Below are 72,089 nucleotides of genomic sequence, written 5' to 3'. Positions count from 1 at the left end.
GCCTAGATGAATTTACAAGTGATTTTGCACAAAGTGTCTCTTTGAATTATGCAGTTGGATTTAGTTTTCGTTGGGAAATTGAAGTGGTTCGAGCTTCAAAGGGGACTAGAGACTACCTTGTTCTAAACACTTACGTAGCATGGAAGTTATATGTTGAAGCCCAACCTGAACATCGAACACAAGTGCCTGATAGGTTTATGACCAATCCACAGCTTTGGGTCAAGGGAAAGATCCAAGAAGGCGACGTCAAAGCATAGGGATATGTTCCTTATCTTAACCTATATTCTCTTTTGGACATACCGAGTCGAGAGCTCATACTTAGTTCTATGGTAATAAAAAATTTATTTTGATATGACTCATATTGTTTTAAGGACGTAATATTTGAGCTTGAATCTTGGTTTTATCATTCTAACTAACTTGAGTGATGGGGTGTGTGTGTAGATGACTGACATCTTACCTCAAGGGATATGGATAGATATACTCTCCCGCCTTATGGTGGAGGACCATCTTCAAACTGGAGTGGAAGTGCAAAGGTTTGTCACTACCATGCAAAATGGAGAAGAGAAGAAAAATTTAATGTCCACAAATTGTATTGTACCTAATACATTCCAAGCTTGGTACCGTTACGCTGCTGTAGGAAACCCTGAGTTTAGACCACCTGAACATAAACCCTTGCCCGTTGGGAGTATTGAGTGGATACAATCCAAGTTGGGAAAGGAGATTGTTGTCACTAACCAAGTGTTCTATATAAATGCTTATGAACTTACCTTGAGACCAACAAAGAAAACATGGATAACTAGAAACATACTTCCCTTAGTAATGGCTACGAGATGTTTCAACATTGTTATGCTCAATGTATGGGGCCGCCAATGCCAAACCAACAAACAACTTTCCTTTAGCTCGGTACCTTGAAAGTTGTTCTTTGACTTATTTGGAAAGTCTTTAATCCACAATCCTCGCCATGTAAAACTTTTATACAATGCCTATAAAAAATTACATTGCCTTGCAGATCATACGAATATACACAACTCAGATGGGTGGGACACACCGGATATGTTTCCAAAAGAATCTACTTACTTTGATGACTACTTTGGGTACAAGAAGGCCATTATTCATGCCAAAATGGGAGTACCTATAACTAACGGATCCCTTACTCAACAATGGTATGGATCACATGCCAAGGAAGAAATGTTTCAACCAAAGATAAAAAAGGATTATTGGGATCACCCGTCCGATATACTCAAAGAATGGAATAGTTATGCTCCATTGGTGGAAGGATGTCACAATGGCTACTACCGGGCGCATTATGTCAGAGCCATTAAGATTTATTAAAAACTTTCAATACACTTTGTAGACTTTTTGAAACCCCAAAGTTTTGTGATATAAAAATTGGATTAATTTATTCGTTATTATTTCTCATATTCTCTCTTGGCTTCAACTGTCTACTCTATTTTGGCTTAAAGGACTTAGAGCGGATTAGAATATTGTACTAAGTGTGACCTTGGTTGATATGGTGCAGTAAGTTATCATGCCTCCTAGAGGAAATGCAGTTGCTGCTAACACAAATGCGTCTATTGTTCCTCAACACACCATCATTGATAGAGACGTCGATCGTATGCTTTGCAAGTCTCAACCTAGAAATTTTAGCAGGGAAGGAAAGGATATAGGAAAAGTTCTTGAAGATTGGATTGAGCGCATGGATGACTACTTTGATTTGGCTCATTCATCTGTAGTAAACAAAGCAATCATCGCTAAGCTTAAACTAGAGAAACAGCCAAGTGTTGGTGGAGAGACCATTGCATAGAAAACAATGTTGATCCTAATGCTACAACTTGGGATTATCTTAAAACCCAGCTCAAGAAGAACTATCAGAATAAAGTTTATCATTCAAACCGTATGAATGAGTTTCCTCACTGTACTCAAGGAACCATAGATCTGAAATCATACTGTCAACATTTCTTAATCATTGTCAAGTATGCTCCAACAGGGATGACTCAAGAGGTCAAGGTAGCTTGATTTGTGTCAGGGTTACATAATCTTATGAAGACTAGACCCGAGAGTCTTCATCTTACCAATTTTGCAGATATCCTTGATGCAGGAAAACCCATTGAAATAGAGTTATCCACTATCGGAAAGAGGAAACCAGAACATGCTCCTGTTCATGAAATCAAAAGACCTCGTCTCAAGGAAGAATAGAGGTCTGGGAATCCACAACAAAGAAGAAAGTTATTACGGCCCTTGGGGAGTGCACTATGCAATCATGTTAATGTATAACGTGAGTTCGAAAGGAGGGGTTTTAAAATTCAAAAATTTCAGGCAATTTAACAGTGATACATTAAAAAGGGGTATTTATATTTAATTTTGGAAAAAAATCCTAAAATAAGGGATCATTTTATTCATTTAGACATATTAACACTAGGTTGGTAATGGGACACTTTTATGTCCTGTTAAGTGACCATTTTCCTTGAATTATGTCAAGAGTTTCAAAATGGATTTTGAGGTGCTATCTGTCTAGAAAGTTGTCTCATGAGCTGAAAAAAACTCGACATTTTTTTGGAATATCAATTCCATCTTTAACCTTGTCCTTGCACAACATTTCACAACCTAAACTGTGTGAAAAAACGGGTCCTGTTTTTGGCTTTTTTCAACTTTTTGCAACTATACCACTCTAGAATTCATGTTTGTGAGGTCTATAATGCTAGAGAACTATCTTTAGTAGTCCTCAACATGTCCTGATGCTTCTAGGGAGAAATAAATGTTAAAGTCGTAAGTTATGACCAAATTACAAAAATTGTCAAATCCTGTTTTTTAGCCAATTTTAGCTCTTCTATGATTTTTTCTATGATATCCAAATGCAGTTTTGATTTTCTATGTTGCATATTGTAACATAAAGCTAATATTCCTTGAGTTTTGGGGCACCTAATACCCTATTTTGCATAGTAGACAACAATGGTTGATTTTTCCAATTATAGAAGAAAACGGAACATTCTAGTATATCAAGTATAGCTTTTTCAATATTGTTAGTTTCTTGTGACAACTACATGAATTTTGTAGTTAGTAACCATATCTAGTCATAAGGATCAAATTTGGCTAGATACTGAATACTTTCTATGGGATTCTACAACTCATAATGTTGAACCCAGTTTTTTTATGTTTGCTGTATTTAGCACTTCATCTTTGTCCCCAAGATTCCCCTTGGTAAGAGATGTATTATTATTTTGACATGCTCCATGGCTCCTTATGAACCTGAAGGACAATACGGAACTAAGAAAACATGCATATATTATTTGTATTGAGTGTGGCTATAGAAACTTTGATGATAGGTCTGCAGAATGGTAAAAATTCAACTTTTTTGTACCTATTTCTTTTGGCAAAACAAAAAATAGTGAGTGAGAAGCAATCATATGTTCTGATCACCAACCCATTGAAGTTAACTAGGGAATTTATCTCAAGCCCTACAAAAATCCCTAATCTTATTTTTATGCAACAAAACGTAAGAAATGACTGTTTTGATGAAAATGTACTGGTCCATCAACTTTGGAGGCTTGGTGTGACCAAAAGATGAGAAATTTTACAAGTTTCTTATTTTTTCCGTGTGTAGTAGGCCTTGAACTATAACCTCATGAAAGGATTTTACAAAATGAGTGGATCTACTATGGTTTTGGAGGTTTTTTTTCAAAACCCTGAAAGAACACTTTTATGTCCTGTTAGGTTACCAACCTAGTGTTAAAAGAGGGATTTTTTTAATAGCACACGAACGCTCGTTATATAGGGGGGTATTGAATGGTGAACCCCCCGAGTTACGGTCAGGTAGGATCATTTGTGCTACACTTATCTTGATCTTGGTCATTAGTCTAGGGATTGTCCATTTAACAATTCAAGCTTCACATGATTGGTATACAATTATGAACGTAGAAACTTCAATCCCAATCGGAATTTTGGAAATTTTAGACCTAAACCGTCAACAATTCAGTGGAACTTCAATCAATAGAACTTTAACCAAAACCGAGGGAATTTTAGACCAGGCAATCCACCTTTTGTCTGGAATGGACCGCCTACCAACAATAACAACAATGGGAATGTTAATCGTCAACCTCTTTCAGGAGGAGGAGGAAATCAAAGACCTCAAGAAGACCTCAAGTTAACAGAGCTCAAGGGACCAGAGGTGAAGGAAATCAAGCAGACGCATATGTTCATGCTACAATTGAACATCATGGAGTGAATGAACAATTTTCATTAATTCAAATCCCAACGGAGTATCAAGATAACCATTTTACCTTATTGATTGATTCGGGGAGTACACATTCTTTATATCTCCTAAGTGCATCAAAAATCACATTTTGCCTGAACACCCTGATACAGACCTTACAGTGAAATTAGCTACGGGTTTTGAAGGTTAAATTTTCTACTTCAGTGGGTAACTTGAATTTTGTTTTGGGCGGTCACAATACTTTTGCAAACTTCAGAGTCTTACCCCTAGGAATCTACGATGGAATCCTAGGAATGGATTGGCTTAAAGCCAATGATGCTCACATACATTGTAGGGACTCTTCATTGACTTTCAAAAATGACCAAAACTCTAGGGTTACAGTTACTGGGATACGAAAAAAGCGACTAGTGAACTTTGCCAAACTTATGAAGAGTTATAAAAACAATGGAAGGATTTATGCAGTAAATCTTAACCCTAAGGAGAAGAAGATAGCTTCATCTGAACATGAATGGATAACAAAATTTTATGGTGCATTTTTCAAAGAACTTTCACAATTACTACCAAAGCGTGATGTTGATCATGCGATAGATTACTCCAAGAGCTCAACCAGTTGCCCGTAGACCATACAAAATATCGGTACGTGAATCTGCGGAACTCAAGGAGCAACTAACTCAACTTCTTGAACAAGGCTTCATTCAACCCAGAGTCTCTCCATGGATTACTCTTGTTCTCTTTAATCGGAAGAAGGATGGTACTCTACGTCTTTGTATTGATTATCATGGGTTGAACCAGGTAACAATCAAGAATAAGTATGCAATACCAAGGATTGTTAATGAACTACTTGATCGAGTACATGGAGCTTCTATCTTCACAAAAATTGATCTTAAGTCAGGGTATTACCAAATCCCAATCAAGGAGGAGGATATAAAAAAGACAAGATTTAATACTTGTTTTGGACGTTATGAATTTACAGTTATGCCTTTTGGACTTACCAATGCTTATGCAACTTTTAATTGTCTCGTGACCGATGTGTTTTGAGAGCATCTTGATGATTTTGTTCTTGTCTTCTTTGATGATATCCTGGTTTACTCAAGAAACAGAGAAGAACACGAACAACATCTGTGGCAAGCACTTGAACTTCTCCGTCAAAATCATTTTTTTGCCAAACATAGCAAATGCACTTCTTCACTGACAAGGTGGAATATTTGGGATTTATTGTATCCAAGGATGGTGTTTCGACTGACCCAAGTAAGATCAAAGTTGTTATAGCTTGGCCTACACCAAAATCCGTACGAGAAGTACGTGGCTTTCTTGGCTTAACAGAATGGTATCGTACATTTATTCAAGGCTACGCTAAGATTGCATCTCCATTGACTAATACGCTTAAGAAGGCTAAAGTGTTTACTTGGAATGAACATGCTCAAGGTAGTTTTGAGAAACTCAAAGAAGCTTTGATGAATGCTCCGATACTACAGCTTCCAGACTTCTCAAAGACATTCATTGTGCTAATTGATGCAAGTGGACAAGCAATCGGTGGTGTTCTGTCTCAAGAAGTAAAACTAGTAGCTTATGAATCTCATAAGCTACGTATACATGAGTTAAATTATCCTACACATGACTTACAATTATTGGCCATTGTGCATGCTCTTAAAGTATGGTGACATTATCTTCTTGGAAGGAGATTTGAACTACATACCGACCACCATAAAAGCCTGAAGTGCATCTACACCCAACCTGACCTTAATATGCGACAACGAAGATGGATGGAGTTGTTATGTGAATATGATTTTGGAATCAAATACAAAACTGGGAAAGAAACTCTTATGGTCGATGCCTTAAGTAGGAAGAGTATTGTAGAGGCTTTCACAACCTCTACTACCTCTTTAGTTGACCTTATTTGAGAAAGTATGACTCAAGACCCATATTACATAGTAAACCAATACTTGATGAACTTAGATAATCACATGAAGAAGCAAGAGAGGCAAATCAAAGGCTTCCACGTTGAAGGGGATGACCTTTAATTCAGTAACCATCTTTGTATTCCAAATCAAGGTGGAATCAAACATCAAATACTACAGGAAGCTTTATACCTATACCGGGATACCCATGATACATTAAGACTTACTCTATTGTCAGGAAGTTTCTTTTGGACAGGACTAAAGCGTGATATGTTGAACTATGTTACAAGATGCTTAACATGTCAATGTATTAAAGCTGAACGAGTGCAATACCCCAGTAAGCTTCAACCTATCGATGCACCACAAATGAAATGGGAATACATATCCATGGATTTTATTACAGGACTTTCTACATCTCTGGGACTCTATTTTGTGGTTGTTGTTGATATGCTTACAAAAATGACCCATTTATTTCCAATCAAGACAACTTTTATGGCTAAGGATATAGCTCAAGTCATCATGAAAGGTGTTTTCATGTATCATGGTTTACCTCGCCAGATAATTTCTTATGGTGATGCAAAGTTCACCTCAAATATTTGGAACGCCTTATTCTCAGCTACAGGAACCCAGTTGGCCTTTATTATTGCTTATCACTCTCAAACTGATGGATAGACAAAAAGAACAAATCAAATCATTGAAGACATGTTAAGAGCTTATTCTATGCATAGAAGAGTAAATGGACTAGATATTTGTATTTGGTTGAATTTTCATATAATTCCTCATTCCAACACTCAATTGGGATGTCTCCTTTTCAAGAATTGTATGGACAAGAGTGTCTTACTCTCCTCAAATGGATAGACCCTCTCATACTAGTTCAAGTTTTCAAAGAAATGTTGGATGAGATGCAGGATATCAAACCGATCTTATACGGCAGGATATCAAGACTGTCAAGATAAACAAAAGAGTTATGCTAACCCAAAACGATCTGTCAGACTTTTTGAAGAGGGAAATATGGTATTTTTGAGAGTAAAACCTAAACGTAGTTCTTTATCAATGGGTAAGTGTAAGAAGCTCAGTGCAAAATATTGTGGACCTTTTGTAATCACAAAGAGGATTAATGATCAAGATTACAGACTCTTGTTACCACCACACATAAAAGTACATGATTTTTTTCACGTCAGCTTACTCAAGAAGTATGTACCTGACCCGCAATACATTCTTGATGATTCTCTATAATCTACATCTACCGAAGGAACTTTTGAAGTATATCCCAAAGTGATACTTCAAAGTAGAACTATGCCTCTACATAATCGGACCATTATTGAACACCTTGTTAAATGGTTAACATATCCTCAAGAAGATGCCACTTGGGAACATGATGATGTAATGAGACTAAATTATCCAAATGTCATGCCGAGGTGAGGATACCTTGAGTTTTTCAAGTGTGGGAGGATATAAGATTCCCAATTTTTTGATCTCTTTTAAAACTTAAAAAAATAGCTTTTAATATCTATTTTGTCAAATTTTAATTTAAGATGCTTGATTGACAATATTGTAAGGTTCTAAAGTAAAAAACAAGGCCATTTCCATGTTCCAGTAGCTTAAACGGACGTTTGGTTCAGTTTTAGAAAAATTCGCTATTTTTAGCTTTTTCATGCTTTTCAGCGTTTTTAAAACGCAATGTGCTTTTTAGTATGACCCAAGCACAAAAATATTAATTTTAATCTCCATCAGATTTAAAAATGATCACCCGGAGGAAAAACACGACCAAACGAGATTTTTATGAGAATTGTTTTTATAAAAAGCGGTACCATAAATACACCGGGGCAGTATGAGAAAGTCATAATTATGTCGGGACATCACGATGAGGCATAGTCTAGCTAAGGTTCCATTAGTTGGCCGGATACTATTCAAATGATCAATTTTACTGTAAAAATTGAATGGTAAGTGGGAGAGTTGACCACCAAAAACAAAGGCACATTTATAGGAAAGTTCCAAAAAGCATGGAGCTATTCCTAGCTTAGAAGGAGATGCTAGTAGCTGGCTTGGGGCTCACTCCTTCGCAGAGCTTATAAAGTCACCTGCAAGCCTCAGTTTTCAGTGCTGTCTATTGCGTCCACCACCGCAAGGCTATACGTATCTATTATACGGAGTGGTGCAAGCTCTTCATCACCATCTCCATAAGCTCTTCTCTCTTGTATACGGGAAGAAGAAAAAGAAGGATATTCTCTCTCTACTTGCTTACTATCTCCTCTCTTGTTTCACGGTGTACGCACTCTCCTGGTGAATACCTCTATGTAGCTCTCATCACCACTGTCTTGCGGCAAAGAAAGAAGCCTTTCGCCAACCCCTAATCAATTCCAAAGCACGGTGAGAATCTCTAAAATCCATAGCCATCATAACTTCTCTCTCTCTCTCTCTCTCTCTCTCTCTCTCTCTCTCTCTCTATATATATATATATATATATATATATATATATATGTGTGTGTGTGTGTGTGTGTGTGTGTGTGTGTCGCTTTTCTGAGTAGTCACCCTCTAGGTGATTGTTTTTTCGTATACGAGTGCATGTATGGATTTACCGAGTACGTATGAAGTTGCCCCATGAATATTTCATCATATTTAACATGCTAATATATGCACATAATGTGTTTATGATCACGTGTGTGTACATAAAAAGTGCTTTTCGTTTCACGTCATAGAAGCGGTAGGAACATTGTTTTGGCTATAACTCACAAACCATTATGAATCAGCCCAAACCCTTTATACCAGACATGGAAGATATCATTTAGAACATTTTCTCTCTTTGGTGTTGTGTGAAAGTCATGCACGAGCTAAGAGATATGGTCAAAAAACAGCTTGCTGTCCATTGTACTTCATTTTTTTTTATTCTAGGCTCCTTGGAGAACTACTAGTAATATAGATTCATCGGATGGGCAAACCCACTTAACCAATAGAAAATCTTGATAAAACTTGATAATAAATGTATTTAGGTCTCCATCACCTCGGGTATGCCAGTTATTAATCATTACATAACCGATTTTACCTATGCTTGTAGGGGTGCTACCTAGGGGGAGTACCATATGACGTCGTGAGTTAACCGAGTTGATTATGTATGATTTGTGGGTTGTTTTGGTGAGTTTATTTCAGTTTATTAGATGCCCATAAACTTATGTGAGGGTATATGGTTAGTCAACCCGAACCGCATCAGTAGATATGATTAAAGTGGCTTTCTTTTTGGGTTATCGTTTGTTGTGTGAGTATCATATGGGGAAAGTGATGTGATAGAGTGCTAGTCTATATTATGGAGCTCAGCTTGATGCATTGATTTGAGGTAAGATAATTTCATTTGCATGTTATGTATGCTTCCAAAAATATCAAAAAGTTTTTTTTTGCATATGTGTGAAGTTATGGTTTATGGTCGACCTAAAGGTCAAAGCTATTTTGTATCATCTTTATGGTGATGGAATGTTATCATATGATGCATATAACCTTATGGATTGATGTGGATGCCTCATGTGCATGGTTATGATTGCTTTCCATCTTTCTAGGTCAAAACTAGTCCTATGTGCTAGAGAGGTGAAGTCCTAATGCAATGCATCAACTTTTCATAGTTGGATGTTGTCAAAAGTATATTTTTATATCATGTTTAGTTGCTTGTCTAACTCCTTTTATGCATGGAAAACTCATGTCTTAAGAGTCATATGTATGTGGACTCCGATTGACTGCAAGGGATATGTCAAATTCCAAGTGTGGGAGTTGGTTCATTGTGAATATGATTTGTGGCTAAGTGTGCGCTTTGCTGCATGTGTCGAAGGTTGGGATCTTGCATGTGCACTATGTGCAAGGCTTGAAAGGCTGCAAGCACACAACTAGACAGTCCTAGCAAGCTCAAAGAAACAATGGTGTGTCACTCACCACTCAATGCTTCCATCGTGAAGGATCCTGTGCTGTGAAGAAGAAGGAGTTTCCGTTGCCCCCCTTCGTGACGAAGATTCTATCCTTGGAAACTATTGAGATAAAGTGTCTTCAAGGTGGAAGAGCATCTAAGGTTGAATGTCACCTTAGCCTTCTTCAATCACTGCAAAATCAACCAAAATTGGCACACTAATTACATTCTCATATGCAATTAAAAAGCATATGCAGATGTAGGTAAACAAATTGATTGGTAACAGAATATTGTCATAATAATAAATATCTAATTCTCCTAAATGATTTTCTCATGTTAAACTGATCATTTAATATGGGGAAGTGACACGGGAGAAAAAGCTAGAATATTGGCCACAGTAGAGATCCAAAGGAGGGAAAATAGGGATCCAAAGGGGGGGGGGGGCATCTGCAAAAGAGCAATGTGTAACAATGGGCTTAAAAGACCCTAAGGTTCAGCCCATTAAGACTTCCAAAATGCTAAGGTTCCAAAATTCAAAGGTTGTGTCCAAAGGTCAAACATTAGGGGAATTGGATGCTTTGTGTGTGTCACAAAAAGTCTTCATAATCCCTACATAGGAGGGGGCGATCCTTGGAAGTAGGGGATGAGAGAGAAACTCACACACACTCTCACAAGCTTCATTTGTACACAAGGGGAAAGAGGGACACATGTCAGCTTCCTAGCCCAGATGCCCACAAGGTGTACTGAAATCCTATTGGATGGCCTTGGAGGTGGACCAATGAGACTTAGGCTAGAATAAATCTAGTTTATTAATTTAAAAACACTTAATAAAAGAACCAATAAGAAGTAATCTCTCTAGAAGACTATTGGACAGTCTCCCAAGGGGACCAATGAGCATTCAACAGCCCAATGGCTTGCTTGATTCCTATTGGCCAGGAGGCAAAGGGTCCAATGAGAGTTTAGTTGCATTTATTAATTACCTAAAGCTCTCAGAAAAGGGGAAAGGGGGACACATGTCAAAAGGCCATCACTTATGCTGCTTAATTTCCATTGGCTAGGCCTGGGGAGGTCCAATAGGGCTATAACATGAGCAATTAGCAAGGGGGGTCGACCAAGCGAGAGAGGGGGATTGATTTTTGCAAGGCATTATCACACACACACTCACAAAATATCATGTGTGAATCAAGGAAGACTCTCTCTCCTTCTCAAGCTTTAATGGAAAGCTTACCACCTACTCCAAGCTTGTGAGAAGGGAGGCCTACACCAACAAATCTTGGCTTTGTGATGAAAATCCAACAAAGATCCAAGCTTCAATGCATGCTCATCTCCTGTACCATGCTAATTAATAAGCTAATCTGTGCTAATATGAGTGATTATGTGAGGAGATGTACATCTTTCTCATAAGAATACTCCTTCTTCCTCTCAATCTACTCTCATACCCCGCTAGCTCTCACCATCTTCAAAGGTGTGTGAGGTCTTGGGATTGAGTCCGTGAGGGAATTGATGTTGTGTTTGATAAGTGTTTTGCTTATTCCATGAAGTTTCCATCTTCATTGCACTAGCTAGTATTGAAGGAACACAAAGAATTGTATTGTAAAATGTCTCTTGATGGGAGAAACCATAATACAAAGCCTTTTGGAGGGGGGACCGGCTCTATGCAAATCTGGTCCTCAAGTGTTGTCAATTGCTTAATTTCTCTCTCTTTTGAAGTATTGTTCATGCTATCTAACTAGGTGTTATACTTTTTGTTGCTCTCTCTCCACCCAAGCACTCTTGTTATTCTCAGTAGGAAGCTACTCTAATGAAAGGCTCACTATGTTCATGCTATTTTCCGCTACAGACAAGTTAGTAGACCATTAAATGTTACATTGGTATCAGAGCACAAGGTTTCTCTTTTCTTGCTCAAGAAGGGAGGTCCTCAAGCTAGCTATAAATGGTTGGTACTATTAATTGCATGTGAGTAAGTAGAATAGGGATTTTTCAACCTTGCAGTGCACCTGCGTTTGTGCAGTTAACGAGGCATCACCGTCGGGAGCTATGGTCTTAATAGTGGAGTCCTACGGGGCTTGCCTAGGGCTTAACCACTATTAAGCTATTAGAATCTTGATAGGAGCCGGTGCTGTTTTGGTGTTGAACGATCCTCTCTTCTATTCCTTGCAATCAATGGTATTCGATCCACGGGTACAGTAGCTTGAGTGCTTTTTCTAAAGGGGTAAAGAAGAGTAGCAACTAGGGCTTGAAGTGCCAAAGTACACCTAAAAAGTTTACACCTAAAAGTTGTTAGAATGGCTGACAATAGTAAAGAGAGTGAAATTAATGTTGACAACTTTGATTTTTCTAATGAGAAAGCTACTAATGATGCGCGGATGCTTGTTAACTATCTTGTTTCTAGGCTTCAACAAGCCATGGGCAATCCATCCCTCCAAAGTGAAGTGCAATGGCAGCTTCGTGCTCATGGGATTCTCCAAGCTCCCCACCATGACAAGAGAACACCTAGGAAGCCTCCTTGTGAGACTTCCAAAAGTGGTCTCTCTCCGATTCAGGAAGAAGAAGAGGATCCATATGAAGGGCTCATAAATTTTCTCCTTGATGACACATCTCCTTCTCAAAGGAGAACTCAAGAGACTCCATCGAAGGAACGAGAAAGAAGTGAGTCTCCCGCCACCTCAGCAGAGATAGCTCCACAAAGACGGTGGGCTAAACGCTCTCCATCACCTCCAAAATGGGGAAGATCATCACATACTTCTCCACACCATACTTCAAAGAGGGATGACAAAAAGCAAGAGAAGAAAAAGGCAAGAAAGAGGACACCCTCTTCTCCATCTTCTTCATCCTCTTCCTCTTATGAAAGTGATGGTGAAAATAATGAAGATCAAGGCAAGAAAAGGCAAGAAAGAGGTCATCATCTTCTCCATCTTCCTCAAACTCTTCATCTTCTGAAGAAAGTGATGGTGCAACCTTCGAAACATCAAAAAGAAGAGGCCATAGGAAATCCTATGCCACATGGAAGAGGTCACCCAAGCTCAAGTAGTTCAAAGAGGGAGGGAAGTGCATCTCTTTCCTTACCTACAATGGCACCTTTGGTGCTATGGACAAAGTCTTGGCCTTTATCCAACAATTCAATGCGGCGTTTGGAGATGAGGGCTTCATGGAGTCCTCTAAGCTACACCATGTAGCTATGCACTTTCAAAAGTCTGCCAGACAATGGTGGTCTAGCCTACGGGCCAATGATGAAACTCCATGAACATGGAAAGCTTTAAGATCTTCCATTATGAAGCAGTTTTTGGCCACCAATGCCAAAGACAAAGTACTCACCGAATGGAGAAGCTTGAAGCTCTCTCTCTACGAATCCATTCACAAATATGTAGACAAGTTTTGGGATTTACAACTCAAAGCCACTGTCTTCAAGAAGCTGGATTTTGGAGAGCAAAAGCAACAATTTTGTGCGGGCTTAACTGAAGAAATGGCGAAGTATGTTAACTCCCAAAGGCCACGCACCATATCGGCGGTTATACACCATACTATGGTGACCTCTCGAATCAATTTCCAAATGGGAGCTAAAATAAATTCTAAGCCCATGGAAAACAAGGGTTCCAATGAGCCTAACGGGAAGAAAATGTCCAAAAGTCTCCTAAGGGAAACTCCAACAAAGCTAAAGAGAAGGGAGTTTATAAAGGCAAAAATAAACTCTCTCCTGATGAGCTTGAGCGTTATCGCAAGGATAACTGATGTTTCAAGTGCGGCGAGCAAGGGCATGCGTACCGCGCTTGTTCCCAAAAGAACACCCGCCATGAACCTTCTAGAGCTACCTTGGTCGAAATCCAAGAGGAGGAAATTCACCACAAAGGATCTGCTTGGTGAAAGGTAAGAGAACATGATGCTTTTATTCTCTTTGAGCTTGGTTCTACCCACAATTTTATATCTATAGAGTTGGCCACCAAGGTAGGTATACAAGCCTACGAGATGGGAGATGTCCTACCCGCAGACGGTGCTTTCAAGGGGCAAGAAGCTTTAATCACTCCCTTAATCGGGAACTTGAGGCTCCATGTCCAAAGCTATGTGGGCAAAGAGGACTTCTTTATCTCTCCTCTCAAGCATGAGGATGTAATCCTAGGGCCACCATGGTTTGATCACATGGCTGCCAATGTTAAATTCCCTGAAAGGAGAATCTCCTTTAAGTTCAGGGAAAAAAATATGTATATAGATGCTTAGGAAATGGGTAACACTATACCCATTGTACATACACAAGCTTTCAACAAGTCAATAAAGAGCTCTATTTCCGTGTACATGATTTTTGTTAAATATTCCCAAAATGAATCTAATGTTTTAGCAAAAGAAAACATACACAATCAAAAGGAATTAGAGTTATCCAATTTTCTCAAGGGGTTTCAGGATGTCTTTATTGACGACATCCCTTGTGAGCTACCTCCTAAACGAGGTAATGATGACCATGCAATTGAACTTCTTCTAGGAAGTTCACTGCCTAACAAACCTCCTTATAGAGTTTATCAAGCTCAACAAGAGGAGATTATGCAGCAAGTGCATGAGTTAGTCGAGAAGGGCATGGTTAGGCCTAGATCATCTCCATTTTGTTCTCCTGTGCTACTAGTGCAAAAGAAAGATGGCACATATCGTATTCGTGTCGACTATAGAGCACTAAATAGGATCACTATCAAGAATAGGTTTCTCGTTCCATGGGTAGAAGACCTATTTGATAAGCTACAAGGGTCCACCTACTTCATTAGGATTGACCTAAAAAGTTGCTATCATCAAATAAGGATAGATAATCAAGACATTGTAAAGACCGCATTTCGTACTACGTTTGGTCTTTATGAATACATTGTCATGCCTTTTGGCCTGACCAATGCACCAACCACATTCAACTGCTTGATGGAGAAGCTATTCAGGCCTCACCGAACCTTTACTGGAGTGTTCTTTGATGATATCATCATCTACTCTAATTCATTAGACGAACACAAGCAACACCTCCAGGTAATATTTCAAGTTCTAAGAGAGAATAAACACTATGTTAATCGAAAGAAAAGTGAATTTTTCTTACAAGAGATTCAGTATTTAGGTCACATTATCTCTCAAGATGGAATTTAAATGGATCCATCAAAGTTAGAGGTAATAAAAGGATGGCCTAAACCAAGGAATCTTCATGAGTTACAAAGCTTTATAGGTATGTGCGCATACTATAGACGCTTCATAGAAAATTTCTCACTAATAGCAGGACCATTACATGACCCAAAAAAGAAAAACATTAGGTACACACGGTCTGCCAAGGAGAGCAATGCTTTCGAAAAGCTTAAAGAAAATCTTTTCTCTAAACCTATGCATACACTACTGGATCTCTCAAAGCCATTTGAGGTCCAATGTGATGCTTGTGGTGATTGCCTTGGAGCTGTTTTGCTTCAAGAAGGCCACACCATAGGCTATGAAAATCGAAGGCTTGACCCTGTTGAGCAAGCTCTAGGCATATATGAAAGGAACTCCTCGCAGTTCTACATGCCTTAGACTCATGGAAGCACTATTTATTCAGGACTCCTTTCATTCTGCAAACGGATCACCAAAGTCTTAAGTACTTCGACGCAGACCAAGATTTCCGACAAACAAATGAGGTGGGCAAATTTCCTTTTGCAATTTCATTTCCATATTTCTCACATTGTTGGCAAGAATAATCAAGTAGCCGATGCACTCTCAAGACGGCCAAGAGTGAGTGCGGTTTCCATAGCAACTCACAATGATCTATCTTCTATGATAGATGAGTATGCTATTGATCCCGATTTTAGAGATGTGATTTCAGTCCTTGCACTAGGGAATAAAGAGGAACCATTTACTTTACAAGATGGTTATCTTCTCTACGGCAATAGACTATGTGTTACTAGCTCACTACGTGAGAAAGTAATGTATGAATCTCATGCTCCTCCTTATGCAGGGCATAGAGGGATTCAATTTACTCTAAAGGGGATTGAAACATATTTCTATTGGCCTACCATGAAAGCAAACATACAAGAGTATGTTTCTAAATGTGTGGCATGCCAAAAGACGAAGTTTGATAGTGGGAAGCAACCTAGATTGCTTCAACCTTTGCCAATCCCTAATTCACCATGGGAGAGAATATCCATGGATTTTATCTTTGGATTGCCTAAGTCTATCCATGGGAATACGGGAATATGGACGATAGTAGATAGGTTCAGTAAACAAGCTCATTTTATACCTATCAAAAAGACTATCAAAGTCCATCAAATGGCAATTCTCTTCATTTCACAAATCTTCAAGTACCATGGCTTGCCAATGTCCATAGTGTCGGATAGAGATCCTAGAATGACTAGTAATTTGTGAAAGGGTCTCTTTGAGAATTTAGGAAAAAAGCTAAACTTCTCTTCGGCCTATCACCCGCAAACAAATGGCCAAAGTGAAATAGCTAACCTAACAATCCTCAATCTACTAAAATCCAATGTAATGGAAGTAGATCAAAGATCCCAATGGGAGAAGTACTTACCCTTAGTGGAGTATCCCTACAATAACATTGTACATACTTCCACGGGAAAAGAACCTTTTGAGGTAATTGAGGGAAGATCAAAAAGTCCCTTTCTACTTAAGGTACACGGGAAGATCTTCGTTTTTGCAGATGATTATAGCCGAGACCGACAAGAATCTTTCCAAAGATTAAGGATGCTATCTCTATCTCACAACAAAGGCAAAAAGTTGTTGCTGACAAGCACAGAAGAGCCCAAGCCTTTAAAGAAAATGATTGGGTCTTACTCATATTTCCCAAGGCTCGATTAAGGCACACGATGGGCACGAATCCTGTGGGAAACCAAAAGTACTATGCTAAGTTAGCAAAAAGGTACTATGGTCCCTTCCAGATTCTTAGGCCAATCAATGAGATGGCCTATCAAGTTTCCCAACCATTGGCTCATACACAATGCTTTCCATGTGAGCCTACTAGAGCCTTACAAAGGAGAGCCACCTCAAGAACCAACTATTGAAGACCCACCGGAGATCGAGGACCAAGAAGAGGTGTTGCAGCCCAAGTCCATTCTCTTACATGAAGACAAGGTATTAAGATGTGGTAAGACTATCGGCCGATATCTTATTAAGTTTAAAATTATCCTTTTGAAGATGCTAGATGGATGCAAGGCATACAATTAAAGGATAACCTAAACCTTGTCAATGCTTACAATGCTTCCCTAGAGTAAGAAAATGTACAAATGTTAAAAATGAACAAATTTTTTGTCTTATAAGACTCTCTTTTTCTTATTGTGCACAAAAATGAAGTAGTATGCATGCTTAGATCAAGTTTGCGGAGACGACGTATCCCAAATACCAAGTAGAGCTTGTCACTTTACTATGCACTAATGTGCAGACATGCTTGCGGCAGCTTAGGCTCTCAAGCGCCAAATGGACTAGTCATCCATTCTGGAACGATGTCGTAGGGTAACATAGGGATCCTCTACCGGCTAGGAAAAAGGACTAATGAATATGCCTTATCTTCTCTGCCCCATAGTCAAGGACGACTATGATTTCAAAGAGAGGTAATTTCATAATAATCAATATCTAATTCTCCTAAATGATTTTCTCATGTTAAACTGATCATTTAATATTTTATATTAGTGACAGGGGAGAAAAAGCTGGAATATTGGTTAAGCTAGCAAACCGGCCACAATAGGGATCCAAAAGGGGGGCCATCTGCAAAAGAGAAATGTGCAAAAATGGGCTTAAAAGACCCTAAGGGTTCAGTCCATTAAGACTTCCAAAATGCTAAGGTTCCAAAATTCAAAGGTTGTGTCCAAAGGTCAAACATTAGGGGAATTGGATGCTTTGTGTGTGTCACAAAAAGTCTTCATAATGCCTACATAGGAGGGGGAGAGCCTTGCAAGTAGGGGATGGGAGAGAAACTCACACACACACTCACAAGCTTCATTTGTATACAAGGGGAAAGAGGGACACATGTCAGCTTCCTAGCCCAGATGCCCACAAGGTGTACTGAAATCCTATTGGATGGCCTTGGAGGTGGACCAATGAGACTTAGGCTAGAGTAAATCTAGTTTAATTAATTTAAAAACACTTAATAAAAGAATTAATAAGAATTAAGCTCTCTAGAAGACTATTGGATAATTTCCCAAGGGGACCAATGAGCATTCAGCAGCCCAATGGCTTGCGTGATTCCAATTGGCCAGGAGACAAAGGGTCCAATGAGAGTTTAGTTGCATTTATTAATTACCTAAATATCTCAGAAAAGGGGAAAGGGGGACACATGTCAAAAGGCTATCACTTATGCTTCTTAATTTCCATTGGCTAGGCCTGGGGAGGTCCAATAGGGCTATAACATGAGCAATTAGCAAGGGGGGTCGACCAAGAGAGAGAGGGGGACTGATTTTTTGCAAGGCATTATCACACACACACACACACACTCACACAATATCATGTGTGAAGCAAGGAAGACTCTCTATCCTTCTCAAGCTTTAATGGAAAGCTTACCACCTACTCCAAGCTTGTGAGAAGGGAGGCCTAAACCAACAACTCTTGGCTTTGTGATGCAAATCCAACCAAGAGCCAAGCTTCAATGCATGCTCATCTCCTGTACCATGCTAATTACTAAGCTAAGCTATGCTAATATGAGTGATTATGTGAGGAGATGTACATATTTCTCATAAGAATACTCCTTCTTCCTCTCAATCTACTGACATATCCCGCTAGCTCTCACCATCTTCAAAGATATGTGAGGTCTTGGGTCTGAGACTGTGAGGGAATTGATGTTGTGTTTGATAAGTGTTTAGCTTAGTGCATGAAGTTTCCATCTTCATTGCACTAGCTAGTATTGAAGGAACACAAAAAACTGTATTGTAAAATGTCTCTCTTGATGGGAGAAACCATAATACAAAGCCTTTTGGAGGGGGGACTGGCTCCATGCAAATCCGGTCCTCAATTGTTGTCAATTGCTTAATTTCTCTCTTTTTTGAAGTATTGTTCATGCTATCTAACTAGGTGTTATACTTTACTTGTTATTCTCATTAGGAAGCTACTCTAATGAAAGGCTCACTATGTTTATGCTATTTTCTGCTACACACAAGTTACTAGACCATTAAATATTACAATATTTAAACAATTTGTTAACAATAAACATTAAAGTATAATATAATCAAACGCATAAGCAATTGTAAAGGTCAAAAACTAAACAAGTCTAGGGTCGCTAATTTAACGATCGAAAGACACTAGAGGTCAACTATTAATACGATATGCAAGCTTCTCAATTCTCTCTCGTCAATTAAGTTGTTTAATCATGAGAGCAAAGTATTTCATGTACCCGAATTATGGCCGATTTCCAATAAGATATCGCGGGTAGTTCACCTGACCGGGCAAAAATAAAACAAACCCATTCATCCCTTATCCCTCGGGCATGAATGACCTAGGTATAACAACTTGCCGGTTACACTGCTCTAGCCGAAAAGGGTCAATCTTCGTCAAGTTCCCCAAGAGAATCCTCTCAATGGGCCGGCCTTTCAATCAAATTGACCCCAAGAAGATCCATCTTGGTTTCCGGTCATTTCCAGACAACCTTCAAAACTCCTAGTTAAATCTATGTTTTGCAATGGGCTATCCCTATCACCTCTCGAGATTCCTTCTTAACTCCTAGTTGGTAATTTCCAGTTTCATTCGTTTATCAACCTTAATTCCTACTTTCATTAATTATTAATCAGCCAAGTCTATTAGAAAATACAAGCGAGTTTTTTCCATAGGCATTTGATGGTTAATGTCTCTTCGGAAATTCCAACTTTTTAAGTTCAATCCCCGTTTTGTACGATTCCCAGGTTTTTGTAATCCTTTGCCATCCATGGGATATCTCCATGGAAGCTTGTAGAGTTTTCGGTTCAAACAACACGGAGATCAATTTCGCGAAGTTATCCCCTATCTCGCCCATCCCGTATTTGCAAACAAACTTGAAATTGAAAACTTTAAAAATACTCTTCAATACCAAAAATTGAACTACTTCTATCGAGCTTAAATAACTACTCTTTTCTTATGGTGCCTACCTTTCCATTTAAGAAGCTATAAGGTCATCCTATAATTTATGAGTTTTCGAGCTTTTTATTAAAGCTTAAACCTAAAATACAAGGTAGTCACTAAAGCTTACACCTAAGTACAAAGTTACCAATAATTCTTAGCTTAAGAGTACAAATCTACCTTTGAAACTTAACTTAATGATGCATAGATACTCTTAGCATTAACCCTAATTGTGAGGTTATCAAAACTTAAACCTAAAATACAAGGTAGTCACTAAAGCTTACACCTAAGTACAAAGTTACCATTAAAGCTTAGCTTAAGAGTACAATCTACTTTTGAAGCTTAACTTAATGATGCATAGATACTTTTATCATTTGATCCAAATTGCGAGGTTTCCATAAAAGCTTAAACCTAAAAATACAAGGTAGTCACTAAAGCTTACACCTAAGTGCAAAGTTACCATTAAAGCTTAGCTTATGAGTGCAAATCTATCTTTTAAGCTTAACTTAATGATGCATAGATATGTTAAGTATGGAGCTTGATTTACCCTTGTAATTTTTCGTGGTAAAAGCGCGCATTTGTAAGGCCCCCATTATGAGGAGAAGCCATCGTACGTGAAGAAAAATCACTCGCCGGAAACCAAAATTTTCGGCCAAAAAAATCAGGGGCAACTTTAGGGGCCTCGGGGGCGGAAGCCCCCAAGACTTTTTTTTTCTTCGCCGGAATATTATGGCCGGCCGGCGGCCGGAGAGTGGTCGGAAAACAACCGATCGGTTGGCCGGTGGCCGATAGTCAATGGTTGGTGGCCGGTGGCTGAATTCAAAAGCGGACTTGTCTTCTCAAAGGCGGCCACACATGGACGGATTGAAGGGTCCGATTTGGACTTATCTACACAAGGGCGGCTACACATGGCTGCCTCTCATGAGAGAGGGCAGCCCTTTTGGCCTATAAAAGGAGGCCATTTCTACACACATTTCATAGTGTGAAGTTGATGCAACAAGGTGAGTGTGAGGTGGTGAGAGTGAAGCAAGGCGGGAGCTCCATTAAGGGTATAATCCCTTTGTAAACTACTTCTTGTTTTGAAGTACTAAAGCCATTGAGTGGCTGCTTTCCCGTGGACGTAGCCCACATTGGGTGAACCACGTATATCGTGTGTACTCTCTCTCTCTCTCTCTCTCTATCTCTACCCTATAATCTCGTGTATGTAAATTTGTCTCTCTCCATTAAGTAATCTACTCAATTATCTATTTAGCTACGTCTTATTTCCTAACAACTGGTATCAGAGCAAGGTTTGCTCGTAGCTAAGTTATCTCAAGGAAAGGATTCCTTAAATTGAGTGGGAGTTATGGCGGAGGAAGAGAAGCTCAAGATTGAGAAGTTCAATGGCAAAAACTACCAACATTGGAAGATGTAGATTGAAGACTATCTCTACCAGAAGGACCTCTATCTACTACTAGGCGGTCTTGCAAAGAAGCCCGCAACGATGGCAGATGAAGCATGGATTGTCCTTGATCGAAAGGCACTGGGAACAATCCGGTTAAGCTTGGCGTCAACAGTGGCCTTCAATGTTTCGAAGATGAAGACCATGGAGGACTTGATGAAGTCACTTGACGACTTCTACGAGAAACCATCGGCATCCAATAAGGTATTTCTTATGAAGCGCTTGTTCAATCTAAAGATGGCAGAGAATGGTTCAGTTGTAGAACACCTAAATGACTTTAACACAAACATAAGTCAACTTCGATCGGTGAAAATCAATTTCGATGATGAAGTGTGAGCTCTCCTTATACTATCATCTCTACCGGATAGTTGGGACAGCCTTGTGATGGTTGTAAGTAATTCTATTTCTAGCACAAATACTCTTAAGTTTGATGATGTTGTGGGTGTTCTCCTAAGTGAGGAAATACGAAGGGGAAGCACAGGAGAATCATCAAGTGCTGCATTGTCAGTGGAAACAAGAGGAAGGCCTAAGGAGAGGTTCAAAAACCAAAAGGGTCGTGATCGCTCAAGACGAAGCAAGTCACGCACAAAGTCAGTTCTTGAATGTTGGAACTGCGGCAAGAAGGGCCACGTCAAGAAGGATTGCTGGTCCAAGAAGAAGAAGGAGACAGAGTCTCAAGACAACAAGCCAACATCGAAGGCCAATGTGGCAGGTAAAGTAGAGCAAGATGCTCTAATTCTCTCATTAGACAATGTGTTTAATTCTTGGATAGTAGATTCTGGGGCTTCATTCCATGCGACACCACACAAGAAACATTTCCAAGACTACACCAAAGGTAATTTTGGGTATGTATACTTAGGAGATGATGAAGCTTGTGAGATTTTTGGCAAAGGTACAGTTTTTGTCAAAACTACTAACGGAAATGAATGGAAGCTTAAAGATGTTAGGCATGTTCCTTCTCTTTGCAAAAAATTGATCTCTACAGGACAATTGGACGATGAAGGTCACAACATTGCATTCAGAAACAAACGGTGGAAGATCTCAAAGGGATCTTTGGTGGTTGCCGAGGGAGAAAAGGTCGGTACACTTTACTTGTGTACTGTTAGCACGCAACCTTCAGCTTGTGCAGCAACTACAGAAGTTGACAGTGCGGTGTGGCACTACCGACTTGGGCATATGAGTGCCAAAGGAATGCAAATCCTTCAAACAAAGAAGCTTCTACCAGGTTTGAAAGAAGTGGACTTAGAGTTTTGTGAAGATTGTGTTTATGGTAAACAAAAGAGGGTAAAATTTCAAAAATCAGGAAATGAAAGAAAAAATAAAAAACTTGAGTTGGTTCATTCTGATGTTTGGGGTCCTGCAAGTACACCATCACTTGGTGGCTCATTGTACTATGTAACATTCATAGACGATGCGACTAGAAAAACATGGGTTTATGTCATGAAGAATAAATCCGATGTATTTTCTATATTTCAAAGGTGGAAAGCCTTTGTGGAGAATGAAATAGGTGCCAAGGTTAAATGCCTCAGATCCGACAATGGAGGCGAATATTGCAGCCAAGCTTTTGAAATCTTTTGTGCTAGCAATGGCATTCGGAGGCAAAGGACAACCCCAAGGACACCTCAACAAAATGGAATTTTGGAAAGGATGAACATGACAATCATGGAGCGAGCACGAAGCATGCGGCTACATGCAGGCCTACCGCTTGAGCTTTGGACGGAAGCTGTAAGTACGTCTATGTACTTAATCAATCGGTCACCCTCAACGGCATTGGATGGGGGAGTTCCAGAAGAGGCATGGACAAGTAAACCAGTGAATTATGCATTTCTCAAAGTGTTTGGGTGTGAGGCTTTCATGCACATAGATAGAAGCCTAAGATCAAAGCTAGATGCAAAATCCAAAAAGTGTTTCTTCATTGGCTACGGAGAAGGTGACTTTGGGTATCGCCCATGGAATCCTGAAGATGGTAAAATCTTAAGGAGTAGGGATGTAATTTTTAACGAACAAAATATTTACAAAGATTACTTGGAAAGAAAACAAACAAAAGAAACAAGTGATGAGTACATGGAGCTTGAGGACGGTGAAGACTCAAGGACTGCAAACGGTGACAATGTGCAACAACGTCAACCAAATGAGGAGCCTCAACCTATTCCCCGAAGATCTACAAGAGCAAGTAGACCTCCAGAAAGGTTTGTTCTTTCCTTCAACCATCTCTTGATCTCAGATTCTGGAGAGCCGGAATCATACGAAGAAGCTATGCAACATGAATCCAAAGAAGAATGGACGAAGAGCATGCAAGTGGAGATGGACTCACTACATCGCAACCAAACATGGGAGTTGGTTGAGTTGCCTAAAGGTAAGCGGGAACTTCAAAACAAATGGGTGTACACGGTGAAGGAAGAAGAAGGTGGGAAGAAAAGGTACAAGTCTAGGCTTGTGGTAAAAGGGTTTTCTCAAAAGAAAGGTATTGACTTCAATGAAATATTTTCTCCTATTGTAAAAATGAACTCAATTAGGCTTGTCTTAAGCCTTGTGACTGCTCATGATCTAAATCTCAAGAAAATGGATGTAAATACGGCATTCCCTCACGGTGACTTAGAGGAGGAAATCTACATGCTTCAACCAAAGGGGTATGAAATAAAAGGTAAGGAGAAAATGGTTTGCAGATTAAAGAAGAGCTTGTATGGTTTAAAGCAAGCATCAAGACAATGGTACTTGAAGTTTGATCGATGGATGTTGGATTATAGATTCCCAAGATGCAACTCGGATCACTGCATCTACACAAAGAATTTGGGAGATGGGAAATTCATCATCCTAATGTTGTATGTTGATGACATGTTGATTGCAAGTGCTAACATGCAGGACATCAAAGACCTAAAAGAGGAGCTGTCTAAATCTTTTTCAATGAAAGATTTAGGTGCTACAAAGAGGATACTTGGTATGAAAATATCAAGGGACAGGACGAAGAAGACAATAAATCTATCTCAAGAAGATTATATCAAGAAGGTACTAGAAAGGTTTGCAATGCAAAATGTAAAACCAGTTTCTACACCTTTGGGTGGTCATTTTAAACTAACGAAGGATATGTGTCCAAAGACACAAGAGGAGATAGCCTATATGTCTAAGGTTCCATATGCTGCAGCGGTAGGTTCTCTAATGTATGCTATGGTCTGGAAAAGGCCAGACATTGCACATGCAGTGGGAGTTGTGAGTAGGTTCATGGACAACCCAGGTAAAGAGCATTGGCAAGCTGTGAAGTGGATACTTAGGTATCTAAAAGGGACAACAACAAATGATTTGTATTTTGGAGGAACTAATATTTTTCTAGAAGGGTATGCTGATGCAGATATGGCAGGTGACAAAGATACTCGAAGGAGCACTACTGGCTATGTGTTCACGGTTGGAGGCACGGCAATAAGCTGTGCTTCAAAGCTGCAGAAAGTGGTTTCACTTTCTACCACGGAAGCAGAGTATGTAGCAATGATGGAGGCAAGCAAAGAAATTCTCTGGCTTCACAGATTCGTAGAAGAGCTTGGATTCAAACAAGACAATTGTGTCTTGTACAGTGATAGCCAAAGCGCTATCCATCTTGCGAAGAACTCAGCCTTTCATTCAAGGACAAAGCACATTGAGGTGAGATATCACTTCATACGCACTCTTTTCGAAGAGGGACAACTAAAGCTAGGAAATGTGCATACAAGTGAAAATCCTGCAGACATGTTTACAAAGGTGGTCAGCAAGGAGAAGTTGAGTTTTTGCTCATCTTCAATCAGTATTCAAGGATAAGAAGCCAGAATGGAAAGCAATCTCACAGGTTTGGTTTGGAGATCAGTCTCCAAGTGGGAGATTGTTAAATATGGAGCCTGATTTACCCTTGTAATTTTCAGTGGTAAAAGCGCACATTTGTAAGGCCCCCATTATGAGGAGAAGCCATCGTACATGAAGAAAAATCACTCGCCGGAAACCAAAATTTTCACGGCCAAAAAAATCAGGGACAACTTTAGGGGCCTCAGGGATGGAAGCCCCCAAGACTTTTTTTTTCCTCGCCGGAATATTATGGCTGGCCGGCAGCCGGAAAGTGGTCGGAAAACAACCGATATAGTCAATGGCCGGTGGTCAAAAGTCAATGGCCGGTGGGCCGGTGGCCGAATTCAATGGCCGGTAGCCAAATTCAAAAGCGGACTTGTCTTCTCAAGGGCGGCCACACATGGGCGGGTTGAAGGGTCCGATTTGGACTTATCTACACAAGGGCGGCTACACATGGCTGCCTCTCATGAGAGAGGGCAACCCTTTTGAAAGGAGGCCATTTCTACACACATTTCATAGTGTGAAGTTGATGCAACAAGGTGAGTGTGAGGTGGTGAGAGTGAAGCAAGGCGGGAGCTCCATTAAGGGTATAATCCCTTTGTAAACTACTTCTTGTTTTGAAGTACTAAAGCCATTGAGTGGCTGCTTTCCCGTGGACGTAGCCCACATTGGGTGAACCACGTATATCGTGTGTACTCTCTCTCTCTCTCTCTCTCTCTCTCTCTCTCTCTCTCTCTCTATCTCTACTCTATAATCTCGTGTATGTAAATATGTCTCTCTCCATTAAGTAATCTACTCAATTATCTATTTAGCTACGTTTTATTTCCTACCAAGATACTCTTATCACTTAACCCTAATTGCGAGGTTTCCATTAAAGCTTAAACCTAAAAATGCAAGGTAGTCACTAAAGCTTACATCTAAGTGCAAAGTTACCATTAAAGCTTAGCTTACGAGAGCAAATCTACCTTTGAAGTTTAACTTAATGATGCATAGATACTCTTATCATTTAACCCTAATTGCGAGGTTTCCATTAAAGCTTAAACCTAAAAATATAAGGTAGCCACTAAAGCTTACACCTAAGTGCAAAGTTACCATTAAAGCTTAGCTTATGAGTGTAAATCTACCTTTTAAGCTTAACTTTATGATACATAACTACCATTAATACTTAACCCTAATTTCAAGGTTACCATTAAATCTTAAACCTAAAATGATGCACATAAACCTTTCTAGTATTAAAACACATGGATTCATTAATCCTACTAGAAATAAAGATTACCTCCTCTAAACAAGACAGAAGTGGGGTTGAAGTCCTTCTTGAAGAGATGTGAGGCTCAAGGAGGAAGGAAAGGGATTTAGGATGAAGAGGAAGGAGAGAGGAGCTTCTTCACAAAACCCTCAAGGGTTTGGCCTTCAAGAGAGGGAGAGAGCAAGAGCAAGGTTTAATGGAAACCTTGATTTACTTAAGCATAATCTTGAGCATGGCAAGTATACAAGTAGCTTAGCAATATGTGTGTGTGTAAAATTACAAAGGAGAGGGGGTGCTTATATAGGAAATGGTGGGTATTCTTTTCTCAATTCCTATTGGACCCCAATTCTTCTCTCAATTGCTATTGGACCCCATTTCTTTTCTCAAATGCTATTGGATCCCAATTCTCTTCTTAATTCCTATTGGACCCCAATTCTCTTCTCAAATGCTATTGGACCCCAATTCTCTTCTTAATTATTCCTATTGGACCCCAATTTTCTTCTTAGCTCTTATCTCTTAACTTTATCTTTCAATCAAGTTAGTCCCTTTTTCTCCTAGTTCCCGATTTAGATCAGTTCCCATGCGGATCTTCATGAAGAAGTATAAAAATAATCTTAATCTTTTTGGAAAATATTAGGGATGATGTAATTTCTTATCCAAAATATCCTTGTCTTTTGATTCTGGAGTAAACTCTCGTTGTCCGCATGACTTCTTTGTCGGTCTTGCTTTTTCTAAATTATTTTCTAGGCTGAAAAAAAGTTCTGAATGGCTCTAGGGTTTAGGGAGGGACCTTACAAACTCCCCAACAAAAAGAAAGAGCTGTCCTCAGCTCGGGACATGCTTTAGAGAGTAGACAGACTCCATCTTTGGTCATTGAAGATGGTCAGTAACTTTAGGGTATTTAGATTAAAGAACAGTGAAGCTCATATGGACCTTGAATAATACACTTCTCTTTCATTTTTTAGCGCTGACTCAAAAGTCTTAATCATAAATAAGTCTTAATGACTCTCGGTTACTTTAATTACTGAGTGTGAACTTACTCAACTAGGTATTTTTCCTTTGGTGAGACCGGATTGTGTTTCTCTTGTTAGGTTTGAAGATCATTTCTTCACTTTGCTCTCTATCTAGCCTTAATATGCTTACCATTCTTACCTAAACTTTAACCTTTTTCCGTTTTGAGAGTTGACTCATTTCTTTATTGATATCATACAACTGATACCATGTTTTTGACAGTTAAGGATTTCATACTGATATTTCAATTAAATCTTGCAATATCTCCTCCCTTGAGTACCCAATTTATTTCCTCCATCCTTATTTCTCTTATGTCTATAGCTTACCGTCTCATCTTTTACTTGGTAATCAGATATTTCACGTATCATAACAACTAGACTTGTAAAACACCATAGATGGTTTGAATCTCAAAAGAATTGACTGACTAGAGATGCTTGATTTCCATAAATATGATGATTGATTATATCCGCATAAAAATTACATCAAAAAGTGCCATCGATAACTTGAAGAATAAATATAAGTTGTTATGAAGAACCAACAAAAAATATGATCAAGGGTTTGGACAAATGGGAGATATTGATTTGATTCCAAAAGGTCCACAATATCTGAATGCAAGCTTACGGAACTTCCCTAGCTTCAAGGAGCTGTGTTTGGGTTTGACATTGAGGAAAACTTATTCGTCTTTGCTAAAGATTCTAGCGGAGCGGTGAAGATCAGTGTAGCTCTTCTGCCTATCACTAACTCTCTTCAGGTTGTCTCTAATGACTAGAGGTTGATGATCCATCTCTTCCAGGGTAGACTTAGCGGTAGGAACATGAAGAGCTGGGTCGGCTAATCAAAGAGGGACTAAACATTCCTGACCATACAAGGCTTTAAAGGGTGACATTTCGAGGCTGCGATGGTGAGAAACGTTATAAGAAAACTCAACTAGGGGAAGAAACTTGATCCATTGTTGGGGCTATTGGTTGCAGTATGCTTGAATCATATCTTCAATGACTTGATTCACTCGCTCAGTTTTTTTTTACCATCAGTCTCCGGATGATATGCTGAGTTGAGATTCAGTTGGGTACCTAGAGATCGAAACATGGCTTGCCAAAACTTAGAAGTAAATTTGGAATCCTAATCAATGATGATTCTTTCAAGGATTCCATGTAATCTTACTACCTCTTTGACAAATACTTGGGCTATGTCGATGGCAGTGTGACTGTTTGCTTGACTGGAATTAGATGAGCCACCTTAGTGAGTTATCAACTATGACAAAAATAGAATCATAGTTTCCAGTTGTCTTCGGAAGACTTGTAACAAAGTCCATACTGAGACATTCCCACTTCATCTAAGGAATATCTAGGGACTAAAAGCTTTCCAGGTAGTAAAGAAGACCATCAGTTAAGGTATAGTCATTTAAGTGTCCCCTCGAGCTCTCAGCTTGAATCTCTTGCAGAAGAGGTCTAAAATAGGGGTCTATCTGAATTTCTTGTTGAACTCCCTCAGGTAAAGAAGAGCTAAGGAGTGAATTATTCACGGTTGATGAGGACAAGACTGCTGGTCAAGAGGTCTTTGAGTCTATTGAAGGCAGCATCTCTCCCAAAAAAAAAAAACTATCCTCAACTCGAATAAAATACGTAATTGATGAAGCTTCTTGGATACGTCTTGCAACTTAACTTCTTGTTAACGCTTTCAACTTGACTTCTCTCTTACACTTCTTCATCCCCAAAAATCTGCTAATATAATATGGGAGTTATGGAAACTCTTTCTTAATAAGCTATCTTCTTGAATAAGTCATGGCGTTTGTGGCTTCTTCGATAAGCTACTTCCTCTTTATAAGCTACTAGTAATCCCTTCTTTATCAGCACTTGTTATCCTCTTATTTTTGCAATCTTTACTCTCTTGTAACTTAGTCATTTTCTTATCTGATGGCATCTTGGCAAGAAGACTTGGTTCTTCCTGTATGCATCTCTCACTTGCAGAGTGCAAATGAAGCAGTTAAAAGACAGTTCTTAGAGTGATACAAAGGTCTCCTCTTCCCTCAACCAAATTCTTGTGGTGGCCAGACTATATGGAAGACATGGCGACATCTCACAAGAGTGACTCTCTGGGGTAGAGACCATTTCCGCAACAATACCCGACTTGCTATGGTTACAGAAGCTCTGGGACTTGGCCCTCGATACTATTGTGTCAAAAGGACACGAGATCTTGGGTTCTCTGCAAGGTTGTTTTTGATTGTACAGTTTATCCCCCATTCTAAGATTTGCCTCGATACCATATGGAGTCTTCCTCTTAGAGGTCCCTTTCTTTTCTCAGCTCATACCCGAGAAATTCCTCATGCTGTTTCTCGTAGAACCATTCCAGAGGGTGAGCATCCTAACATGTGCGGCGCTTGCGATACTTGGTTATGTGACCATATATTAGAGAATCTTCATGAGTTGTAAACATTCTTGCCTCTCTCTGTAATTACTTCGTGCCTCCTTTGTAATCCTTTTTGGCTTTAATTGAAGAAATAACCCTTTTTTAAAAAATATGAGTATTGTCCGTATTTCCTTGTCTTGAAATGTCAGTCTCTTCTCTTTAATTAAATTCTTAAGGACATCTCTATTTAGTGCTTTCATCAAAGGGTCTTGTGTCTATGATAGTCTTGAGTAAAAATTCCAACTTTGAGTTCTTGGCTAACTCATAAGTTTGTTTTCTTATTCTTCTTCGGAGTTTAAATGTCTGCAATATTTATGAGTTTATCTATTGCACTTTCCCATCTTGATTCTTTATGAGTTTTTAAGCATGTCTCATTTATTGTCTTTTCTATTTGTGTTGAGATGCTAAAAGTAGAAGTTTACTTCCAAAATCTGGAAATAAGATTGGACCATACCATATCTCTTTGCTCTCAATCCCAGCTTTCTCTCATTATTACAATATTGAGTTTTGGATAATGAAATACACAGCGTGAGCTAACGATGCTCACTTCTCTCCTTCTCGCGCTTCCTACTCCCTTTCCAATTGTCACATTGCAGTCGCGTTTGTTGCATTGTAACCGCAGGTAAGAGCTCTACGCATTGGCGTAAACACTTCACGATATTTTGTAGCTTTTTTTGCGCTGACTTGCGGCCGAATTTCATCATAAGCATGAATTTACACTTCAAAATAAAAAATTAAGCATAGGTGGGGTATTTTGAGGCATCATTGCTAAGCATTTAGGTGCATTCTGGGTCGAAAACGACTAGGTCAAAAATCCACTATTGTTAATAATTGCGATTTTGGCAATTAAACTAAAGTGGGATTTGAGACCATAAGCATGTGTGCTTAGGTCTTATAAACTTTTCCTAGAAGTTTCGTTACGTTTGGATGTCATTTGATGATGTAACAGATGTGATTTGTTTGCCGATGATGAGCGATTAGCTTTTGGTGATTTTAGTCACTTGAGTGTAGCTTGAGTTAGATGCAAGTTGTTTGTTGTTTTCCAAGAGATTGACAACCTCTTGTAGCCTCTACTATGCACTAATTGAGTCACCTTCATCCCATGGATTGACAATTTAATCGTGGTTCTCGCTAAATCTGCAATAAGATAGGAGTAAGGTTAGACACTCGTCCCACATTTGGCGCCGTTTCTGGGAATGAAGAGACCTAAACTAGGAAAAAACACAAGCGTCTTGTGAAGTTATCCTTTAACTTCCTCTAGGATCTCCTAGAGTAAAAACTTTCTTTTTAAAACCGCATAGCTTAAGATTGTCGTCTTTTGCTGTGTAGAGGTAGCTTGGAAGTAATCATACTTGTTGAGTGCCTTTAGGATTATAGGATTGTATAACTAGATTAGGATTTTGAGAATGATTGATAGACGAAACAAGTCTTAAGATCAATGCTCAAAAAACCATAAAAAACAAGAAAACAAGTGTTTGTGAACACTTTTCACAACCCCATTGCATGAGAACCTAGGAGTAGGGTAAGTAGGATCCGAGGTGGATTTCATAACATTGCTCTCTCCGAAAGAATCATTGTGAGTTGTTATTTGAAGTTGTAGAATTTCACGACTACGGCTAGAAATAGCACAACAAAACTCCAAACCACTTGATCTGACTAGAGAGTATGCTTAAAAGTTGTATGAACTAGTGGGTAAGCTCAAGGACACTTTGAGGTAAAAATTTCAAGAGTTTTCAAAAACTCAGATTATTTACTTTTTGTTGACATTTTGCCAAATTAAGTTTTGACTTGATTCCTAGGCTTAATCTAACTCATAAAAAGACTATCCATGAAAAAGTGCAAAAAATGGTTCATTTTAAGCCTGAAGTAAATAATCGCGATTATTTTCTTTCAGTTCAAATTTGACCAAGGTTGATGACTCACTGCATGTGTACAAACAACTTTTGTGAAGGCACATTGGATTTGGATCACCAAACTAACAAAAAACTGGGTAAAAATTAAAGTTTGTACTGACTTTAGAGAATTTGAGTGTAAATTGGAAAAACAATTATCCAACTTAATGAAGTTTGATTCATAGGCTTATATTGATGTGATAGACAAGTGTACATGCTCACTTGACCAACAAGATGCAAAAATTTGCCAAAAGTAAATAATCGTGATTATTTACATCTACCCCATTTTCAACTTTTTTTACTAAGTTAGCCTAACACTAGTTTTACCATGTTGTAATAAGCCGACAAACCAAATTTGGTAAGATTTGGATCATTGGATTGAAAATTGTGACCAAATTTGCAAAGTCAGCCTGCGGACAAAAAACTAATGACCATTTCATAAAAAATTATCCAAACTTGATGAAACTTGGCTAAAGACCTTAAGTTGAAGTGCTTAACAGATCTGTGTCAAGATTGGGACAAAAACTTGTAAACAAATAGCTGGAGTAAATAATCACGATAATTTACATCTGCTTCAAAAAGTGACAATCTTGCATATTTGAGCATACCACAAGGTCAAGCATATCAAGTAGACCACACAAATCAATTTTGGTAAAATTTGGATCACAAAAGTGAGACTTATGCAAGATTCTTAAAATCAACTTGAACAGATTTTGTCCAAACTTGTTGAAACTTGTCCAAGGACCTTAACAGGTTGTATACCTGGCAAACCAAGCCACAAAGTGCAAAAATTTGACAAAAGTAAATAATCATAATTATTTACTATTGCTATAGAGAGATACCATTTTTGACTTTTGAACTTGTACAGTGTTAGACCAGCATAATACAAAGCCACCGGGCAATTGGTACATGTTCACTCAGTTTCCACGTTGCAAATTAATCCTTTGATTTTTGCCAAGGCCGAGTCTAAAAATCTCAATTGCTGACTAAGTTAGCTTGACTTGCAGTGATACACATAGACCAATCATAATAGCTAGCAAAAACTATACTGTCTTTGTGAAAGAATAGCTAACTTGATCAAATTGTACAGGAATCAGGTTGCAGACAAGGAAGTGGCAGCTTGACAGAAGTGCAATCAAGTCAAGTTTTTTGGAAGAAATTGACAAGTCAATCCAAAGGTAAGTACTCTATCCAGGGCTTTGCAAGTCTTTATGAACCTTAGATCTGGTTGTGTACTAGGAAATTAGGGCATATTTGGGAAAAACTCCAGTAGAGTATCCACCGAAGAAATTGTGAATCAAGGAAATTCTTTGCACACTATTCTTGAAGAAGTCTCAGACACTTTTTCTGATTCAACATCTGAAATGTCTTCTTATTTGACTCACTCAGAAACCGAAATGACAATGCGCTATAAGCATATAATCTCTTTCTATAAGACTAATTGCCATGGAGCTTAGGTTTACCTGGATCGTAACGAAGAGAGTAGACGCTACTCGCATTGATGACCATGGTATTGAGTTCAAAGAAGAAATCAGGGCAAACAAACAAGAAAAAATGTACATAGATAGAAACAGAACTCAGTATTTACAAGTCAAAAACCCTGACCTAATAGACAAATGGGGCTTAGAAGTAAATACCATAATTCCAGATATGGCTGCAAAAGAAGGACCACCAACTTTAGAATTTGAGGGATACGATCAAGTTGATTTTGAAGCCTTTGAAATGGCTTAGTACTGATAATCTTAGGATCGGAGTCTATTGTTGGGAGGATAGAAATGTAAAAGATCTTCTGTGGACTTTGCATGCCAAATCAGGACAACTAACATCCATGAAGATCATTTATATCTTCAAGATCAAGGATAAGGGATCAAGAGATCTACCAACCTACATGTTTAGGGATTGTTATAACAACAACTTCGTTATGATGACTCCTGAGGAGGTAGAACAAACCAGATATCAAGGATATTCAATAAGGGATTGGATATTGGGCCAAGGACCAGAAACTATTCCAAGAGATGAACACAGTGAGAGATCTTCTGAGAGTAATGTTAAAAAACCAAAAACCATCTCATCACAAAGAAAACTGGGTGACACTAAAGCCAGTCCAGGGCTACATGAGTCACGATTTCCAATAAATTGGTTTGAAGAATTTGGAACAGGACCAGCTGTCAGGAGATCGGGAGTTGAACCAGATAGATGTGTCAGACCAGTTGATTTTCAAAAATGGGTAAAAAAATAAGTGGATCAGGGGATCCATACAACCACTTAGCAAGCTTTAAGCAAGTGCTAAGAGAGGAACGCATATCTGATTTCCATACTCAATTCGAGGGGTTTGGAATGACATTAGAAGGAAAAGCATTGGCATGGTTCCAAAACATTCCACCAAGGTCAATCATGGACTTGAACACATTAGCTCAAGGATTTGTAGGTGCTTGTTCCAAAACGGGGATCAAACACAATACGGTAGCTCAAATCTACAGCTTTAAACAGAAACAAGGTGAGTCTGTTAGGGATTGTGCAACTCGAATGAAATAATACATTGCCAGATGCCCAAAGTTAGAGATACCCGCATAAGAACAACTAGTATCATTGTTTCTAGAGGGACTGCTAAACAAAGAACTTCATGCTATACTGTATAGCAAGAAGCATACAACCCTAGAAGAGAGTGTGTCAGATGCTATTGACTTAGGAGACAATTGTGATATTTTCAATGAAGAAGATGTTCCTAAGCATAACCAAAGTGAGAAAACAACATCCACTAAATCAACACAAGTGGGAACGGCTGCTGCAATACCACTTTCAGCCATAGAAGACATGCTCAAAAGGATGAATGACATGATGATCAACATGCAAAAAGCACCTATGAGGGGACCAGGGCAAGGGATACCTCAACAGGGACAACCAACTAGACCACAAAAATGGCATGCAATCGATGGTAAATGGACTAACCATGAGACCAATGAGTGCTATTACCAACCAAAGTATGATGGGAATGTTCAGTACGTGCCCATAAGGCAAGGACAACCCATGTACAGATATCAGGCTAACATGGCACCAGCTCAAAGACCACCGATGGGTAGGGGAATACCTCAACCCCTGTTGGGTCAACAACCTCCGTATTCAGCACATAATGCAGTGCCTGTAAAGTATATGCATTCAGAAGGAGCCATAGATGAACAAGCACTAGTGCCTGTTACAACCTATGCTGAGCCTAGTCCATCTACAGTAATGGTAGAAGGAGATTGGTATAATGCACATCCACCACCAATGGAAGGACCTGTGACGTATGCTCCACCAGAGCTTGCACCAATGTATTATGTGGCTAATCAAGGTGTTAGACAAGAACAGGAAACTGTCATAACTGTGGTGCAGATGATCATTGGAAAAATGAATGCCTAGAGCCTGACAAGAACCTCAAGCTAGTTGAAGCTTATTGTATACAATGTTGCAAAAAGTGAGGACACTTCTCAGAATATTTTCCTAAAAATACTTTAAACAAGGATAAAACAGTAGTAACCGTAGTCCAAGTGATACCTAGTAGCTCATCTAAGAGTAAACCGATTGTTCCAATCAGGGTAATCACCAGAGCCCAGGCTAAGAAAAACAAACATAACTCCTATGATGATTTGGAGAATACAAAAATTGCCTCTCAAAAGACCAAAAGAAGCAGAAGCAAAAGGTATAAGATGAGAAAACAGAAACAACAAGCTAAATTGAGGAGAAAGAAAAACAACTATTCCAGGAAAAGGTGAAAGAAACTGGAAGGTGAAATCAAAGAAACAACCATGAAATCTGGAGGATCAATTTTGGTTGATAAAATTTTTGAGCCTACTAATGCAGCCTTGGAAGCCTACCAAGCAGGACTTAAAGCAGACCAAAACATGGAAAACAAATGGAAAAACTATCCTTCTCCATACATGGAAGCAGCTAAGCTTGAAGCTTATCAAAATTTGGTAAGAATCACGCAAGAAATACTGGAAAAACAAAAACCCAAGCTTGAAAGTATGGAAAAACCTGAGGAGCTTGTGGTAAGAAACACTCAAGAAAAATCCGAAGTGGTGGTAGAACCCCACATTGAACCAAAAGAGCCAGAACTTATAGTGCCGCACATGAAGATGCCTTAGACGATATTCTATTCGTAGAAGAAGACTGGCCATGCCACTTCTGGAAAAAAGTTAGAGAGATCAATGATGGGAGGCTAACTCTAAAGTCAGCTTCTATAGAGGAAGTTTGGTTAGACAACCTACCTCCTAATACAGACATGGATGTACAATCCTTGTATGGGGATTGCAGATCTGAAGCTTCAAGAATGTCTAAACCATTGACCTTGAAAACATTACCCTCTTACTTGGGAGATAACAAAGATGAATCCATAGTATATGAGACCACTCAAGTAAAAAGGGTGGAACAGACCCTAGAAGTAGAAAACATTCATTCAATAATGTCTACACCCATCCAATGCACTCTTACTTTAGAAGAATTGTTAAAAATCAGACCATATTTATGGAATGATCTACAGAAGACCCTGGAGAAGGTGGGAGTAACAGGGCTAGTCGCAAAAAAATTTGAAAATTTTTGAAAAATGAAATGGATAACAAAGAGATTCGATCTATTCCAATGAACAAAGTCGGACAATAATACAAAGAGGAAGAAGAAAACACCACCCTTCCAGTGAAATATAATGACATTGAACCCATGGAAATACTGGATAGTGGGGCAGCATAACCATAGCCACAAAAGCAGTATGGGAATCCTGGGGACAACCATTCATTAGACAAACTCGAATGAAATTGTAATTCGCTGATGGACATATTGAAAGACCCTTAGGACTGCTTGAAAAAGTGATAGTTAATTCCTGTGGGATTGAATATCAACACACTTTTTCCATAGTAGACTTTGGGAAGAAACTCAATTACGAAATCATATTGGGAAGACCTTTCAAGCGACAGGTACAGCTTATCCAAGATTGTGGAAACAATTATTTGTACTTGAAGCAAGTGGGATCAATAACAAGGGTTAATTTAAAAGATCACACTTATAGAGATGTCATGAAAACCCCCATACAAGAGTTTGATTCAGTCTCTTTGGCTGAAAACTAAACTTCCATCGTGGTTGACCAAAGACACTCCTATTTGGATGTGTGGAGCCTCAAAAAACGGGAGCTTAAAACGAGAAGTTATGTATCTTAGAAAGGGATTGCACGGATGAAGCCTATGTACCTGAACCCTTTCTAGAGCATTTGTTTGAGCCATTTGAGTGGACTCAAATTTTAGCAACAATGGATGTATGTGTGAATACGTCAATGCCTACTCAATTTTGCAATGAGGACAGCTATGATATAATTCCCATACAAATGATTAACCCTCTACGTTGAAGATGAAATTGAGGAACCCAAGGACTTAACAAAAGCTCAACAAGTCTTTTCAACCCTCTACATTGAAGATGAAATTGAGGAACCTCAAGGACTTAACAAAATCTCAACAAGTCTTTTCAAACCGATTCGGGGGTCGGAAAAAGAACATGTGAGAGCTAAGCTACTCATGAAAGGAGGGTAGGACAAGTTTTTTAACTTTCCTAACCAGAAACCAAGAAGACATAAATGGTATAGACAAAAAAGAGACACCAGAAACGTGAAAGCTAGACCTATGCCATTCGTCTCCAGTAGAACACAGTTCCTGATGCAGATAGATGCACATGATTGTGTCAAGGACAAAATCACTAGCAGATATCCTTCAAACGAAAATCCAAAAATATCAAAAACATCAAGAAAAACGAGGAAGGATACTCAAGCAAAGTAAAAAAAAACAGGACACGGAGTTAACCATGACACGAGTTGAGTGGAAAAAGAAGTATTGAGAGTTGAAAAAAGCTCTAAAGGAGATATATACGACCAAAATGGAAACACAGAAGAGGATGGTAAAGATTTAATGAGTGTTCCATCCCACTACAAGAAATATACTCTCCAAGATCAAAAACCATTGTCAAACAACTTGTTAAAGAACTAAGAAAACAAAGCGAGTCCTACGAAGGGCCTGAAAACGTGAAAAAGATAGATTTGGTTGAACCAGGAGGAGAGCTTAGGCCTACCTACATTGCAACTAACCTAACAGAAGAAGAAGAAGATCTTTTGTTAAGATTTCTAAAAGAATACCGAGATATCTTTGCTTGGTCTTACAAGGATCTCAAGGGTGTTGATCCAGAAATCTGTCAACATACCGTACCCATGAGAGATGATGCGAAACCAAGTAGGCAAAGGCCATACACATATAATGAGACATTTTACAGGAAGATCAAAGAAGAGATTAAAGAACTAAAGGAATCCGAATTCATTTATGAAATTGAACACACAGATTGGGTGTCTCCAATTGTGGTAGTACCCAAGACGAATGGAAAATTACGAGTGTGTGTCAACCTCAAGAAAGTGAATGCAGCTACCATTAGAGACAACTTTCCTCTTCCAATCAATGAGCATGTTTTAGAATGAGTTGTAGGAAAAGAAGCTTACAGCTTCTTAGATGGCTTTTCAGGATACAATCAACTTTTGGTTGACCCAAAAGATCAGCATAAAACTGCTTTTGTAATGGAATGGGGTATTTTTGCCTATCAGGTCATGCCTTTTGGGTTAACTAATGCTCCTGCCACATTTCAAAGATTGATGAGTCATGCTTTTAAAGAATATCTGAGAAAATTCTTGGAAGTATATATGGATGATCTATACGTACATTCATCAATCCGCGCTGATCATTTTGAACACCTCAAAAAGGTATTCGAAAAATGTAGACTTTATAGGATTTGTTTAAATCTTGAAAAGTGCACATTCATGGGTAGACAAGGGAAAATTCTTGGACTTATAGTGTCTAAAAATGGCATAGCTACTGATATGGATAAAATTCATGTTATTGTTAATTTGCCTAGACCAACAATAGTCAAGGGGGTTCAAGCCTTCATGGTACATTGTGGATATTATAGACGATTCATTTACATGTACACTATAATTGCAAAACCTATGTATAGCTTGATTACACACTTTAAATGGACTGATGAGTGTGAAGAATCCTTCATGAAGCTTAAGCAAGCTCTCACTTCAGCTCCAATATTGAAAGCACCATATTAAAATAAGATATTCCACATACATGTAGATGCTTCCAATTTTGCCACTGGGTGTATACTAGCTCAACCAAGAGACGAAAAATTTGATTTTCCTATTTCTTATGCTAGCCGATAGTTGAACATGGCAGAAATAATTATACCACCACTAAAAGGGAAGGATTATGAATAAACTATGCTGTAAAAAAGTATAGACATTACCTATTAGCAAACAAATTTGTGTTCTTTGTGGACCACCAAGCCTTATTGTACTTGGTCAACAAGCCATGCATCACAGGAAGAATAGTGAGATGGTTCATCATTCTTCTAGAATTTGATTTCACTGTAGTTGTGAAAAAGGGCACCACTCATCAAAGAGCAGATCATTTGTCTAGGATTATTTCAAGGGAACCACCTAAAGGGGTAGACGATGATCTACCAGATGTCTATCTGTACTCCGTGGAAATGATACCTCGATGGTCGGAAAATATGGTATCATTGATGACCATATCTCAAGTGGATTTGCAAATACCTCTTTGATTAATGGCTGGTTTAGCCGAGCAGTTTTGTACACAGATTCTGACAATTTGTCTGACATTTCACTCTGACAACCATACAAATTCAGCCTACTACACACGCATCATTTCAGCAACACACACACTTCGAATTGAACATTTTTGCACTTGTATTGTACTCAGAACATGGAATACACAGAGATAATGAGAAATAAATAAGACAACTGATCTGAATTCTGCATTTGACAAACTGTTGCATCTGACAAAAACTAGAAATCCGCCATTACACAAAAAAATCCACCCAACACCATCACGCTACATAACTGAATGTTCTTCCTCACATGAAAGAGCAAAATGACCCTTAACCTCCAAGATCTCAAAAGTCACTTAAAATAGACTACGGTTCACACCTTTGTCAAAAGTAATCCTCCTAAGGTCTAACTCTAACACTTGGCATAGCCCGGTGGCTTGGGGCCATAGGCTAACCTCAGACCCACAATCCCTTGATCCGTAAACTAGATAAAAGAAGAAACTTGCAAAGATAAAACAAAATCAACATAACATCCATCTGAATATCCTCCTCTTTGAAATTTTGCAAATGCTCTTACTTTTCTTCTGCAATATAATCCTCCACCGATTTTTTATGAAAATGCCACATTGCGCACTTTTTGCTTCTCTGACTTCTGGCCTTGTCATTGAATAAATTCTTCCTCCACATTTTGAAAATTGGACCATACTCCCTTGTTAAACTGAATGAAAGAAACTTGACTTTCAAATCAAACAACCCTTTTTCAACACTCAAAATTTCTACCTTGATGAAGAAAGTCCGCATAAACTCCATTGGATCATCCTCCTGAGTAAAGCACATTCCACTGAATCCATCTGTCGATTCCTCTTGAACTTCCTGAGCATCCATACAAACTTGTAGCACATTCCTCTTCCACAAATCAACAACTCCAAAATCTGGAACACATGAAAATCTGAATTCTGACAATCCGCCATCCACATCTGTGAGGATTCTATCTGATCTATTCTTATCAAAATCTGACCAAAAAACAATCTGCTCAGCTACATTCTTTGCAGCTCAATGTTCTCCTTTCACATACTCAATCTTTGACATCAAAATATGCCCTTGAATCTAGAATGGATTTTCCTCTTGTTTCTCCATATTCATCGTGAAGAAATTCAATTGTTGAAAATTCCTCCCATTGATAAGCTGATTCCAACTTCTCTTTATAGGATTGAGATATCACTTCTACAATATCCTTTGGCTATATATCCTCTTGTTTTTGCTGATCTTCCACCTGCTTCCTTTTTTGATATTTCGCATGTGGCTTATTTTGATATTCCGCATCATACTTCCTCCTTGAATCCAATTTGATCTGTTTTGGCATAACTGGACTTGTAAAACCTACTTCAGATCCTTCAAATATTTGGATTTGACATCCTCCAAGCTAAATGCTATCATAACAACTTTTGTCAAATAAATTTGAACCCAAATATGCCAAATAGTCGATTTGATCACCAACTTTCTTCACAATGAAAACATCTTGAAAGTTAAACTGAACATTTTTTATCCACATCAAAGATTTAGATACTTCAAAACTGAAGTTTTCACCCTCAACAACTTTTGTGACTTCCCACATAAGAATTTAACATTCCAATATTGACTTCTGCTTTGCATCCACATCTCTAATCAAATTTTCTATTTTCCTATCACATTCCTTTCCACGCTCTCTATCATCTATAACCTATGTATCCAAAGCTTCAACCAACAAACTATTCCCCTGCATCATTGCATCCTTTCTCTCTGGCTTAATTTGTATCAGGATCTGACTTCCATGATGACAACTCAGCTTTGCATTCATTATATATCTCTGCTGAATTACTGAAATTGCATCTTCTTTCACATTAAACTGATGCTTGTACACATTTGAATCCATACCTTTCAGATTTGAATAATCCCAAGCACATACATGAATGAACTCCTGCAATAACTTCTTCAAATTCAATATAAATTTGTCATCAAGGTGAACACTGATTTTGACAACTTTTGGACTCAATTTAGATCCCAAATTCAACTCTTGCAAAGCATCCTTCTTCACCCTTGAAACTATCTCCATCAGCTTGTCATACAAGCGCTCAACTCTTGTATTTGCTTCTTTTATTGCAATATCCCCGTCCAAATTGTTGAAATCCTCCTTCACATTTGACCTCTAATTGACTTCTGTCTTTTGAATTAAATTCTGATCTGCATCTTCATTCTCTGACTTTTGAATTAAATTCTTATCTCCATCTGCATTCTCTGACTTATCAGTTGACTTCTTAGAGTCTCCTGACAAACTCTAAATTCAGACACAATAAAATGACTTTTTGCTTGAATCTATAAGCCATCACAATCAGCATATGTAAACTCCTTTATGGTTTGTTCAACGCATTGGGATCCTGATTTCAAAATCTGCTTATGGGGTTCATGTATCAATTCCACAACATCATTCGGCTGTAAATCCTGTTGTGTGAATATGTTTGGTAGAAGTTCCACAGTCACTGCGTGAGCATACTCTAGTGGTAGGTTAGGAGTAGCTAAGGGATCTTTGAAGCTCTCTTGGCCAAGCTCCTTTTGCACTTCCTTCTCCTCCATCTTTTTTACTCCCACTTGGTGACTTTCAAACTCCATGCCAATCCAAATGTCATCATCATCACTGGACTCCCCTTCGAACAGATCCTCAAATGTTTCTCTCAACTTCTCACATGATTTTTGTAATCGCCCAATGCTTTTCCTACTTGAACATGACATCCGCTTGTCCCCTTTATGAGTATCCAACCATTCATATGCATCCTCCAAGTCATCCTCAAAATCAACCAACCTTTGTAATGCATTCTTCATTTCCCCCAAATCTAAAGCTTTATGCACTTTACATATTATTCTATAAAACTTTGTGCATAGATCAACCATACACCATTTCCAACATGCATCTCCCATTGAGCATTCATCAACCGCACATGGACAATCATATGCTTGATGCTTCTTATTCATACAAATTTCCCACTTCTTCTTCTTCTTTTTACCCCCCATTACTTTGATTCTTCTTGAAAATCTTGTGATAAAATGTTACCTTCTTGTGGTTGAAAATCAGATTCCATCTCTGCAATTCAATTTCCCCTTGTATTTTGATCATCTTCTTCGTTCTGCTTTGCAAATCGTTTGCCTTCTTGTAATTGTCATCATAACTGCTACTCGGTAATCTTCTTGGCACTCGTCAATCCCACAAGAGAGAGTAAATCCGACCATGAAGACGCTTCATAAGCACCGTGATCGCGAGTGTTTAATGGTTGGTTTAGCCGAGCAATTTTGTACACAGATTCTGACATTTCACTCTGACAACCATACAAATTCACCCTACTGCACTTGCATCATTTCAACAACACACACACTTCGAACTGAACATTTTTGCACGTATATTGTACTCAGAACATGGACTACACCGAGAGAATGAGAAAGAAATAAGACAATTGATCTGAATTCTGCATTCGACAAACTACTGCATCTGACATATTGCATCTGAGAACTAGAAATCCGCCATTACACAAAAAATCTGCCCAACACCTCACATGAATGAGCAAAATGACCCTTAACCTCCAAGATCCCAAAAGTCACTTAAAATAGACTACGGTTCACACCTTTGTCAAAATTAATCCTCCTAAGGTCTAACTCTAACACTCTTCCTATTACAATCAAAGTAATTGAGAAATCGGCTATGTATCAATTACTAGCTCGTAGGCTATACAAAAGAAAAATCAAGATGGAATATTGCTCTTATGCAGTAATCCTGAAGAGAAAACCCAATACCTAAGTTAAGCACATAGTACCATAGTAGGACTTCACTTTGCGGAAGTCCAAACTATACAAAGGATTTTAAGACTTGGAGTATTTTGGCCAACTATGAGGAGTGATGTTCGCTCTTTCGTAAAGGATTGTCCTCAATGTCAAAAACAAACACCCATACCTCATGTAACTTTGTTCCAAATGTCACATGTTCCTAAGTGGAGTAACTATCTAGTTACTTACTTAATGAGCCGAACATTTCCTGAGGATATGAGTAAACGCCATCAAAGAGCAATTGAAATTGAAGCAAGAGACTATGCTCTTATTGGAAACCAATTGTATCAAAGGATCAACATTTGCATCTTTGTGCAAATGAAGACGAATATATTTCGATTATAGAACAAGTACATGCTAGATTAGCTGGAGGCCACTTTTCTAGTGAGACCACCGCAAGAGAAATCTTAATGGCCGGCATATGGTGGCCAACACTTTTTGCAGATGCCAAAGAGTATGTTCAAAGATGTGATGGTTGTCAGCGAGCAAAAAATGCCAACACGTGTAGATAGCATGCCCTTAAGACCAATGATGGGAGCTAGAGCTTTTGCAAAATGGGGTTTTGACTTTGTTGGGCCAATACAGCCACTTGCTTATAGACCCCAAGCTCAATATATCATTGTAGCTAAGGACTATTTGACTAAGTGGACCGAGGCTAACGCAACTCAAAAGAATGATGCCAAAACCATTGCCGCATTCTTATATAAGTATGTATTTACAAGATATGGACTGCCAATAGAAATTGTCAATGATAGGGGAACTCATTTTCCTTAATGAGGTAATCAAGTATTTTCTTAATGAATTTATGGTCATCCATAACAAATCAGCTCCCTATCACCCACAAGCAAATGGACAAGCTGAGCATACAAATAAAAATCTTAGCTCAGTGTTGACTAAAGTGGTTAATTTAGGAAGGACAGTCTAGGAAATGAATCTCCATGCAACTGTATGGGCTTATCAAGTTTCATTCAAAACAACTTTAAATGCTACACCCTTTCTATTGCCGACACTAAGGGTAGCAAAGGATCTTGAGAGGACTGGACATGAATTGTCAGAAAGACTTGAAGATTTAGAGAAGCTGAATGAGCAAAGGCTAACAACTGTAGCTCACATCTATGCACAAAAGAAAAAAATAAAAACAGTTTTTTTATTCCCATTTAATTACAAAAATCTTCAAAAAAGGAGACTTAGTTCTAGTCTATTCCCTTAAGCAACACATTCCCAAGTTTAAGAAAAAGGGAAATAGACCATTTGCCATTGAAGATGTATCTCCAAGTGGAGCAGTTAAGTTGTCCACCCTAAATGGTGAACCAATGGCTAATTGGATTAGTGGATGTCATTTAAAGAAGTAAAATTTGCCGCTACACAATTAATTGCTAGAAAGAATGCATGCAGCCAAGCAAAGGAAGATAAAACGACAGAAGGTTATTGATGAAGCCCAAGAGGAAGCTCGGCTCCGGGTACTCAAAAGGAAAGCTGCTCTCAAGAATAAAGAAATACCTATTCCCATCAACACCCTGGAATAGATGACCGACAATGGAAATTGCAAAAAGATGCAGTGTCAACAGATGATGAATGGTTAGATGGAATGGACCTTTGCATCAAAGTACAGCTCAACAACCATAGCGCAAATGCATTGGTCGACACAAAAGCTAGAGTAAATGTAGTCAGTTATTCCACGTACAAGAAAGCAGCAAGTCAGTCTTTGACAGCAGCAATAGCGACTATCAAAGGATGCAACAAGAACCCAACACCAACATTGGGGTATTCAACTTGAATGTGATAGTACATGGATGTTCATGTCCTCATCAGTTTGTATGCTTACCAGACGAGCACATGAATGAGACGATGATCCTTGCAATTCCATGGATGTGGACATACAAGGTAGTACCAGATTGGGATACCAATCAGCTCAAGATATCACCTAAAGGCAGAAAACTCATTGTTCCAATTGCACCAAGCAAGGAGAAATGGAAAGGGAATTACCAGCAAAGCAAACCACAAAGTAATCAATCTTCTCCATCCTATTGACAAGAAAATGCTACAACTAGCATGTAAGGAGTCAGGCAAATTTGGGTACCGAAAGCACAGCTTAAGGACAAGCTGATCCAAATTTGGGTGCCCAAAACATCATTGATAATACCAAAGACGGTTCCAAGAATCGAACCACAGAGATGAGAATCTCCGAGTTAGGAACCTAACACGAAACGGGTTTGGAAGAAAAAAGAGCACTTATCTTCTCAGCAAACTGGAAAACCAATCAAGCAATGGAGAGTTAAGCCGCAGAAACCTCAACCACACCATTCTTACCAAGACAAACCAAGATATCAATGGTGGGTAAAAGCTCAACAATAGTCATTATTGATACCAAAAGCTCAGGAAATCAGCGTACTAAAGCATCCTGATGGCACAATCAAGCAAAGAGCACACAAGCTACAAGATTTTCTCAATATAGCATCAAGTTCATAGACCAAGTTAAAGGGAGTAGTATTCAAAGCCATTTTGAATTACATTCTATAAGGCCACAAAGCTGAATGAAGATGCATTTTCCAATCAGTTCTTTCCAAGTTTACAATCTTAGTAAGCACTGAGCTCAAGATCGTGTTTGTATGTTTGTCTTGGCCATTGCTTGAGGATGATAGGGTGCAATTTTTTTATGGATTACCATGAACTCATTCAAAAAAAAATTTATTACCTCGTTGAGGAAATGTATTCCTTGATCACTTACAAGCTCAATAGGAAGTTCAAACCACGTAAATATGTACTCATATAGGAATGTGGTAGTGGTTCAAGCATGAATCTTCCTAGTGGCTTTTTCTTTGGCCCAATTGGTCAAGTAATCTCTAGCCACAATAATGTATTGCACCTGAGTCTTGTATGCAGGTGGTTGTATTGGACCAACAAAGTCTATACCCCACTTAGAAAATGCACGTGATCCCATCATAGGTTGCAATGGCATGCTGTTGATTCTAGTTGCATTTTTGCTCATGACTAGAGTTGCGTCATCAAACAAACTCCTTCGCATCAGCAATAGAGTTGGCCACCAGATACTTGCCATCAATATAGCTCTAGTTGTGGTTTTGTGGAAGAATTGGCCTCCTACAAGACCGACATACACTTTCCAAAGATAGGAAAATATGCATCCTCATTGGCACACAATCTAAGTTGTTGGTCCTTGCTCATGTCTTCTCAAAATTTTCTTTTTGTCAGATATTCTACCAAATATCTACTCCATATGGTGTAGCAGAGATCTGGAACAATGTGGCATGTAGAATGGCTATGTTTTCCTTACATTGGGAACAATTGTTCACATATGAATGAAGATCTTGTTTCATAGTAGAGCAGTAAACTCCTTACGCTGAGAACAATTGTTCACATAGGCATGAACATCTTGTTTCATAGTAGACTAGTAAACTCCTAAATAGGTTAATCATTGCAAGGTTTGATCTTCCACAAAATGAATCCCTACTACCATCGTATGAGCTTGATTCAATTTGCTTGCTTGTTCCTTAGGGCTAATGCACAGAAGTAGAATCCCATCTTTGTTTTTCCAATGCAAACTTCTAGCCAGCACATATAGGGAAAATTTATCTATCAATTGTGGTGTAATTAGAAGTGGGATCTGTGAATCTACTTGAGCAATAGTCATCAAAGAGACAAGGTTTTTCAACCATGTAGGAATCCTTTCTATTGAGAATAGTTAATCATCTGGAAAATCATCATCTATCCCTTTCGAAGGTTCCCCCAAATTTATCCTTGACGGGTGATCCACTCTTTGGTGTGTGGTGCCCTTCTTAACTACCACTAAAAAATCAAACTCTAGTAGGATGATCCTTCTCGTGTTGCATGCCTTGTTTACCAAATAGAGCAAGGCTTGGTGGTCCACAAAAAAGACAAACTTATTGGCTAATAAGTAGTGTCAAACTTTCTTAACTGTATACACCATTCCAAGGCCTTCCCTTTTAGTTGTGGTGTAGTTATATTTCGCTACATTTAGCTATCTACTAGAATAAGAGATAGGAAAATACATTTCCCCCTCTCCAAGTTGAGCTAATATACAACCTATATCAAAATTTGAAGCGTCAACATGCACATGGAAAGCTTTATTCTAGTCAACAATCTTCAGTATAAGTGTCGATGTCAAAGCTTGTTAAGATTTTCAAAGGACTCTTTACACTCCTCCATCCATTAAAAATGAGTAATAAGGCCATAAATGGGTTTTGTAATGACTACATACATGTAAATAAATCTATGGTAGTAGCCACAATCCCTCTTGAATGCCTGAACTTCCTTAATGTTGGTCGGTCTAGACATCACAGCAATTGCTACCACTTTCTCCATATCAGTAGCAATACCATTTTTTGAGACAATATGTCCAAGAATTTTTCCATGTCTAATCATAAATACATATTTCTCAAGATTTAACCAAATGCAATATAGACAACATTTCTCAACGACACACTTTAGGTGTTCAAAATGGCTTTCTTGTTTAGTCAAATTCACACAAAGTTCATCCATGTAAACTTATAGGAAATTCCGTAGATACTCCTTGAATGTATGGATCATTAGTCGCTGAAATGTTGTTGGTGTATTGGTCAATCCAAAAGGCATGATCTTGTAAGCAAAAATTCCCCATTCCATGGAAAAAGCAGTTTTATCTTTATCTTTTGGATCTATGGCTAACTATTTATAGCCCAAGAATCCGTCCAAGAAATTGTAAGCCTCTTTTTTAGCTACTTGTTATAAAACATGATTCATGATAGGAAGAGGATAGTTATCTCGTATGATAGCTACAGTCACCTTCTTGAGGATCACACACACTCTAAGTTTCCCATTATTTTTTGGTACTACCACAATAGGTGATACCCAATCAGTGTGTCCAATTTCATAGATGAGCTTAGCTTCCTTGAGTTTCTCAATCTCTTCCTTAATCTTCTTAGCAAATGTCTCATTGTAGGTGTATGATCTTTACATACTTGGCTTAGCATCATCTCTCATAGGGATAGTATGCTGGCAGATTTCAAGATCCACTCCCTTAAGATCTTTGCAAGACAAAGCAAAGACATCCTTGTACTCCTTTAATGTCCTAATGAGGATCTCCTCTTTGTCTTGAGACAAATTTTTAGCTATGTATGTTGGCTTTGAGTATTCTTTAGGCTCTATGAGGTCAATTTGTTTGGCCCTTTCAGGACCCTCATAGGACTTTTCTCGTTCCTTGGGTTGTCTCATTGGTTGCTTAACTATGAATTTTCAGTCTTGTAGAGTGTGCTTCTTATATTGCAAAGGAACATTAATTGCCCCTAGTTTCTTGCTCTCTGATTCCATTTCAGTTGTCCAAACCTCCTTTAAGGTTCATTTTAACTCCTTATACTTTGCTTTTTGTTCCATTTTAGTCATTAGAGGTTCCTTTCCTCGCTTTCATCTAATTTTCTCAATTTGTATTTGGTTGTGTTCCATTGATCCATTTTTTCCTTTTCTTTGAGGGAGGATATCTCCCAGTTATCTTGTCCTTGACGCAATTTTTTGCATCCACCATCATCACAAACTGAGTTTTGTCCCCTATTTTTGGTTTGGATTGTTTCCTTCTCAAGTTGTTTTCTTGTTTTTTATGATATCTCTATGAGAATCTATGATGATATCTCTATGGGAATCTATGATGATGATTTGAAAAAAAAACTTTTCTTCCCCTCCCTTAAGTAGCAGTTTGGCCCTGACATGTTCCTTTTTAGAGTATGATTCCTCAATCGTGAGTGTTTCCTCTTCTAGCTCATTAGTGGCATCATAGTAGTGATCAAAGAAAATTGTTGCTCCTCAATTAGTTCTATAGGTATCATCTAAATAGAAATAATGTCTATCGCTTCAGATTCAAGGTTTTACAGACAAATAACTTTTCTTCATTTTCTCTCAAGTATGAGGGTAATGTCTGAAGTGACCGAGCTTTTGATGATCTTGATTGTTCTAATCCCCAATCTCCATACAAAGATTATTCATCTATTTCCATGGGTGGTTGATCTAGCCTTGATTGGAGCCGACTTCAGAATCAGGCTTTTGTCATTCACTTCTTTGACTCGTTCCCACAGGAGGTTTGGCCAATCTTTATCAACTATGGGGATTCCATCTAGCCCTTCCTCACTGTCTGGAACTGTCATTTTAGGTCTACCAATTCTTACAACGATCTCCCTCAAATGCGTAGCGTCCTTTTTTTTCCCATTTTTTTGTTTGGTCTCAATTTTCACTAGTTTTTCTACGATTTCCAATTTCGGCTTCAACATTGATTGTGTGATTTGTGCTAAGTTTTTGTAAGCTTCAAGCTTGGTGGATTCCATGTCAGGTGTTGGGGTAGGTTTTCCATTTGTTTCCAATGTATGTCCCGCTTGGAAAGATTCCAGGGTTGTGTCGATCGGTTTGTATATTTTGTCTACCAACACAGATCCTCTTGATCATGGTTTCAATTCCTTAAATTTTGATGACATTATTTGAGCCATTCCTCAACCCTTTTCTTAGCCTTCTCTTTGATTTACCTTTGGGTTGTTTTTGTCTCCTAAGATTGTATCATTTGCTTCACTCTTTTTTGGAGTCTTTTGGAGGCTTTTTGGGTGTATCTCACCCGCTTGCACTGTTCTATCTATTTTTCTTGGCCTGCCCAAATAAACACACTAGGTTCACCCTCTGAGGAGCTACTTGGCATGACTTGAACTAAATTTATGGCTACCTTCCCTTTGTTAGCTGGATTTCTAGGATAGTCATCTGGAAAATGTTCGTCCTTGCAACCAGACTGCATGCAATAAGTCTCAGTTGGTCTAGCATTCTTACTTGACTCTGGGAAATCATTTTTCCAATGGTCATCTGAACCACACCTATGGAAACTCCGTGTTATTGGCTTACAAATTGGATTTATCATGGGTGGACTACCTCCATGGTTTGAAATAAAGTAAATTGGTGCTACATTAGGTGGTGCCTGATAAACTTGTTCTACTATGATAGGGGTTGACTGAGTGTACCACTTGTTCTCTATTCCCACAGTTTTTGCCAAACTTGCCTCATTGTATGGCATGATTGGTACTAGATCCTTCTCCTCCACTTTCCCTTTAGGTAGCATGTACTTCACCCGTACAATATTGTTTATTGGTAGTGCTAGCTACTAACCTAATGCAGGTTGTTGTGGTCATAGGTGGTTTCTTGATTGGTCCCATGTTAGGTGGATACCTATACATTGCTTGCCCCTGTTGTCTCATTGGTACATATTGAACATTTAAATCATATTTAGGCTTATAATAGTACTCATTTGTTTCATGGTTTGTCCAATTTCATTTAATGGCACACCATTTTGATGGTTTGGGTAGTCCCATAGGTTTCCCTTGTGGTGGACCCTGTCTCAACCCTTGAATCAAAATCCTTTGCATCTTATCATTCACGCATTTACACAAGTCTATTATAGCATTGCCAAGTGCTACCATAATGGTCCTACCTATGCTAGTACTGTTGATGTGGTTTGCTCATTCGAAGTATCTTAACAGTGCTTTCTTCATTGAAGATTTCACAGTTATCCCCCAAGTCAATCGCATCCAAGTTGCACACTTTCCAAGTCCTATTTTTCTTACTGAAAAAAATAGAATGCAAGTCTTTGTTGAGCAAACCTTCTAGGAACAATGAGACAAGTCTCTCCTCGTTTGGAATTTCCAACTTCGGACGTCTGTCGATGTATTGCCTGACTCGCACGATCTCCCTGTTTCTGTTTAAAGCTGTAGATTTGTACTACAATGTTGTTTTTTATTCCCATTTTCAAATAAGAAGCAACAAATCTCATAGCCAATGTTGGTAGATCACTAATAGATCAAGGATGTATGGTATGTATTCAAGTTAAATTTTTTCCCTCTAAGGTCATCCCAAATCCCTCAAACTGAGTATGGAAGTTTGTTATGTGCTCAACTCTCGTAACCTGTCCAAAGCTTGATAAATGGGCATAGGAATCCCCAAATGAGCAATATTTTTTGACCCATTTCTGAAAATTAGATGGTCTAGATCTACAGTGATGTTCCACACCCACTCTCATGAGCGACGTTTCTCCCACTAAGCCTTCAAATCAATTGCTTGGTAGATGTGACTCATGTGGATCTCTTCTTGTCCTCATGTCATCCATTCTTCTCCAGGTAATGGTGGTTTCCAAAAATCTACCCCAATTAACATCATTGAGGTGGCTACCTCGGGCCACACTTCCCCATTGGTTGGCCATGCTACCAAACGCTCTTCCGTTTGGCCCCATATTTTATTATATTTCAATATTGTATTTATAATGATTTCTCGGATTGAGTATTCCTGGTATTTTCTCTATTCAATGTATTTTGGAGTCATCATAACAAGGTTGTTGTTGTAACAATCCCTATAGAGATGGATGGTAAGGTCTATTAAGCCTTTCTCCCTTATCTCAAAAATATACATGATTTTCAAGGGTGTTAGCTGCCCTTCTTTGGCATGGGTTGTCCAAATCATATACGTAACATTGTTGTTCTCCCAAAAATAAACTCCAGGACGTGGGTTGTCGGTAGGTATGCGCTTCAGGCTTGGTATCTATCAAGTCGTATCCTTCTAATTCTAACACTAGCGGTCCCTCTTTTATGGACATGCTTGGAATCATAGTATCAACTTCTAATCCCCATTGGTTTACAGTGCCAAGATATTTTATTTTGAGGTCCGTTTTGGTCCATATAGAAGGTATCCTCCTTATTCTTATTAGCCCTAACCTCCTCTTCAAACTCAATTGTATGGTCATCTATCCTTACTATAAACTCCTTGTTAGGATCCACATAAATCTGAGCCCCATGCTTGCTAGTCTTATAGAAGGTCAAAATGTGCTTAAACTTGAGAGAGGTTCTAGTCCCCGATTGTGTTGAGAAGGAAGACATCTCAAAACTTGAGCCGAGTAAGTGCTTGGAACTTCCTCCACTATTGTCTCCAAAGGCTTCTTTTAGTTTATATTTTCTTCTGTAGATACTCTACTCTCAATATTTCAATTATAACCTTGATTTATGACAAAAACCTGATCTTAGGTACATTAATACTTGAACTTCTCAATGAAAATGAATACCTGGCGTTCAGTACCAATACCATCCAGTTTTAGGTGTCGTAAATTCAACCTGGAAATTTCCCAAGCTATTTTTTATCTCCCTATGAAATCAAGAGTATATAAGTTATTCTAATGATCCGTAAGAGTATACAAGAACTCTTGATGCAAATTTTTGCTTCAATCCTAACAAAACAGCCACAATGTCAATCTGCAACCTTCAATTCTAGAAAACTCAACTTCAAGTAGCAAACAATGTCCAAATGACTTCAACTTGCTATGCTAGTTGCTTAAGGTGTCTACCAACTATCTAAACCAAAAAATGTCAAATTTGATCTCTCTAGAAAATAAGCGCACTTATTATCTACTAGGCCAAAAAATGACAATTTTGCACTTTTTTTTTGTCCACACTGGTCAAGTATGTCCCCAATAGGCCTTGAATGAGGTTATTTCAATTTTTTGTCGATTTGATCTCAATCCCCAATAGTTTATATATTTGGTAGTTTCAAATGCAATTTTAGTGGTCATGCAAGTCAAATGATGTGCAAATTGGTTGAAACTTCTTCCAAGTACTCTATTGCTACCGTAGACCCAATCCTTTTTTTTAAAAACTTGTAAAAGTTCAATTTTTAGGGTAGGATATATTAAGCGCACTTATTATCTCCAGGGTCAAATCAAGTGATTTCTCAACTTTTTTGGCTTGCACTAGTTGTATGAACTCTAATCAAGCCACAACCATGTTTCATGAAGTTCGGTTTAGTTTTGAGGTTTCTAAGCCAAATTTTGTGTCTGCAGAATGGTTTCAAATATTTTTGGGCCTATCTGATAACTAACAAGTCCAAATTCTAGCAAACTTGAATCAGAGCCTCCGTACACTATGCTGACAACAATGGAGTTGAAAAAAGGTCAAAATCTTGCTTTTTTAGCTCTTATTAAGCGTGCTTATTATCTGGGTGGTGATTTTTTACACTTTTTACCATAGCTACAACAAGGTGTTTAGAGATTTGTCAAGAGGTTTAGTCAATTCTTGTTCAATTTCAAGTTTTTCCACCTTCAGTTGTATGTCTGTTTCAGAGAAAAGACTATTTTGGTCCAGTTTGGTACCCGAATGAAGTTATAATCACTTGTGCCTTCAGAAAAGTGTTTGCTTATCACTCGAACAAGTTGTTCATGTGAAAAAAGTTCAATTTCAAGCCTAAGAAAGAAAAAGCGCTTCTTATGTATATGACATAATCTGCACTTTTTTGAGAGTTTGATGGCATTCATGTTTTTTACAAGCTAATACAAACACTTTTAGACAATCAAACTCACTTTTGCATGCATCTACTGGGGAGATAATAAGCTGAATTTTGACCAAACTTTGAAATTTTTGTGGAACGTTGGTTTTTTACTTACATATAGGTTGCTATAGCTTTTCCAAGATTAGTGATAACCAGAAATGCTATTTTGAAGCTTTGACCTCACCTTATGAGTCCTATACCTGAAAACTTTGAAATTTTCCGCAAGTAACTTTAGTGGTGTCAATTCATAGAGAGAGATAAATTGAGAACCTTCCTTGATTCCTACTTACCCTACTCCTAATCACATGAGCCAAAAAATAGGGGAAAGTGTCCACCGACACTAGTTTTTTGTGTTTTCTACTTTAAAAGTGCATCAATCCTTTGACTTTGACACAATTTAAGCTATCAACTACTGAAAAATAACATAATTTAAGCCTAAAGACCCTCGACGAGTACGACTACTCCCAAGACACCTCTACAGAGCTGAAGTAGATACATCTCAGTCGTGCAGTTTCTAAAAGTTTTTTTTTTCCAAGGAAACCTAGAGGAATTTTTTAGAAAATTGTATTAATCATTGAGATTTTTTCTAGTTTAGGTCACCTCGTTCCCGACAATCACTCCAAGATGTGGGGTTCTCTGAATGCCAAGTCTCACTATGTTATTGAAGTGACATTGAGAACCACAAACATAAATGTCATACCGTGGGATGGAGCTAACTGGACTAGTGCATGGAGGCTACGAGAGGTTTTCAATCTCTCAAAAAACACACTCAGTCCTTGTTTTATCCAAATCTACACTCTACTGCATGTCAAGAAGCAGAAGATATTTACAACACCGTAGACAAATCTCATCATTTTAGCAAGAAAATGGAATATAAACAAGATGAAACTTATACGATGGGTTAACAACATCTAAAGACACATGCTTGAACCCTTAAATCCCCCTTTTAGCCACTTGCCAAAAGCACGATTATTATCTACAGGAAAAATTTGACCTAACCATTTTTGACTTTGAATACACCTTAGACCTAGAGTTAGAGCAGATTAAGCAGTAGGTGAGAAACAACAAAAATACAATTTTACCACAAGAAAATCACGATGTTGCAAAGACTTTCACTGTGAATGCAATAAATCAATTTTCACTTCAAACGAACACTTCGTGAGGGAGTTATAAGATTGAGAAGAAATCAAGAGAGTACACAGTGCTTTGTAAGTCATTCGTAACATTGGTTCAGGGTTCAAAAATGAGAAAAGATTCTAACTCACAGTAGTCTAGGATCTCCTTGATACAATCTAGAAGCACATAGTCCCACTCTGTCTAGCTCATAATCACATAATAGCTACAAAATAATCTCATAATTAAAAAAATTACAGCGGATGTCCAGATTAGTCAAAAAAGTGAAAATTTACATCATAGATTGAGTGTATAGGCTCTTGATGTTAGCTATGTATTAACAATGGATGGATTGATTGATCCCACACATGGTATGTGCTTGTCCTTAGTCACTTATGGTTTTGAAGTTATAGTGTATCCATTTATGATAGCATAAATTAATGGTTTGTTTGTTTCATTTAGTTAGGACATTAAAGGATTATTCTTGGTGATTATCAGGTGTCATCTATGCACTCTACTTCACCCTCGAATTTTTCTCTTTCCCTCTAATCTTGTAGGTGCCGTACACACATATGTTCACTATCTACTTTGTCATTTATTTTGAGGATGCTTTTATTCATACACATTCAAGGGTAGCACTAGTTTCTAGGTACCTTTAGATGCAGTTTGGCTCATGGCTTAAACTCCACACTAGGTCGAGCACTGGGGAATCCTTCCCTATGTTATTGCTTTCACACTCTAATGTATATCAAAAAATTTATATTGTTAGAAAAGTGTAAATTGTATAATTCTTGCATAAACCCCTAGGGAGGGAATCTCTCACCTGGTTTAAGGGCATAACATTATAAGAATAGCCTAAAGCTTGATATTAGTCAGGTTAGTTATGCATCATGCACACATTTATAGACCTCTGGGGAGGGGATTGCTCACCTGGTATAAGAGTATAAGGTTATAAGGATAGCTTGAAGCTTGATACTAGCCAAATTAGTTATGCATTATGCATGCATTCATGTCATTCTTGTTAAGAAGGCCCTTATGCTCAACCAAAGGTATAGTTTTGTGAGAATGACATATTAAAAATTTGAAAGAAGTCAAGCAATGACAACCAATTCTACTATGCACCAAATGATTGGTTTAACAAAGTTTATGGCCCTATCATTAGATACAATCTCCACAATGTTACCATTATTTATTATGAGTATGGAAAGACAATGTGTGTTTGGGATTTTGCCCAAGCTTTGCCAGTGAGATAATGAGCCCAAGTAACTACTTTTATACAAAATATGTAAATGAATGGAATGTTCATGTGAATTGCATTAATGTGTTACCACCAATAGACACTTTTCATGGAGAGAAATGATATAAAGATGAAGATGTGAGCCTAATTTCCCAAATAGAAGTTTAAAATTTTGAAACTTTGGATGTGAGTGGCAAAGCATCAGGAAAAATATGAACCCTCTAGGGGCCCTTTGGGATTAAGGTTAATTAGAGGCCATCCACGAGGAAAAGGGTGGTGAACACACTCTATGTACTCAAACTAGTAGGGCAACAAAGTAGTCTTACAGTCCTTAATGGCCTCTTACCTAGTGAGAAGATGGGGGTGGTGGGGGGGAGGGGACACTTGGAACCCATAAGTTTCCCTCCTTTTTTGTCTGATTTTTAAAAAGCCTCAAATTTTGATTTTTAAAAAAATTATAATATATCTCCTTAAAAATCTCCTAAACCTATTTTATGGTCCAAGAAACATTTTTTGATCTCCAAAAGTAAAAAACGTACACCCAAACACCAAAAATCTAAACAAAATATGTGCCCATATACTGAAATTTTTAAAAAAATATAAAAAAACTAAAAACATCATTTTTCACTCTCCAAAGCCTTCCCAAACCTATCCCATACTTGAAAAGTGAATTTCTCTACGTGAAACCCGTTTTCCAAAGCCCTCCTTGCTGCAACCATCACTCACTCTCTACTCTAACATTCTCTCTATGACCACCTCCATTGCAACACCAAGGAAGCTCCTCTCTTCTCACCCCTCCCACCTCCCATTGCCACACCAAGCAAGGGTCATCCACCTTCTCTACTCCAACATTCTCTCTATGACCACCTCCATTGGAACACCAAGGAAGCTCCTCTCTTCTCTCCCCTTCCACCTCCCATTTCCACACCAAGCCTTCTCCTAGCAAGGGTCATGCACCATCTCTTATTTCCATTGCACCACCAATCAACCTCCTCTCCCTTCTCTCCACCTCCCACCTACCATTGGCACACAAAGAAAGCTTATTCTCCCACCTGCATTGTAGAAACAAGCAAGGTCCTCCTCTTCTCATACTTTCATTTATTCACACATGGCAAGCTCTACTCCGCAAAGTTGGCCAAAGGCCAAAGCATAAGAGGTGTAGATGGTGAGTGGATGCCACAAGAGTTCACCACAAGTGCTCAAAAATGCATGCAGTCATCTGCTACTAGCCCCCACTGTGTTCAGGACCGTGCAAAGTTGAATTGTCATAGGAAAAGAAAGCTCCTTGCCTTCAAAAATTAAGGACAAGGGGACCGTAGCCATTGTTTTGCAATATATTTTTTCAATGTCAAGCATGAAATTGCAACTGCCAACAATCTGCTCGATTCCCACCACCTTGTGAGTACTTGGTTTGAGATACGAAGCTGGGTGTGAAGCAACTTTGGAATTTTTTTTTGGCTACATAATTATGTGTTTGCTTACTTTTGCAGTCATATTTCCATCTACATTGGTGGAGGAGCAGCCACTTCATAGACTCTTTGGCAAAGCTATATATGTGGATATTGGAGCGATATTTTACACACTACATTTTTTAAAGAAGTGGTGCTTTCCACGCCTAAGACACCACAATTTGCACATTTTTCTCTACATCTTGGATTGTCACGCACGCTCCATGGTGAGCTTAGGAGAAAATGTCACGTGAAAGAATCAATTGAACATCTGTTCTAATTAGATTGTACCACCACCATGGTGAGTATTTTTAAAGTACACTCCCCTAGCTTGATAATGAGACTTCTCCATGCTATGAGTGTTGAAAATCTCAAGCAAAACATATTTGTGCATAAAAAATTCTCCATTCACAAACGAGATATGTTGTTCACATGAGAGAAGGATGTAATTTATGAAAAAAAAATTAATACTTTCACTATGTGATATGGCTTACCATGTAATATGTGATGTTTTTCTCACCCCAAGCAAGAGTGAAGACCTTTGTGAAATCCTCCAATACCACTTGAAATGATTGGAATTTCTCCTCTGTTGTGCTTGTAAAAAGACCCTCTTGTAATATGTTCACTATGTGATATGGCTTACCATGTAATGTGTTGTAACTAAAATGGACTATGAGCATTGAGAATAGTGGAATTAGGAAAACTATAGTGAGCATTTTTATGAGAATACTTTGAGAAAATGAAGGAAGAACTTGATTAGAGGTAGAAACATAACCATTATACCTAATTAACTTGGCATGAACAATACTTTGAAAGAGAGAGAATTAGATAACTTGACAACAGTTGAGGATTGAATTTATGTGGAACCGGTTCCCCCTCCAAAAGGATTTTGTATTATAGCTTCTCCCATAAAGAGAGACTTGGTACAATACAAGCTTTGTGTTCCTTGAGACCTTGATGGGGTGAAATGAAGATAGAGAGCTTCATGCACCACAATTATGCCCGTAACTTAGCTAAATGAAAGCATTAACTTCTCCCCGGCCTCAGTCCCAAGACCTCAAACACCTTGGTGGAGAGAGCTAGCAGGGAATGAGGGTAGGGAAGAGGAAGAATAAGTATTCTTACAAGAAAGAAATAATTTCCTCACTTGTATTACTCTTGTAGCTTAGCATAGCATAGTAGCATAGTAATGGAGATGAAGAAGATGGCAATCTTGCACTTTGGAGCATGACTCTAGGTTGGATTTGCATTCCATAGCCAAGAGTTGCTGGTGTAGGCTCTCAAATTCTCATGCTTGGAGAAGGAGATGGAGTTCCTTCTCAACACACCATGAGATTGAGTGTGTGTGTGTGTGTGTGTGTGTGTGTGTGTGTGTGTGTGTGTGAGAGAGAGAGAGAGAGAGAGAGAGAGAGAGAGAGAGAGAGAGATTATATGGTCAAGCTACCCCCCTCCTTGCTTGGATCAACCCCTCTTCCTAGCTCAAGCTTGGAGTTAATTGGACCTTCTCTAGACTAGCCAATCACATGCATTAGACATATCAAGCAGCCATGGTAGCATTTGGACCAGTGTTCTCCTTTCCCCTTTGAGAGAGAGAGCTTGGAAATTTCTTTAAAAATTATTTAAATAAACTAAATTCTCATTGGTCCCCAACATGTGTAGGTGCGTGACATGTGTCCTTATCGCCTCTTAAGTCTTGGGATTGCCTTGAGTGAGTGAGTGTGTGTGTTCTCTCTAATGCCCCTAGCTTTAGAGATCTCCCCCTTCTTGTAGGGATCATGGTTGACTTGCACATATCAAGCACCTTGGCATTAATCATGACAAGCACCTCAAGCACCTTAGTCATCAAGCATGACAAGCACCTCAAGCACCTTGGTCATCAAGCACGGCAAGCACCTCAAGCACATGCCTAGCTTGTCTAAGGTCTAAAGTACCTAAAGGTCCTAGGTCTAAGTACTTTTAACACTAACCTTTGGAGGTCTTTAATGAAGCTAACCCTAAGGCCTTTTAATGCTCCAGTAGAGCTAGCATTACTCTTTGCTAGACCGTCCTCCATTTGGACCCATTGCCTTTGGTCCCCTACTGAGATAGATCCATAAGCACATGTCTATATTCTAACTCTTGTTCCTGTTTATTCTCCCACATTAAATGATCAATTTAATATGAGAGAATCATTTGGGCTAGTTAGAAATTAGATTTTATGACGTGTGATGTTGTTCTCACCCCAAGAAATAGTGAAGACCTTTGTGAAATTTGCCACCAACACCACTTGAAATGATTGGCGTTGCTCCTCTGTTGTGCTAGGACCCATCATCTTGACCATACTTTCAAAAGTTTCCCAAAATTGCTTGCGCTTATTTGTAAGGTTGCCATTTGAGTCATTATCAGTTGTGATATATATTTGGCAAGTCATCTTCAACTCCTTTTGGGTTCTCTCTATTTATTAACTAAGAAAGGTGATCAGCTCATTGATGGATTGTTCCCTTCTTTACCACAATTGTGAGATCAAATTCAAGCAAGATGATGAACCACCTCACTATTTGGCCTATTTTGCATGGCTTGTTGACCAGATACAACAGTGCTTGATGATCCACAAAGAAAATGAATTGATTGGGTAGAAGATGATGCCTAAATTTATTAACAACATAAACCATTTCCAATCCTTTCCTTTCCATATTTGTGTAATTTCATTGAGCATTGTGCAGTTGACGGCTAGCATAGCATATGGGAAAATCTATAGTTCCTTCACCAGGTTGTGCCAAGATACATCCAATGGCAAAAGCAAAGGCATCCACATTGACATGAAAGATCTTGCTCTAATATGGTGCTTTAGAGATTGGTGTTGATACCAATGCTTGCTTCAATTTTTGAAATGATTCTTCAGAATGATCCGTCCAATCAAAGGCCACAATTGAACCATAAAGAGTTTTAGCAATGATGGCATACATGTAGATTAACTTCCTATAGTATCCACAATGTCCCATGAATGATTGTACCTCCCTCACTGTCTTTGGACGTGGCATATCTACAATCACCTTGATTTTTGTCATAAAATATAATATCTAATATCTAACCAACCCAAATGATTTTCTCATATTAAATAACGGGAACAAGTCTTAAGATATAGACATGTGCTTATAGATCTATCTCAACACGGGGCCAATGGTAAAGGGGCCCAAATGAGAGATGGTCTATCAAAGAGCAAGGCTAAGAAATGGATCATAAGACCTTAGGGATAGCTTCATTAAAGACCTCCAATAATGTGTGTAAAAGGCCTTTGACCTTAGGTAAGCTACGGCTGAGCTTGAGGCGCGCGAACCCGACCCAGCTCAAGGTGCTTGTCCTGCTTGTCATGCTTGATGACTAAGGTGCTTGAGGTGCTTGAGATGCTTGAGGTGCTTAATTATTGAGATTCTTGAGTTTCTTGACATGATTGAGATGCTAGGGTTGCACTTGAGGTGAGAACCTAGCCCAAGCTTAAAGTGCTTATGAGCCAAGCTTGTGGTGGGAATTGGGCCTATGCATCAGGGGCTTGAGGTGTCAAAAAGTCAAAGATTCAATCCCTACAAGGAGGGGGCGAGCCCTACATGAGAGGGGATGAGAGAGAACACCCACACACTCACACAAGGCATGCATGGTACAAAGAAAGCAAAAGGGACACTTGTCAAGTTCCTCCTCATGTTGCCCTCATGGTGTGCCTGAAGCCTGTTGGTTGGCCACTCAAGGGGTCCAATAATAATTTAGGAGATTTATTTAATTGATTTAGCATTTATCTAGCCCTCTCTCTCAAAAGGGAAAGGGGGACACTTGTCTCAAGGCTACCCTTGCTGCTTGTAATGCCTCCTGCTTATGATTGGCTAGGCCTAGAGGGGTCCAATGAGCTTCAAGCATGAGCTACAAGGGGGGGTCGACCCACGAAATCTAGGGGGTTGCTTAGGGGGTATACTCACCCACACACACTCACAAACACTCTCATTGTGTGCTATGCAAAGTGCAAGAGCTCCCTCTCCTTCTCCAAGCAAGTAGAGGTTGAGAGCCTACACCAACACTCTTGGATATGGAGTGCAAATCCAACCAAGAGCCATGCTTCAATGCTTAAGCTTTCCATCTCCTTCTTCTTCATTCCTATGCTACTATGTATGCTAGCAATAAGAGTTATGATAAGTGAGGAACTAATTCTTTCTCCTACGAAATGTTTCTTCTTCCTCTTCCCTACCCTCATTCCCTGCTAGCTCTCTCCACCTTCGAAGGTGTTTGAGGTCTTGGGACTGAGGCTTGGGATAGTTAAAGCTTTCTTCATGTTTATGTTATGTTTGTGATGCATGAAGCTTTCCATCTTCATTGCATCACCTAGGTCACAAGGAACACAAAGATTGTATTGTAACAAGTCTCTCTTAATGGGAGAAATCATAATACAAATGCCTATTGGAGGGGGGACCGGCTCCACATAAATCCGGTCCTCAACTGTTGTCATGTTCTCTAAATTCTCTCTCTTGCAAAAGTATTGTTCATGCCAACTTAACTAATTGCTATGATTATGTTGTTATCTTCAATTATGCTCACCCGCTATGCTCACAAAGTCATTTCTCAAAAGTACTCTCATTAATTTCCGCTACTCTCAAATTAAATAGGCCAATTTCATTACATTGGTATCAGAGCATTTGGTTTCTCTTTTCTTGCTTAAGAAGAGAGGTCCTTAAGTAGCCTATAAATGGTTGATGTTGTTAATTATATTAGGGTAAGTGGAACTGGGATCTATTATCGATTTTTTTGAGCCCACTATGTGGGGGATGGTGCACACCTTGGGAGCTTTGGACTTAATAATGGAGTCTTTTTAGACTTGCCTATGGCTTTACCATTATTGAGCCATAAGAAGTCCGAAAGGAGCTAACCCTTGGCAACTCTGCTATGTTAGACCTACTCCTCTACTCTCTATAATTAACCACTTTGAGCCGTGGGTGTAGATACTTAAGAGCTGATTTTCAAAGGCTAAGAGGAGTGGCAACTAAGGGTTTGAATTGCCAAAGCATACACTAATTACATACATAAATTTTGTTAACATGGCTGACAATAATCAAGAGAGTAGAATGAACATTGATAGCTTTGATTTTGCACATGAAGGTGCTAATGATGATCCTCCCATGTTTGTGAATTATCTCGTCACTAGGTTGCAGCAAGCTATGGGCAACCCTGATTTGCAAGCCGAAGTTACTCAAGAACTTCGTGCTTATGGAATTTCCGTTCCTCTCCAAGAGGAGAGAGAGCTTAGGAGGTCTCTTGAAGAGACCCCCAAAAGAAGACTCTCTCCCATTTGAGAGGAGAAATCCAAAGAGCAAGAAAGCAATTAAAGTTTAAGTTCCTCTGAAGATGTGGCTCCACGAAGACGACGGTCTGGACGATCGCCCACTCCTCCCAAGAGGAAAAGATCAACACATACTCCTTCTCCTCATCACTCTAAAAGGCAAGAGAGGAAACAAAGGAAGAAAAGGGCTAGGAATAGGTCACCCTCTTCTCCTTCTTCTTCACCTTCCTCCTCTTCTGACAAAAGTTATGGTTATTCTCCTAGAGAATACAAGAGGGGGAGACATCACAAATCATTTCCTGCATGGCGAAGGTCACAAAAGCTAAAGAAGTTCAAGGAGGGAGGAAAGAGTATCTCTTTTCTCACCTATGATGGCACCTTCGGTGCTACCGACAAAGTGTTGGCCTTCATCCAGCAATTTGATGCGGCCTTTGGAGATGAGGGCTTCACAGAGTCCTCTAAGCTACACCATGTCGCTATGCACTTCCAAAAATCAGCTCGTCAATGGTGGGCTAGCCTTCGTGGAAATGGTGAAGCCCCAAAGACATGGAAAACTCTACGAGTTTCCATCATGAAGCAATTCCTTGCAAGCGATGCAAAGGAAAAAGTGCTTACCGAATGGAGCAGCTTGAAGCTCCTCCCCCATGAGTCTATCCAAAAATATGTAGACAAGTTTTGGGATTTACATCTCAAGGCTACTGTCTTTCAAAAGATAGACTTTGCCGAGTAAAGGCAGCAATTCTGTGCGGGATTACTTGAAGAGATGGCCGAATACATCAACTCTCAATGCCAAGGTACTATTAGCGAAGTAATCCATCACACCATGGTTTCTTCACGCATCAATTTCCATCAAGGGGCTAGACGTAATGTCAAGCCCGTGGAAAACAAAGACAAAAATGATGCAAAGGGGAAAACCAATGTTCAAAATACTTCCCAAGTCAATTCCAACAACAATAACAATCGGTCCAAGGAGAAGGGAGTTTACAAAGGTAAAAACAAACTCTCTCCTGAAGAGCTTGAAGCTTTTCGCAAGGACCATAAGTGTTTCAAGTGTGGGGAGCAAGGACATGGCTATCGTTCTTGCCCCAAGAAGAATACTCGCAATGAGACTCCTAGGACTTCCACCATCGAAGCTCCAAAAGAGGATGCTCATTGCAAAGGATCATCACTTTCCTATGCTTGGGGAAAGGTAAGAGAGCATGATGCCTTCATCTTGTTTGACCCTAGCTCTACTCTTAACTTCATATCCATGGAGTTGGCCACCAAGTTGGGCATTCAAGCTTTTGAGATGGGAGATATAGTAGTGGCTGATGCAGCTTTCAAGGGACAACAAGCCTTTGTTACTCCCTTGATTGGGAATTTGAGGCTTCATGTCCAAAGCTATGTCAACAAGGAAGACTTCTTCATCTCTCCTCTCCAACATGAGCATGTTATCCTAGGGGCACCATGGTTTGATCGCATGGCTGCCAACATGAAGTTCCCTGAAAGGAGAATCTACTTCACCTACATGGGAAAGAACATGTATATAGATGCTAGTGAGCGTGGTCGCACTATTCCACTTGTAAATCCTCTTGCTTTTGATAAGTCAATGAAGAGCTCAGTTTCTGCGTACCTGATTTTTGTCAAAGAGTCTCTAAAAGATACTAATGTTTCATCAAATGTAAAGTAGGAATCAAGAAGAGTTAGACTTGTCTAATTTTCTAAAAGGATTCCAAGATGTGTTCATCGATGATATCCCTATGGACTTACCTCCAAAACGAGGGGATGATGACCATCGTATTGAGCTCCTTCCTGGAAGCTCACCACCTAACAAGCCTCCTTATCGAGTCTCACAAGCTCAACAAGAGGAGATCATGAGGCAAGTACAAGAGACAAAGGGATGGTGAGGCCTAGTTCCTCTCCCTTTTGTTCTCCAGTCCTTTTAGTGCAAAAGAAAGATGGTACATACCGTATGTGTGTGGACTATCGAGCACTAAACCATATCACTATCAGGAACAGATTTCCCGTACCTCAGGTAGAAGATCTGTTTGATAAGCTACAAGGCTCGACCTACTTCAGTAGGATTGACCTTAAGAGTGGCTATCATCAAATAAGGATAGTGGATGAAGATATCTTAAAGACAGCGTTTCGCACAACGTTTGGTCTTTATGAATATCTAGTCATGCCTTTTGGCTTGACTAATGCACCAGCTACGTTCAATCATTTGATGGAGAAAATTTTTAGACCATACTGCAAATTCACTGGAGTGTTCTTTGATGATATCATCATCTACTCCAAGTCTTTGGAGGAACATAAGAAACATCTCCAAGTGATTTTTCAAGCATTGAGGGAGAACAAGCTTTTTCTCAACCAAAAGAAAAGCGAATTCTTCCTTCAAGAGATTCAATACCTAGGTCATATTATCTCTAAAGATGGTATCCAAATGAGTCCATCAAAGTTAGAGGTAATAAAATCATGGCCTAACCCAAGAAATCTACAAGAGCTAAGAAGCTTTGTTGGTATGTGCGCATACTATAGACGCTTCATAGCAAAATTCTCTCAAGTAGCAGGACCACTACACGACTTAACTAAGAAGAACGTTAAGTTTGTATGGACTGCTAAGGAGAAAAATGCTTTTGAAAACCTCAAAAAGAATCTTACTTCCCAACCAGTCCTCGTGCTTCCGGATCTCTCAAAGCCATTTGAGGTCCAATGTGATGCTTGTGGTGATTGCCTTGGAGCGGTTTTGCTTCAAGAAGGGCATGCCATAGCATATGAGAGCCGAAGGCTCAATGGTGATGAACGAGTCTTGGGCATTTATGAGAAAGAGCTTTTAGCTGTTCTACATGCCCTAGACACATGGAAGCACTACCTATTGGGGACTCCATTTATCCTACGAACCGACCACCAAAGTCTCAAGTATTTTATGACGCAAACCAAGCTTTTCAACAAACAAATGAGGTGGGCAAATTTTCTTTCGCAATTTGATTTCCATATTGCTCACATAGCTGGTAAGCACAATCAAGTAGCCGATGCACTTTCACGACGACCAAAAGTTAATGCGATGTCTATAGCTACTCACAATGATCTATCCTCTATGATAGATGAGTATGCTACTGACCTTGACTTTAGAGACATAATGTCAGCCCTTGCTTTGGGGAAGAAAGAGGAACCATTCACCTTGCAGGATGGTTATCTTCTCCACGGCAATAGGCTATGTGTTACCCATTCCCTTCGTGAGAAAGTTATGTATAAATCCCATGCTCCTCCATATGCGGGGCATAGAGGTATTCAACCTACTCTCCGAGGAGTAGAGACGTACTTCTATTGGCCTACCATGAAAGTGGACATACAAGAGAATATATCAAAATGTGTAGTATGCCAAAAGACCAAGTATGATAGAGGGAAGCAACCTGGATTACTCCAGCCATTACCTATTCCAAATTCACCATGGAAGATTATATCCATGGATTTCATCTTTGGATTACCCAAATCTATCCATGGGAATACAGGAATATGGACAATAGTCGACAGGTTTAGCAAGCAAGCACATTTTATTCCTGTCAAAAAGACTATTAAGGCACATCAAATGGCAACTCTCTTCATATCTCAGATTTTCAAGCACCATGGAATACCCACATCCATCGTGTCAGATAGAGATCCTAGAATGACCAGTAATTTCTGGAAAGGTCTCTTTGAAAATCTAGGAACAAGATTGAATTTCTCTTCGGCCTATCACCCACAAACGGATGGCCAAAGTGAGATAGCCAATCTTACGATACTCGATCTACTCAAGACTTATGTTACCGAAGTGGATCAACGCTCACAATGGGAAAAGTATTTACCTCTTGTAGAGTATGCTTACAATAATACTGTACATACTTCTACGGGAAAAGCACCTTTTGAGATCATTGAGGGAAGACCTAAAAGTCCCTTGCTACTCAAAGTACATGGGAAGATCTTCGCCGCCGATGAGTATAGCCGTGACCTACAAGAATCTTTTCAAAAGATTAGGGAGGCTATATCCATCTCTCAACAAAGGCAAAAAGCTGTTGCTGATAAGCACAGAAGAGCCTTAATGTTCAAAGAAAATGATTGGGTCTTACTCAAGTTTCCTAAGGCTCGATTGAGGCAAACGACGGGCAAAAATCCTACGTGCCATCAAAAATATTATGCTAAATTAGCAAAAAGATACTATGGTCCTTTTCAAATCTTGAAGCCCATCAATGAGACGGCTTATCAACTCAAGTTGCCCAACCATTGGCTCATACACAATGCCTTTCATGTAAGCCTACTTAAGCCCTACAAAGGAGAGCCACCAACTGAACCAATTATTGAAGACCCTCCCGAAGTTGAAGACCAAGAAGAGGTGCTACAACCCGAAGCTGTCCTTCGGCATGAAGACAAGGTACTACGACATGGTAAGATTATCCGACGGTATCTTATTAAGTTCAAAAATTATCCTTTTGAAGATGCTAGATGGATGCAAGGAGTACAACTTAAGGATAGTATGAACCTTGTCAATGCTTACAATGCTACATTAGAGTAAGCAAATGTACAAATTTCTTTTAAATGACTCATGTTTTTGTCTTATAAGACTAGTCCTCTTTTTACTTGTGCATAAATTTAACTAATATGCATGCTTAGAATCATGTTTGTGATGACGACGTCTCTGAAACACCAAGTAGAATTTGTCACTCTACTTTGGGAGAATGAAATGGACTAAAGAGCAGACTTGCTTGCGGCAGCTATGTCTCCCAAGCACCAAATGGATTAGTCATCCATCTTGGAAAGATGTCGTAGGGTAAAAAAGGGATCCTCTACCCGCTAAGTACGATTGACTAATGACTAAGGCTTTATCTCTTCTACCTCATAGTCGAGGACGACTATGATTTCAAGAGAGAGGTAATGTCATAAAATCTAATATCTAATATCTAATATCTAATATCTAATATCTAATATCTAATATCTAATATCTAATATCTAACAAACCCAAATGATTTTCTCATTTTAAATTGATCACTTAATGTGGAAGAATAAACGAGAACAAGTGTTAAGATATAGACATGTGCTTATAAATCTATCTCAACACAGGGTCAATGGTAAAGGGGCCCAAATGAGAGATGGTCTATCAAAGATCAAGGCTAAGAAATGGAGCATAAGACCTTATGGTTAGCTTCATTAAAGACCTCCAATAATGTGTGTAAAAGGCCTTTGACCTTAGGTAAGCTAGGAGCTTGAGGCGCGGGAACCCGACCCAGCTTGAGGTGCTTGTCCTGCTTGTCATGCTTGATGACTAAGGTGCTTGAGGTGCTTGATGATTGAGGTGCTTAATTATTGAGATGCTTGAGGTGCTTGACATGTTTGAAATGCTAGGGTTGCACTTGAGGTGAGAACCCATCCCAAGCTTAAAGTGCTTATGAGCCAAGCTTGTGGTGGGAACTGGGCCTATGCATGAGGGGCTTGAGGTGTCAAAAAGTCAAAGATTCAATCCCTACAAGGAGGGGGCGAGCCCTACATGAGAGGGGATGAGAGAGAACACCCACACACTCACACAAGGCATGCATGGTACAAAGAAAGCAAAAGGGACACTTGTCAAGTTCCTCCTCATGTTGCCCTCATGGTGTGCCTGAAGCCTATTGGTTGGCCACCCAAGGGGTCCAATAATAATTTAGGAGATTTAATTAATTGATCTAGCATTTATCTAGCCCTCTCTCTCAAAAGGGAAAGGGGGACACTTGTCTCAAGGCTACCCTTGCTGCTTGTAATGCCTCCTGCTTATGATTGGCTAGGCCTAGAGGGGTCCAATGAGCTTCAAGCATGAGCTACAAGGGGGGGTCGACCCAAGAAAGCTAGGGGGTTGCTTAGGGGGTATACTCACCCACACACACTCACAAACACTCTCATTGTGTGCTATGCAAAGTGCAAGAGCTCCCTCTCCTTCTCCAAGCAAGTAGAGGTTGAGAGCCTACACCAACACTCCTGGATATGGAGTGCAAATCCAACCAAGAGCCATGCTTTAATGCTTAAGCTTTCCATCTCCTTCTTCTTCATTACTACGCTATTATGTATGCTAGCAACAAGAGTTATGATAAGTGAGGAACTAATTCTTTCTCCTACGAAATGTTTCTTTTTCCTCTTCCCTACCCTCATTCCCTGCTAGCTCTCTGCACCTTCGAAGGTGTTTGAGGTCTTGGGACTGAGGCTTGGGATAGTTAAAGCTTTCTTCAAGTTTATTTTATGTTTGTGATGCATGAAGATTTCCATCTTCATTGCATCAGCTAGGTCACAAGGAACACAAAGATTGTATTGTAACAAGTCTCTCTTAATGGGAGAAATCATAATACAAATGCCTATTGAAGGGGGGACCGGCTCCACATAAATCCGGTCCTCAACTTTTGTCATGTTCTCTAAATTCTCTCTCTTGAAAAAGTATTGTTCATGCCAAGTTAACTAATTGCTATGATTATGTTCCTATCTTCAATTATGTTCACCCGCTATGCTCACAAAGTCATTTCTCAAAAGTACTCTCATTAATTTCCGCTACTCTCAAATTAAATAGGCCAATTTCATTACATTTTTAATCATATTTGTGGATATTTCGTTGGCGGATACAATATGACCCAGGATTTTGCCCTACCTAACCATGAAAACACATTTTCTAGTCAAAGGCAAATCCGATTGATGTGACATTTTTTAAAAAGTCTAAACAATAATATATAGTATCCTATGGCTATAAGACCATAAGATGCCATCTATTGCACATATGTCCTTAAAGCCATATAGTGCTCTTTGTAAATATATCTATGACTTTAAGATAATACAAAATATATCTTTATGACCTCAAGGCCATAGGGTTAGGATTGTTAGCAGGTCTCAATGTACAAATAGATCCATGGCTTCAAAGCCAAATGGGACTTTATTTATGTGCCACCCTATGGCCCTAAGGCTGTAGGTTACCTTGGGGCCAAAAGATGTCGTTTGTGCTAGTAAGAAACCCCTCTATGCTCTATGTTGGCACTCTATGTCCTCAGGGGCACAAGGTGTGCCTCGTATGCTAGTAAGAAACCCTTTATTCTATATGTTGTCCATATGGCCTTAGGCCATAGGGTGCCCATTGTGCTAGTAAGAAATCCTCTATGCTCTATGTTTGCACCCTATGGACCTAGGGCGACAAGGTACCCCTCTATGCTAGTAAGAAATCCTCTACGTTCAATATTGAGACCTTGAGGCCCCAAGGCCATAGGATATCCTCTATGGTAGTGAAAAAAACCCTCTATGCTCTATGTCCACAAAAAATAAAAATTCTAAACAATAATATAGAGTATCCTATGGCCCTAAGACCATAGATGTCATTTATTGCACCTATAATTCCATTTGGTATTTTACTTGACTATACAAAGTTAAATGAGCGACTTACATAGATAAACTATCATGATTCTAACTTTGAATTTATTTCTTAACATAAAAATACAAATATAAAAACTCTTAATATAAGTTTGTGCCAAAGAATCTATCTTAAGATGAAGATCTTTTACATCAAGTACATGCTTTAAAACTTCAATCAAAGTTTTTGGAGATGGTGTCTCAAAAACAGGAAGTGTTTAAAAACACCATTTCATGTGAATAATAAGAAGCATATACATTGATTATGTCAAAATAGTATAAAGTATAGAGACAAAGATTACCGCCAACAACTTGACAATTTCATAAAAATGATGGCCTTCATTGCATGTACAACAAAGTTCTTAGTAGAAAGAGTATGATATCTCCAAGATTGAAGGTGTTTTAAAAACACCGTTTTGTAACACTACCAAATGTCAAGAACATTCTGATTGTTTGCATCACTTACTAAAGACAATTACTAGGAAGAAAAAGTTAACAAAACCATAGAAACATCAAACAATGAAACCAATCAACTTGAATGAGAGAAGTCTCCTCACAATAGGATGCACTTCATAAAAACAAAATTTAAAGATTTTTCAAGCTATTCCACACTTTCCATCAAGTTTATAATTTGAAAAGTATACAATGCCAAATACTTGGTAGATGCTATTTAGAATACTTAACTAGTACACTTAAGGTGGCCTTCTTCTCTTGAGATTTTGAATCCTTTGAGACGTATAACATTGCACTACATAGTGAGTCTCAGGATCTGAATGGAACATTAAAAATTTTCTTATGGTATAGTCTCTCTTGTCTTTTTAGCATACAATCATCCACAGTGAGTCTCAAGATCTGAATGGAACATTACAAATTTTCTTATGGTATAGTCTCTCTTGTCTTTAGCATACAACCATCCACATAACCATGGAACAATTTCATCTTTTAAAAAACTTTGAAGCAATTGAGTAGGTTGGTTCCAAAACTTTGGAAAAATCATATAAGTTCCTTGCATATTCCACATCACTCGGTATGGACTATCATCAAATATTATAGTGTGTTACCATATACATGTGGTAGTGATGTGTGTAAACACATTAGGACCACCGGGGCATTTTTTCCCTCTTTAGGAGGTTTTTTCCCCCAAGCATTGTATATACGCCCATCACTCTAGGGCTATCTATCTTTCCATTGCATACTAAGTAACACACTCTCTATTGTGTGCCTTGAGCTTTCTTCGTCTTCTCCAAGTAGTGTGCATTTCTCTGCAACCCTAATTCCAACAATTGGTATCAGAGCAGGTTACGTCCTCCCGAGCTTAGTCGCCAGCTGCTCCAGCACATGCCTGCTCAGTCTCTCCGATTACGATGAGGTTTGGCGAGCGTTTGTAGGTCGACCAATATTTCGGGTGGACTAGTAGAGCTTAGTCTGCTCAGATTTATGATTTGGGCTCATTTTGGCCTCCGTTTTCACTACAGGCAGGTCTGCACAGGCAATTTTGTCATTTTGTGCAGAATTTCTGTCAGTGCCGTTTTCTGCATAACAAGTGCCTTACAGTCTTCTACGGTTTGTGCTATATAGCACGTGTTGTTCTTGCTCCATTTCTCCTATTTTCGAGCAGTTTTCACATCAAGTGCAGCATTTACCATGGCTAACAACAACACAGATGTCTTCAAGATGTTTGCTGCTGAGGACAGGTTGGATGGGGACAATTACCCTATGTGGGCTTATATGATGCAACACGTTCTTGTGTCAAAGGGCGTCTGGAATATTGTGTAGGGCATTGATGTATGTCCTAGTTCTGAGGATGCAGGCGATGTTGAGGATGTTGTAGGTCTTGCTACAAGGATTGCTTCTATTAGAGTTGTTTTGCCTACAACAGAACAAGCTCGTTGGGATGTAAAGGATGCACAGGCTCATGCATTGATTGCATTGTCTGTGAAGCACACCATTGTTACTCACATCCGTTCAGCAAAATCTGCAAAACAGGCTTGGGATAT

The sequence above is a fragment of the Adiantum capillus-veneris genome, chromosome 15 (assembly GCF_014529385.1).
Source record: "Adiantum capillus-veneris isolate H3 chromosome 15, ASM1452938v2, whole genome shotgun sequence".
NCBI lineage: Eukaryota > Viridiplantae > Streptophyta > Polypodiopsida > Polypodiales > Pteridaceae > Adiantum > Adiantum capillus-veneris.
The sequence above is the reverse complement of the archived record's forward strand: the minus strand, read 5'-3'. Positions refer to the sequence as shown.